The 71,168-nt window shown below is 33.4% G+C and overlaps 6 protein-coding genes, 2 long non-coding RNA genes and 1 other non-coding gene across 15 annotated transcripts; 3 read left to right on the top strand and 6 right to left on the bottom strand.

Annotated features, from left to right (window-relative positions):
• The first annotated feature begins 1,482 nt into the window (after nucleotides 1-1,482).
• LOC111997516 (patatin-like protein 2) lies at nucleotides 1,483-6,517 on the top strand. 3 transcript variants are annotated; one of them, XM_024029612.2, is made up of 7 exons: nucleotides 1,483-1,980; nucleotides 4,754-4,846; nucleotides 4,925-5,106; nucleotides 5,235-5,427; nucleotides 5,541-5,702; nucleotides 5,836-6,135; nucleotides 6,226-6,517. In XM_024029612.2, exons 1-7 carry the CDS (start codon nucleotides 1,825-1,827, stop codon nucleotides 6,448-6,450), a joined length of 1,311 nt encoding a protein of 436 aa, XP_023885380.1. In that variant the 5' UTR covers nucleotides 1,483-1,824; the 3' UTR covers nucleotides 6,451-6,517. The 3 variants fall into 3 exon arrangements, with proteins under 3 accessions (XP_023885380.1, XP_023885396.1, XP_065619898.1); XM_024029628.2 differs by having other exon boundaries at nucleotides 4,735-4,846; XM_065763826.1 differs by having other exon boundaries at nucleotides 4,718-4,846.
• A 1,305-nt stretch (nucleotides 6,518-7,822) lies between these two features.
• Nucleotides 7,823-11,052, top strand: LOC111997549 (patatin-like protein 2). The gene is made up of 6 exons (XM_024029647.2): nucleotides 7,823-8,584; nucleotides 9,101-9,282; nucleotides 9,421-9,613; nucleotides 9,718-9,879; nucleotides 10,018-10,323; nucleotides 10,581-11,052. Exons 1-6 carry the CDS (start codon nucleotides 8,471-8,473, stop codon nucleotides 10,803-10,805), a joined length of 1,182 nt encoding a protein of 393 aa, XP_023885415.1. The 5' UTR covers nucleotides 7,823-8,470; the 3' UTR covers nucleotides 10,806-11,052.
• Nucleotides 11,053-15,928: 4,876 nt separating this feature from the next.
• Nucleotides 15,929-21,592, bottom strand: LOC112028018 (peptidyl-prolyl cis-trans isomerase CYP40). 5 transcript variants are annotated; one of them, XR_002884578.2, is made up of 10 exons: nucleotides 21,184-21,591; nucleotides 19,882-20,382; nucleotides 19,578-19,665; nucleotides 19,418-19,470; nucleotides 18,379-18,483; nucleotides 17,080-17,155; nucleotides 16,793-16,830; nucleotides 16,604-16,675; nucleotides 16,405-16,519; nucleotides 15,929-16,107 (listed from the first exon to the last, which is right to left on the bottom strand). XR_002884578.2 is itself a non-coding variant. In XM_024060660.2 (10 exons), exons 1-8 carry the CDS (start codon nucleotides 21,352-21,354, stop codon nucleotides 16,622-16,624), a joined length of 1,086 nt encoding a protein of 361 aa, XP_023916428.1. In that variant the 5' UTR covers nucleotides 21,355-21,592; the 3' UTR covers nucleotides 15,929-16,107; nucleotides 16,405-16,431; nucleotides 16,604-16,621. The 5 variants fall into 5 exon arrangements, 2 of the variants coding, with proteins under 2 accessions (XP_023916428.1, XP_023916438.1); XR_002884579.2 differs by having other exon boundaries at nucleotides 16,405-16,500; XM_024060660.2 differs by having other exon boundaries at nucleotides 16,405-16,431; nucleotides 21,184-21,592.
• Nucleotides 21,593-24,734: 3,142 nt separating this feature from the next.
• LOC112028146 (peroxidase 10) lies at nucleotides 24,735-26,659 on the bottom strand. Its single transcript, XM_024060802.2, has 4 exons — nucleotides 26,399-26,659; nucleotides 25,780-25,971; nucleotides 25,466-25,637; nucleotides 24,735-25,279 (listed from the first exon to the last, which is right to left on the bottom strand). Exons 1-4 carry the CDS (start codon nucleotides 26,612-26,614, stop codon nucleotides 24,870-24,872), a joined length of 990 nt encoding a protein of 329 aa, XP_023916570.1. The 5' UTR covers nucleotides 26,615-26,659; the 3' UTR covers nucleotides 24,735-24,869.
• A 6,738-nt stretch (nucleotides 26,660-33,397) lies between these two features.
• LOC112027994 (uncharacterized) lies at nucleotides 33,398-34,169 on the bottom strand. Its single transcript, XR_002884574.2, has 2 exons — nucleotides 33,868-34,169; nucleotides 33,398-33,748 (listed from the first exon to the last, which is right to left on the bottom strand). It is a non-coding gene; the product is annotated as an uncharacterized LOC112027994 (long non-coding RNA).
• Nucleotides 34,170-36,850: 2,681 nt separating this feature from the next.
• Nucleotides 36,851-36,924, top strand: TRNAR-UCG (transfer RNA arginine (anticodon UCG)). Its single transcript has one exon. It is a non-coding gene; the product is annotated as a tRNA-Arg (tRNA).
• Nucleotides 36,925-39,792: 2,868 nt separating this feature from the next.
• Nucleotides 39,793-41,508, bottom strand: LOC112028059 (uncharacterized). The gene is made up of 3 exons (XR_010625087.1): nucleotides 41,443-41,508; nucleotides 41,184-41,346; nucleotides 39,793-41,001 (listed from the first exon to the last, which is right to left on the bottom strand). It is a non-coding gene; the product is annotated as an uncharacterized LOC112028059 (long non-coding RNA).
• Nucleotide 41,509: 1 nt separating this feature from the next.
• On the bottom strand, nucleotides 41,510-52,808 carry LOC111988295 (mitogen-activated protein kinase kinase kinase 5; the record flags this gene model as incomplete). The annotated part of the gene is made up of 5 exons (XM_065763453.1): nucleotides 51,822-52,808; nucleotides 46,111-46,192; nucleotides 44,832-45,281; nucleotides 44,668-44,755; nucleotides 41,510-41,530 (listed from the first exon to the last, which is right to left on the bottom strand). Coding segments are annotated over exons 1-5 (735 nt in total), but the record flags the coding sequence as incomplete, so codon positions are not given.
• Nucleotides 52,809-54,329: 1,521 nt separating this feature from the next.
• LOC112027152 (adenine phosphoribosyltransferase 1) lies at nucleotides 54,330-59,950 on the bottom strand. Its single transcript, XM_065763801.1, is given in 8 exon segments — nucleotides 54,330-54,720; nucleotides 56,739-56,797; nucleotides 57,195-57,345; nucleotides 58,260-58,320; nucleotides 58,322-58,349; nucleotides 58,864-58,974; nucleotides 59,157-59,264; nucleotides 59,671-59,950. Coding segments are annotated over 8 exon segments (771 nt in total). The 5' UTR covers nucleotides 59,870-59,950; the 3' UTR covers nucleotides 54,330-54,666.
• Between the last annotated feature and the right edge of the window lie 11,218 nt (nucleotides 59,951-71,168).

Below are 71,168 nucleotides of genomic sequence, written 5' to 3'. Positions count from 1 at the left end.
TTATTTTTACTAGTTTTTATGAATTTTACTGTATTTTTTGATATTATTTATGGATTCCACTTAGGTATGGCAATAGGGTGAGGCGAGTTCGAAGGATGGGGTCTTGGCCTCGCCCTGCAAGATTTTGTTTTGCCCCATCCCTACCCCACCCCGCATGACGAAAAAAAATTTCTTGCCCCATCCCCACCCCTTGGGGCCTCGCGAAACCCTACCCCACCCTATAAAACTCTATTTTTTTTGTTAATTTACCCTACAACTAGTACAAATTTTTTAATGAAACCTATTTCATTAATAAAAATATACTTGAAATTACAACTAAATTTATTCTATCAAATCAAATTAATTTTTAAAAAAAATTAAATAACATATCCAAGCGTTTAATAAGACAATCATAAAAAAAAAATTAAAAAAAAAAACTCATAGTATAACACATGAAAGAATAAAGGCAGAGAATCACATTGGGTAAAACAAAATAAGCTAATATTAATATGTTTGTTTAAATAGTAGGATTTTAGGGTATGAAAATTTTATAATTATAACCCTTAGTAACATGGAGTGAGGCAGGGACGGAAAGGGGCAAGGCGAGATGGGTCTAAAATGTTTAAACCTATCCTCGCTCCACCCCGTGGTGCGGGGCTAAAATCTTACCCCATCCCCACCCCATCACTTTTACAGAGCAGGAAAAACCCGTGCAGGGTGAAGCGAGAAGGGGCGGGTTAAGCAAGGTGGAGAAAAAGTTTTCAGTTAATTTTTACCTTTATATATAATATTTTAAACAAAAATTTCAGTAAAAAATTTTCAGTTTCAACAAAATAAGTAGTTTTCAAATAGAGTCTATCTCAAATTTTTAAGTAATGAGTGATGAAAATTGAGAATAAAAACTAAACAAACAAGCTACCTTGAAGTGAGGTCCACAAAATTTGAGAATTGAGTAATGAAAACAAGCTAACCAAAGTGGCCTGTGACTAGTTAAGGTGTTGGGCACTGGTGTTTAAATAATAATTTTCAAAATTTAAACAATACCATGTATATTTTTATACAATTTTTCACTCAAGACATATTTTTATAAAACAACGATATAGTTCCTAGAAATCTTTTTCTCGACGGGCTAAGCACAGTGCTTAATCTCTCAAAAAAAAAAAAAAAAAAGGGGGTATTTTACACATCCATTTTTACACTAAAAACCTACTTTTTCTATTTTACACATTTACTTTTACAAAATACCCACATCAGTTCATTTATTTTACAAGATATTTCAATAAAATATTCATTATACTCCATTTTTTTATTATTTCTCTAATGATCATACTTTTTTTAATTTAAACTTATATTTTAAGTAAACTACCAACACCGGTGGCTCGGCCAATGGAGCCGCTCGTGTTGGAGGTCCGATGGCCGAACCACCAAAATAGTGGCTAAAAAAAAAAAAAAAAAAGGTGGGTATCTTCCTTGTCACGGAGCAGACAACGCAAATAAAGTTAAAATCTTGGGGAAAGAAATGGCGAGGAAGTGCAAAATTTAAATGTAATTTGCTGTGTAGACTACTTTCCCCAGTCTACTACACCCAAGCAATAATGATGAAACAATCTCGACTCTGCTTACTTTCCCCAGTGTAGTAGACACAAGCTCTCCTCCACCACAACAAAATTCAAGCCCAAAATTGCCCAAATTCTTGTCTCAACAATTTATATTTTTGCCCAACTTTCTCCATCTGTAACAGATGCCTCAAAGTTGACCCCAAAATCCGTAACTTCTTTCATTATTTTCATTTTTATCAAAATTTTATCGGGAAACATTTTTCTGGGGATACAAACTAGGTGGTGAATGAGAATGATGCGGAGAGCGTTGGACATGTGGAGGCCGGTGAAGAGGCAAGTTTCAATTGTGTTGTGTTGGGCACTTTGTGTAATATCAGTTTTGCTTTTCCTTCTCTCGTTGAGCAAACAAAGTCAGATTGAGTTGAGGCCCGCGATACCCAAGGTAAACAAAAGTTCTTCATTTCGTTTGTATTTTATTCTTTTTGGAAATTTTATTCATTATTTTGGATCTTGGAGTCTTACCCCATCTGGTTTCTAAGAAAACGCCTCTATTGGGACTTATTTTCCCTTATATAATTGTATTTTCGTGTAATTTATTTATTTATTTTATGTAAAATAAGTCAATAAAAATAATTTATACCAAACCAGCATGTAGACGTGGCAAACAGCCGGTCGGGTTAATCGGAGTCAAAAACCCATTTCTAGCCGGTTAGAAACAAGCCGGTCAATCGGGTTTGGGTTGCGGGTCGAGTTGGGTTCACTTGTGTTTTTCACATGATTTTTTTTTTTTAAATAAAACATGTATTTGCCATTTGGATTTGGAAAGACACTTGTAATTTTGAATTCACCGTTCAGATTAAGAATAAACCCATCTAAACAAATTAATACTTGTTAAATAATTTTAAAATTATACAAATATTAACATTACTAACCAAAACAAAATAGCACAAGGAATAAGTAAAACAAATATACAAGTTTTATATGTACACAATATCAACATCCTAGAGCATAAAATATAAGTGCCTTATTGGATAACTAATTTAACAAAGAATAAAAATATATAAGAAATTTACAATTTTTAAAACTAATTTTATAATCTATTATCAATTACGGTAATTGTGGTTGACATTTTATTTCAATTTGAGAATATACATTAAAGTTTGATTGTTTACTTATTTATACATTGTCTTTTTTATGAATATCATATCATTGTTAAGCAACATATAGTTCAGGAAATATCATAATTTATTTTGAAAAACTGTTTATTTTGGACATGAATTGTTAAAAAATAAGCCTAGCATTCTTAACTTATGCTAATTTCTTTGATACTTTGGCTTCACTCTTCTCAAACTTATGAATATTTCTCATGTATGTCTATAATTTTAAATATATGTTTTTAATTCTACTCTAACCAGATTATTTTGTCATGTACTTTGTTATTTGATATCTAAAAATCTTTACTCATTATAAAATGCTTCAACCATTCATCTTTCAATTTATTTGCATGCAATTATGTAAAGGTCTCAGTTGTTTCCTTAAAGCTCACAACAAACAATTAAACTAATATTGTTTTAATTTTTTTTTTTTATACCCAAAAAAAAAAAGTTTAAAAAATTGTTCGGGTCACGGGTTGGGTTAACCTTCACAAAACGGGTCGGGTCATGAGTCAACTTGTTTTTGCTTTGGGTCAAAAAAATTCTGAGTCAAGTCGGGTCAAGTCAACAAATTACGACCCATTTTGCCATATATGCTAGCATGGGTACAATCAAACATATGAGTAAAGGGGAGGTTTGTTTGTTTGTTTGGTTTTTTTTTTTTTTTTTTTTTTTTTTTTTTATGTTTGTTTGGTTTTTTTTTTTTTTTTTTTTTTTTTTTCAGTGATATAAATTTTCCCTAATAATTGATCTGTTGTTGTTATTACTACGGAATAAAAATGTTAATAGTGGTGGACTGGCCGATATGAAAGGGTGTTGTATATGTTGATAAATATGTTATGAAAATTTTTAGGCTAAAATATTATTTCCGTTCCTAACTTTACTAGAAGTTCGTTTTTAATCTCTCAACTTTGCAAGACGTTCTATTTTATGTCCTTTCGTCTTTGTCAGTTAGTTTATCACTTAGAATATTCTGCCCATTAGAGAGGTGATCAGCACGAAGTTTGCAAGTGATAACATTAGATGCCATCTCTGTCATGAGTGAATAGACTGCTGTGCATCTATTCACTGAGTGCCCTGTTGCTCAAATAGTGTGTTTAAAGTTGCGTTGGCCTTTAGTTGTAAGATCTAATAAGGACAAGCTGGTGGGTTGGACTCCACCTGGGATAGTGAAGATTAATTTTTAATATTGCTATAAGAGAGTCCTCAGTCACCCTCATGGCAGTGTATAGAGATTAGAGAGTCTAGAGACCACAAAAAGAGGTGCTGCAGATTTGGGTTGATATTATTGATCCTGGAGATGTTTTACTGAAGCTTGTGTAGCTTTATTTGCAATCCAGAAAATGTGAGAGAAAGGCTACTCAATGTTTCTTTTAGAAAATGATGCACTTAATTCGATTGATCCTATTTGCTGCTCCGCCTTTGTGCCACACTGGTCTATTGCTTCAATCATAGCAGATATTAAGCTTTTGTCAAATTCTCTCTATTTCTGGCTGGCTTCCAATATTGTTAGGACAAGTAATTCCCTTGCTCACTCTGTTGCCCGCTGGGCCTGTTTTTGTAAAGCTTAGGGGAAGGACCCCCATCTCCTCAATTTCGGATCCAGAATTTAGGGAGATGGAGTCCCTTCCCCTGTTTCTTTTTCATGAATATGGTGTCATTATTCCTCCAAAAAAGAAAACTTGAAATGACATGGAACATTTGGAATGTCATAATTAATGACATGAAATAGTGACCGTGAGATATTGCTCGTTAGTCTATACACCTATTTTTCCCATTCCACTCAATACTGAGACTAGAGGGCTTGATGAGATCAATGAATATCCCTACAGTTCCATAGGACTACAATCTAGAAAGATATATACTTTATATTGTATTGACATGTGTGCGCCATGGAGTGCATTCAAGTGTTCTTTGAGTTCTCATAATATCTAAAGTTTGAAGTTGATGTGGGTATGCTTGATACACAACATTAAGAATGATCAACTGTTATTAATTTGCTAAATGACATATCAATATCAAAAGCTCTTTTGAATAAAAAGGGCAACTGGTTTTGCGAAGGGAAAGATGGTGACTGTGTTGAGCATTGATGGAGGTGGCATTAGAGGGATTATTCCAGGAATTCTACTGGGCTTTCTTGAATCCAAGCTTCAGGTACTTCACCAACCATAGCCACCTCTTCTTATTTTATTTTTTATTTTTTTAAATTTTGTGTATCTATGGTCTGTTTAGGAATTGGATGGGCCCAATGCAAGAATTGCAAATTATTTCGACATAGTTGCAGGGACAAGTACAGGTGGGCTAGTCACTGCCATGCTTACAGCTCCAGACAAGGAGAACCGGCCCATGTATGCTGCAAAGGACATCACCAACTTCTATTTAGAGCACTCTCCCAAGATTTTTCCCCAGAACAAGTAAATCTTAATGGAATCGCAAAAAATCAAGAACCTTTTCTTTCAGTTTTCACCATTTTTAAAAGGAATTCAACAAATAGTATATGCCATTATTTTTTATTAAAGTTGATTCTATGCTATGAAACCAGGCACAAAAATTTTGTGGGTTCAATGACAAATTTGTTCGGTGCCGTGATGGGGCCCAAGTACGATGGGAAGTACCTACGGTCACTGACAGATGGGTTACTTGGCAACCTCACCTTGAAACAGACCCTAACAGATGTGATCATTCCTACCTTTGATATCAAGCGTCTTCAGCCAGTGATTTTTTCAACCTATGATGTATGAGTTTGACAATAATAAACAGGCTGGAAAATTCATCAAATCGTTGAAATTGTGGTCACAAATGTGAAGTAACATGGTCACAACTCTCAATCAGTATATTTTTTGTACAGGCAAAACTGAATGACTTGAAGAACGCCAGGCTGGCAGATGTTTGCATCAGCACCTATGCTGCACCCACTTTTCTTCCAGCACACTACTTTGAGACAAAGGATGCTAGCGGAAACACTCTCAGTTTCAATCTCATTGATGGAGGGGTTGCTGCAAATAATCCTGTAAGTGGCTAATTTGATAATTTTGAGGCATATTTGGTTTTCAAAATTAGCAAATTGGGTCATCCTATATAGCATTTCTTAATTTACTTTAAAGAAGTTGCCTTTCCTTATATATTGTAAACTAAATCCACAGACAATGATGGCCATAAGCCAAATTTTTAAAGAGAGATTTAAAAATGAGTTTATGAGCATAAGAACAATGGACTACAGCAAGAGAATGCTAGTTTTGTCGTTGGGCACAGGTGCGGCAAAGCATGAAGAGAAGTACAGTACAACAGTAGCCTCAAAATGGGGTTTGGTTAATTGGTTGTATGACAATGGTGCAACACCATTGCTCGATGTATATGGTGATGCAAGCTCTGATATGGTTGACTTTCATGTATCCACCCTCTTCCAAGCCCTTGGTTGCAAGAATAACTACCTTCGTATTCAGGTACCAAAGGACCACAACTACTTCATCTATTCACGACATAGTTGATAACCATATGCTATTGACATTTTCTTCGTAAAAAATGAACCATAGGATGACACATTAACTGGAGATGCCTCGACAGTTGATATTGCTACAAAAGAAAATCTGCAGAGGCTTGTGGAGATTGGGAAGGAGTTGTTGAAGAAGCCCGTGTCAAGAGTGAATTTGGACACTGGTAGGTATGAGGAAACTGAGAGAGAGTGTACTAATGAAGAAGTTCTTTCCTACTTTGCCAAACTGCTCGTGGAGGAAAGGAAGCTCCGGCAAGACAATTGAAAGTCCCCAAGGAATATAATTTTGGTGTGATGAATTATTAAACAACCTAAACCAACACCCACCGCCCCTCCCCCCCATTTTTTTTTTAAATCTCGCTCTTTTAAATTACAAGTATACTTTAGCACATTTTTAGTGAAAAACAATTAATCAAAAGCTAAATAAGTTAATATCAAATCCAGAGTTTTGGACAAGCCAACTTATACATGACCAGTGACTTAAATAAGCTAACTTAAAAAGCTATAACCCAAGCATGAGTAATAATAGCAACTTAATTTTCAAACCATAAGCATTTAATATAATGGTTATGTTAGTAGATGCTTTTAAGATATTTGTTATTAAATTATATTATGAAAATTTTGATACTATTTTGATCAAAAATATTAAAAAATTTAATTACCTTCTTTCTTTTTCCATAAATTTTTTTTTTTTTTTAAAATGGTTCCTAAACTATTAACTTTTCCCTTAGGGTTCGTTTGGTTGGAGGAGTGGAAAAGTGAGAGGATGAAAAATTATGGAAGGATAGAAAAGTAGGGGGATGGAAAATATTTAATTTTTCCTCGTGTGTGTTTGGTTGGAGGGATGGAAAAGTGGGAGGATGGAAAACTCTTTTGTTTGGTTGAAAAGAAAAGTGAGAGGATAGAAAAAATAGTTTATATAAATTAACTATTATACCATTGTTACATAATAGGTAAGAAATAAATTTATTTGTACTCATTAAATAATATAAAATTTACCAACAATTATATTTTTCAATAAGAAATGTTACGTTTACAAGATTTTTCGCAATAATTTCACAACACTTTCACAACAAAATTTATCTGAAAAGTTGTTACTAGTTTTAATTTGAAGCCACCATTGAAATTATTTTTTTATTCACCAATATTAACTAATAACAATCTATTACTTAAAATTTATTGTGAAAATACAGTAATAACATTTCTCAATTAAGATTTTTTATTCTTTATATTATTTCTCTTTTCTCTCTTTTCATTTCATCCGTACGTTTTTGTTTTTGTTTTGTTTTTTTTCTACGCTATCTCCTCCACACACGTTGTTGTCTCTATCCCCACCCCCTTCATTTTCTTTTTCTTTTTCTTTTTCTCCATACACACGTTCCAGCAAATCATCCAGCACTCTCATTCTCTCCTTCTTTTCTCTAGCTTGCTCTCTCTGTGTTTTTTTTTTTCCCCTCCATACCTGTTTGTCCTTATCTCTTTATCTTCCCCTTCTTTTCTTTCTTTTTCTCCCTCATTCAAGAAGTTCTTTCTCTCTTTTTTTTCTGTAGCTCTCAGTCTCTTTTTTTTTTTTTTTACTTGATTCCATAACAGCTTGTGTTTGTGGGGAGGGTAGGTGGGAGAGGGCATTTGTGTAATTTCACATTAAGAGCAGTTTTCTTTCCACAGTTTTCCTCCCATCCCAAATTGGGAGGAAAAAAATTGGTAGGCTCGGGAGGAAAATTTTCTCCCAAGTTTTTCATCCTCTCTGTTTTCCTTTACTTCCCAAACAGTGAAAAACACTGTTTTCCACACCATTTTCCACCTATTATTTTTCATCCTTCCTATAATCCCTCCAACCAAACATAGTGTTAATATAAAAGAAAGACTTGACCAAATGTATTTTAACAAGACCCATTAGCAAGATTTAGGAATTGAAAAAAAAGGATGACGATATGTAAAAGTAGGAGGATGACGACATGTAAAATTCTGAACCCCTGCTACTCTCACAGAGAATAAAAAGATATAGTAATTGAAAAAGTTCTATACATGCGTGGGCCACGCAAAAGTGTCAATGTCTTCTTTAATTGTGCCATAAATTTGCAAAGTTGAAGTTGATCAGAGTATGCTTTAAGTTATACATACATATTTAAAGTATCAATTCTGCTGTTTTATGCAAAAATTAATTCCACTGTCAAGCTAATAGTAATTTTGCAAGAGCCTAGAGGAAACTTCAACATCAAGAAGCTAGCTAGCTTTTTCTCCCAAAAAAAAAAAAAAAGGCTAGCTAGCTCTTTCCAATCAAAATGGCTTCCTCTTCTGCAAAGGCAAAGATGGTTACTGTGTTGAGCATTGACGGAGGTGGCATTAGAGGGATAATTCCCAGCACGCTCCTCGGTTTTCTTGAATCAAAGCTTCAGGTACTTCACCTATATTAGAGCCTGATAGATTAATAAATATGTCAAAAGTTTAAGGTAGTAGAAAATGATAAATTTAATTAATTAATCATAATTTCAACACAGTAACTATTACATATATTAATTAATTTGAGTTTGTAGGGAATTATCATGTTTATAGACATCAGTTGAGTTATTTGGGTTGTATTTGGATTGCATTTTTTAGGAGTAACGTTAATTAGCATGGCCATAAGATTTTACGTTGCAATATTATGTGTATATAAATTCCAGAGGATTATCAATAAAATATCATTAGATAATCTTTTACACGTAGAAGTCTGGACTCTCTTGAATAGTGTATTTTATTGAATTTGTATCCATTAGTTCCCTGTCGAAGCAATAGCAACCGATTTTTTTTTTTTTTTTTAAATAAAATGTTCTAAAGGTTACTTTTTCTCTGAAAATATTTTGTACATATCAGCCACCCCTTCTTCCTTCTTATTTTGTTTCAAAAGCTTTGGGTGTCTATGGCCTGTGTAGGAATTGGACGGACCCAAAGCAAGAATTGCAGATTATTTTGACATAATTGCAGGAACAAGTACAGGTGGTCTAGTCACCACCATGCTTACAGCTCCCAATAGGGAACGCCGTCCCATGTATGCTGCAAAGGACCTCATCAATTTCTATTTAGAGCACTCTCCCAAGATTTTTCCCCAGAACAGGTAAATTTTCAATGAAACCACAACCAAAAAAAGCCTTTATGGTTTCTTTTTTTGTTCAACCAGAACAGATATATAAAGTTTTAGTAGGTACCATTTTTTTTTTCTTTCTTTCTACTAAAGATGATTCTGTGGAACCAGAAACACAAATCTTTTGAGTTCAATGACAAGCATGTTGTGTACTATGAGGGGACCAAAATATGACGGGAAGTACCTGCGGTCATTGACAAACGAGCTACTTGGCAACCTAACTCTGAAAGAGACCCTAACAGATGTGATTATACCAAGCTTTGATATCAAGCTCCTTCAGCCAGTGATCTTTTCAACCAATGATGTATGAGCTAGTATGAGTATTACATTAAAAAGTAGGAAAGTTTATCAAATTTTTGGTATTGTGGCCATTACGTATGGTTCCAACTGGTCTATGTTTTTGTACAGGCCAAGAAGAATGAATGGAAGAACGCTAGGCTAGCAGATATTTGCATTGGTACCTCTGCAGCACCCACTTTTCTTCCAGCACATTACTTTGAGGTAGAAGATGCAGAGGGATACACTCGCAGTTTCAATCTCATTGATGGTGGAGTTGCTGCAAATAATCCAGTGAGCTGATTTGAGAATTTAAGGCATCATTTTGTATTGAAACTTTGGAAATTTGGTTATTTTGTGTAACTTTAATTTCTTGATTTATTTTGGACCACCCTGGCAAGTTCTCTAATTTATTTTATACTAAATCTACAGACGATGATGGCCATAAGCCAGATTTGGAAAGAAATTTTGAGGCATAACATTGAGTCACATGACATAAAACCAATGGAGTACAGCAAGAGAATGCTAGTTCTGTCACTGGGAACAGGTGCAGCGAAGCATGAAGAAAAGTATGCAGCTGCCACAGCCTCACAATGGGGTTTGTTTAGTTGGATGTATGACAACGGTGCAACTCCATTGCTCGATGTATATAGCGATGCAAGTTCTGATATGGTCGACTTTCATGTGTCCACCTTCTTCCAAGCCCTTGGTTCCAAGAAGAACTACCTTCGTATTCAGGTATAAAATGATCACAATTATTCATTTTTGATAGATAGCAAAGGATTTGAAACCTTAGTAACTGTTGTTTATTATAAGGCCAAAACAGTTTATTTTTAGTATAGGCGAGATTTGAACATGAGTTTTTTATTCCATAGTGTCAGACTTGTACAATTGACTTAATTGAAACTCACTAGTGACCACATTTATTAAATCCATTTGTGAACATGATCGGTATGTAAATTATTAACAATTTCTTGGTTAAATATGAACCATAGGATGACACATTAACAGGAGATGCCTCATCAGTTGATATTGCCACCCCAGAGAATCTGCAAAAGCTTGTGGAGATTGGGGAGGCGCTATTGAAGAAATCAGTGTCAAGAGTGAATTTGGATACTGGCAGGTTTGAGGAAATTGGGGGCGAGGGTACTAATGAAGAAGGTCTTACCTATTTCGCCAAATTGCTTGTTGAAGAACACAAGACCCGACAAAAAAAATGAAAGCACTCGAAGTCTCTCCTTTTGATCTAAAATATTTGGATTGGATGCTTTGATAAGAGTATTAGAACTTTATTTGTGTTAGAACTTGAACAAGCTAGAGAGGGGATGTTCAAGAGTCTCACATTGATTAGGCGTTGGCATTGGTTTGATTATATGGTACTAGTCTACCTCCTAAGTATTTCAGTTATGGCTTGGATGCTTTGGTAAGATTATTATTACAAATATTATTGATATGGGGCTTTCATAATGTCTTGTCCTATTCATTTTCTGAAATAAGAGAGGGAAATTTTGCAATCTTGGTTTTTATTTATCCTTAAAAAAAAAAAATCAATTATCATTTTATAATTTTTGAGACATTTTTTGGTACAATTTTGGAGGCCTTTTATTCATGTAAATTTAAATTTTTGGGGTAGGGGGCCTTAGTCCAGGCTTAAGTGGCCTAGACCTAGAGCTAACTCTATTTAAGCTTTGCTCTTTTAATAGCCAGTTTAAAAAGCTCACAAGTCATGAAGTCTAAAAACAAAAAGCTCGTAAGAGGAAATAACACTAAAAAGCTCATAAGCCCTAAAAACAAAGTCTTGAATTTGTTTTTTTTTAAAAAGAAGTCATGAAGCTTATAGAAACTTTGAAGTTTAAAAGACCGGTACATTACCCTATAAATTGATAAACCTTAGAACATCAATTCAAAAAAAAATAAAATAAAAGATCAGAAATATCAATTCCAAAAGTTAGATAAATAGTCCCGAGTCTTATCATTTGACTAGTTGACACTTCTTGGTGTTTCCAACATATTCATAGTTCATATCCTCCCTCTCTAATTATAACTACTGAATATATAAAAAGTTAGATGAATAACTTTTTGTGCAAATACAACTCAAATTTGATACTTCTTCTTTTTCTTTTTCTTTTTTTTTTTTTCTTTTTTTGTGTGTAAAGGACAGAATAAAGTTCCAAGCTATATCAATGGCCAAACTTATCACTTTTAACAGTTGCCGTCCCTTTTTCAGGAGCCAACAGTAGTAAAAATAATGGACAAAGAAAAAAGAATAAAATTTTTTAAGGATATAAAAAGAGAACAGGTTGATATATGAATCTTATGATTTCCAAGCCATTTAAGTCCGTGGGAGTTGCTTTAGTCGAATAACTCGAATCTAAAGGTAAAATCTATATCTAGCGTTCAGGTTGCTTTTGTACCACTACCGATTAAGCAATTAGAGCATGTTTCACGTTCTACTACTCTGCGTGGGTTCGACCATGACAGGGAAGATTCGAAGCTCTATGTTGTCAACTTCACACGTGAAGTAGCAACCATGGAAGTCTATTAAGCTGTTAACATCTTTCTTCCCATTGGTACTGATCAACCGTCATAAGCCATAGAATTCTGTTGGATATATAAGTATATACATGGATAGGTTGTAATAATAATAATATTTAAGTTTAAAGAATATTGATTTATAAAGTTGTTAAAGTAAAATTTCAAGTTTTGGAATTTTTTAAGTGAAAATTCAAAATTCAGCAATTTCGATCAGTCAAAATTTTAGCTCAATCGATCAAAATAGTAAGAAAATAATCTTGGAGTTTCTAGATGGTTCAATCGCTATTGGATTCCTATTCGATCGATCGAAAAGAGCATTCGATCGGTTGAGAGGGAAAGGACCTCTCGGCAGATCGAAACTCAGAAAAACTGAGTTTTCTGCAAAATTTTCTGATGACTCTTCAGAAAGGTTGTAGAGGTTTTAAGTTTTGTGAACGGTTTTATGAAATATTCTAACTCTCCATACATGTCTTTTGATGAAATATAACCCTATGGGTATAAATAGAGTCTTATGTTCACTTGAAAATATGACTATCTCTTCAAAATAATAAGTTACAAAGAACCACAAAAAAATCTAATAAGTATTCTCCAAAATTGCTATTTGTAGAACCCAATAAACTTGGTTATATTCTGAGGATAAGTTTGTAGAAACTCTTTAGCAACTTGCGGATGGGGACAAATATTGTCTAAGGATAACATTCAATTGTGCCTCTAAGTCAATCTCTAATATCTATTTACTTGATGTGTTCTTTTGTCCTCTCATTGTCATTCCTTGATTTGGTAAAATCCCCAACAAATTCTACAGCTGTCATCAAGTCTTCGTGAAGTATGTCTCTTGTGATAAATATTCGAAGTCAAGTTAAAGTAGTTCCATGCATGAATGATTGGTGATATTCTTAACTAGTAGGCAACATTATTAAAAGTGATATTCTTGATCAATTTGTTAAAAGACACTTTAATAGCAAACTCCCTTTTGAATGAAAATAGTTTCCCACAATGATGGACCCATGATTTGATTTGAGAGACACATAAGTATGCATGTTCATGTGAATATATATATCATTTGAGACCAATTTGAAAAATTAAAAACTATTTATTTGAAAACTAAGTCATGTGTGTTTGTTCCTATTAAAAAAAAAACATATTTTAATGTAAGAAAATCCACAGAAAGATAATATATTCATTATATTGTGATTATCTACTAAGGTTTCTATCACATAAATAATTTATTTTTTATTCTTTTAAAGTCAAAATTCAAGTTACGAATGGAATTTTTTTACTAATTAAGAAATATACTACAATCTATGTAAATTTATACTCTTATATATATATATATAAATTTGTTATGTAACTATTTCCGTACTCAGTTGTTTATACACATTTTTATGGAGGATAAATGATTACAAAAATAAAAATTTTAAAATTGAGACTCTAATATCTTTTTTTTAAAGGTAACAATAGTATTATAATTAAGTTCTAAACCATAATTTACATTGATAAAATATGTTTCTTTTTATTTCTTTTTAATAAAATTTAACACAGCAGAAAGAATAGCTTATTAACTATATCGACAAGAAAATTTCACAAAAGAAAAAACAAAAGTCCAATTATATTATAAGTCAAGTAAGGAGGGGGTTGTAAACTTGAAACAACTACTAAGTTACAACTAATAAGCTACGGCTCCCAAAAAATAAAAATGAAAGTATACGTTAAGGGAGTTTTAGGTTAGGCCAAGGGGTTCCACCCCCCCAACCCCCCCTCCCCAAAACAACACGCGCGCACACACAAAAGTGGCTCATTAATGTAAGAACATCTCCATGAACATGTACATTACCATATTTTTCTTAGTATGATTAGGGAATTCACAAATACAACAAATTTATTGTATTATCCATTCTCCCTTGGTTATCAAATGATGTGACACGTCAACTTTCCAACCAATAAATATGCTAGATATGCTTATCAAAATATATATATATATATATATATATGCTAGATATGTTCTATTATACAAAAATTCAACGCTGTAGTTGTCAGAATTATTTAAAAAATCATTTTGATTTCTTTTTGCTCTTAAGTGTCAAAAATTTGCAAAGGCTTGTAAAAATTGGGAAGAGCATTGAAGAAGCCAATGTCAAAAGTGCATTTAGGTACTGGTAGATTTGAGGAAAGTGAGGGCGAAGGTATTAATGAAGAAGCTCTTGCCTGCTTCGCCAAACAAATTGTGGAATAAAAGGAAGCTCCGTAAAGAACAATGAAACTAACTCCAAGAATATAAATTAATCTGATTAATTATAAACTTTTAGAGCTTTCTGATCATATTTCGTCGTATTCTAAAGACCAAGGAGTCACAATATGGTTAGCTCTTAGCATCAAATTAAGTTTCCTGAATCCAACCATTTGCCAACCAAACAAAGTAAGGAATTTTCTAGTTGAACTTACAAACCAAATTACGCAGGTGTTCCGTCACAGCCCCCAAGGAAGCGACCGTATGATAGGGATGCAAGAAATAACAGCCGGCAAACTTTACTAGCTGCCAAGTGCCAACACAAGCTGCACAGCTTGCAATTGCATGCAAAACCAACAGACATGTATGTGGACATCTCATGTAGAGACTCGGTAAAAACAAAGCCATTCTAGGAAACTCAATGAACTCATCCAAGCACGCAAAAAAAATTTTAGAACGAAAGCTGGATTGGAAATCTCATCTAAACAAAATGTTATTAAAATACAAGAAAGTTAAACATATAAATATATGGTAAAGAAAAGCCTCCCAAAAGTTTCCCATTTATGCAGTAGAGCAAATGGAGTCATATGGTGAAGAAAGAATAGAGAATCAATCACACAAACCAAGAGACCCACGAGAAAGCTCTGGCAGCACATTAGAGGCTAAGATGGCTGAACTGACTAAGACGAAGGAAGAACTGAAAAGAGCCAAGGACAACGCCATGCAGTCATGGCTAGACTCCAAGCCTCTCATTGATGAGCTTGAAAGACTGAAATCCAACCTTGAAAGTGCCAAAAATCAATCTACAACGTCAAATATTGTTATCTCAGAGCTAGTCACAACTAGGGAGCACCAACACATCCATTAGAACCAAAAAGGAAGAAGAGCAGAAGGCAATAAAGATGATCAATGAAATAAGCCAGGCTTTGGATCGAACACGTGAAAAGATTAAAAGGCTCAAGTTGGATATGGAAGAAGAGCCACAAGCAAGGTTAAAGCTGAAACAAGTCCTGAACGTAAAGAAGCAAACTCTTCAGACATTGCAACTCCTGCTTCAAGCTACACAACTAGAGTCAGAAGCATTGGGAGCATCTGCAGCTGAAGCACTTCACTATATTGAATGTTCAGAAAAGGATGATACCATTGTCCATCTCAGTCATGAAGAATACTACGCCTTAAAAAGAAGAGCTGAAGAGAAACAACACTTGCAGATTGGCATGTTTCCGTGTCCATGGAACAGAAGCTTGCTGCTGAGGCAAGCCAGAACTTAGCTTTAACAAGAATGAAAGATTTCAACTCCCACAGCAAATTGCAGAGAAGGGGACTCAACAAGGAAAAGAAAATAAGGGATGGATTCACAAAGAGGAAGGCAGAAGAACAAGTTCCAAGTATCAAAGTGGGAGCTTCAGTCAACAACAGACGGAATACTGCCCCTAAAGCTCGAGCCAAACTAACCAAATCTGATCAGGGGAAACCACCACAACAGTTCGGAAGATCAAGAAGTAAAAATAGATTTAACAATAGAAAGTCAATTAAGAAGAAGAAATTATCAATTTTGCATAAAATAAAAGGCTTTGCACGAAAAATAACAAGATTTTTTGGATGATTCAGATGAATATTGTATGTAGCATTATGGTTCAAGCAAGCAATAATGTGCTATAAGTCTAGTTTGACAAAATCACAAAAATTGGTTCAAGCTAGAGTTTTCTAAGTTGTCTCCTCAGAAGATCGGGCAACCCATTCTTGTCCTCCAACAAAGCCTGAAATAGACCAAAGCATCAAGGGTAAGCAAAAAGATTGAATGCAAACAATTTCTAGAAGGCAAATTTCCTATTCTGACAAATTGGCTGAATCTGATTATTCAAACCATCAAAAGATTCAAAACCAGTGCACTGTCACAGAAGTTTTCTAGTCCAACGAAAACGGAAAAGAAAGGAAATTCTTGACAGATACAAAGACCTGTCATTTCATGAATAATCAATAATTTGTTTTTGTATTTCACAATATGGCCATATAATCATATGATAATAATCACATAAGGAGCAGAAAATTTGTACCTGATGTTTCCTAAAGCCAATCAATATCTGCAAACAAAAAAGCCTGAACTAGCTGACTATATAACCTAACAAATGCCCATCAATTCAAAGCCAAACCTTCCAGACAAAAGGAAGACTGTACATCAGAAAAAACAAATGGGAAGTTACTCTCAAAATTAAAAAATGAAAAGCAATTTTCACCAAAATGTGTTTAGCATACCAGATAGTGGCCAGAACTCTATTGGAACATTCTAGAGTACGCTTTCTTTTCCTGATCACGTCTATCAGCAATCTGTAACCATTATGAGCTTTCAAAACTATGTCCAGTTGGAAATTTGTAAAGAAAGAAAACACAATGAACCATTACTAAAGTCACATCTAAACAATATAAAATGTGAAGTTCATTTACCTTCTTCCGTGCGGCAGCAAGCTCTTTCTTTATTCCTCCTGAAAAATGGAAAATAAGATGTACAGTCAAGAATCTACCCCTTTTAACAATATCCAATACTGGAAAACTTTTCTTGCTCCAAGTCAAACTTAAAACCTTAAAGCATAACAATTTGTTCATTTGCATGAGACAATTTGTTCAACAGGAAGAGAAGAAATTAGTCGTCATGTCACGTTCCAGCATCAAAATTCTACATTAGAAGACTGCTCATATTAAAGAAAGGAATGTCAACCATTAAAGTCACTAACCATCATTTGGCTCCAATTCTGATGCCTTCTTGAAGCTTTCAACTGCAGAGTCTATGTCATTTAACGCCATATATGCCTGAAATTGGGAAGACCATAATACAAATATTAGAAATTACCAGTAAACGCACAAAAAGGACCACAATGGTGCAGGCAATATGTTATGACAAGTATGAGCAAGCTTTTGCAGGTAATTGGTAACACAACCTATTTATGATTTGTCAACCACTTATTCTAAGTCATTTTAAGTGGAAGGAGTTGTCTTTGAAATTGGCTATGATATAACTGTATAAAAAAATCCAAAGTTCAAAAATTTCCATCAAGAAAAGGAAGAAAAAACAATCATGAAACCAGTATCATCCCATCATGTACAAAACCAGCAAGCAATATAAGGTCTATAGTCTATAGTTCAATTATACTTTTTTTTGTGATAATTTGATAATTACAATGGGAGAGGGATTTGAACCCTGAAACTCCATTGGAAACACTAGGAAATGCCAATTGAGCTATAAGGCTCTTGGCTATAGTTCAATTATGCATATCAGACTCTTGTATTTAAAACTCAAGCTTATATTCTTGGTGAAAATAAAATAGTTGACAATGAAATTGACATTTGACAAAAATCCAGTTCCTTAATATCTTGAAACCAACATAATGATACAAGGCCTTCATGGAATAAGCAATAAGATTTCAAGAGACTTGTAACTCAATTGGCACTTCCTGGTATTCTAATGAAGAGGTCTAGGGTTCAAATCCCCACCCTCAACTATTGTCATCTAGTGATTCTGTCCGGTTGGGATACCTGGCTTATATCCTAGCAACAAAAGTTAAATCCCAGCAATGGATTTAATACTTTCCTTTTTATCTATCTATCAAAAAAACAGAAAAAAAAAACCAGCGGTTAACATGAAACCGAGGTTGCTATATTCATAACCAAAGCATTTATGTATACCTTAAATGTTCTAAACATATATAAAAAAAATTCAAAGGTCATTTGAATAAATGCCCTTTTAACTTCACATTTTAGTTGCCATCATCATGCCTTGACCCAAATTGTATAAAGATGTACTATTACAATTAAATGTCAGCTAAATTTCTAAATTTAAGAATTCCCACTGTACTTAAACTTCTTCCAATTCGGATTGCGCATGCAATATGAGTCATTAAATTAATAAATATTATTCTCACTAAAAGTTACTATACTCTTACATCAAAAGGGGGACAGGGGATAATTATCAATATCAGATGAAATATAAGAAGAGAGAGAGAGAGACAGAGGATAAACTAGAAGCAGACACTGACCTGGCCTTGGCGAAACAAAGCTTTCACATTATCTTCCCCATCACGCATTGCAAAGTCTGTGTCCAACAATGCTCCTTTTAGATCTCCTAATTTCAGTTTACAGGCCTAAAAGAAAAATGGCAAACATCAATCAATAATGTAAAGGAAAGAGGAACCTTAGTAATGTAACGAAATTGTAATCCCATAACAAAAATATGAAATCTATGAGGAAAACCAATATAATGAGATATCACCCCATATGTGTGTGTATGTGCGGTGTATGTGAATATGCAAGGCAATTGATCTGAAGACTACAGCATCTAGTAGAACTGTATATGGTTAAGATATTAGCCCCTTCACAAAATAGAAAGAGCAAGCAACTAACCATCACTCCAAAGGTGAGAAGATAGCAAAATTTGGTTGGAACAATTGTGACAACATGTTACATGCATTTGGACAATAATCAATTGTCTTGTTGTCAATAAAAACAAAAAAGCTTTGGCCAAAGCACCATGTAAAAGTAAAATAACAATCTTGATCTTTAATAACAACCGTGTCTATTAAGCAGTAGCACTAACACGAAAAATAAGATCAACACTTGAGAGTTGATCAAAGAAATTGCAAAAGATGATAATCAACGGATATTTGAGCTTTCATTAGAGCCTCAAACTCAATAAAAGGATGCAAAATCAAAAACTTTCATTGACAGATGTTCTTCTAAACAGAAAATTCAATCATCAAGCAGGTTATTTATGAAATGTCACTATTATATCTTCCATACTAGTGCTCAAGTTCACCAAAAAAATTATCAAGTAAATAAGTCCATCTTGTCTTAATACAATTTCTGAATTTTTTTAACAAATAATAAATGATGCTTGATCTTGCCAAGAGCCTTGTAGCTCAATGGCATTGCTTGGTCTCCTTCATGAGAAGAACCAGGCTTTGAATCCCCCCTCCCCTACTTGTTGTAACGATTGAATTTTCAAAAAAATAAATGCCTATATTTCTAGATTATGACTAAAGGATGCACTATAATCAAGTGGAAAATAAGTAAACTTACAGAACTATTTGTAAATATCTGAGACTTTGTCTTCCGCAAGGAGGAACTCTTTTCTGTGAAGTCACAAAGGTAAACTCATCAGCTGGACAAAGCAAGCAATGCAGCAACTTCAGTAACACATTGTTAAAAGATGCGATCACAAGGAAAAATAGAAGTTCACCTTCATCAATGTCATCCTTTTCCCAACATACATCCAAGTAGCGCAAAGCTTTACGGTACTTTCTAAGAGCCGTTTTATGGTCTTGCTTCTGCATGTGAAGCACTCAGGGAACATCATGTTAACAGAAGAAAAATAACCACTTTTCGAGCAAAAGGAAGCCAGAGATGTATTTTCTGTGATATTTAAATGTATGCACAGATCATTTAAATGGCAAGCATATGTACCACACATTTTACAATTTTCCTTTTCGACCAAACAAAGTGAATATAAATGTCAAGCAGAAACACAATTCGACATCATCTACCTTGTAATACTCATTTCCAAAACTCTTGATGTCCTCTACAGCCTTCATCCACCAAGAAATTTCATCTGGTTTGGTGTCAAGGTCAGCTGGCCAATCAGCATAAGAATCACCGTCTTTAAAGAAGTTAGATATTCCATCATCTGCCCCCTCAGGAATCTCTCCACAATCAACAATTACAACATCTTGAGAAGGAATATCACCCTCTTCAGTAGTAACATGCTCAGCCGAACGAACCACTCCCATTCCTTTGATTACCCTCCCAAATACAACATGTTTTCCATCTAGATGAGATGTGCGAGTTGTAGTAATAAAGAACTGGGATCCATTGGTGTTAGGTCCCGAGTTAGCCATAGATAGCATGCCTTTTCTCTCATGTTTCAACTCAAAGTTTTCATCTTCAAATTTCAAGCCATAAATCGATTCTCCTCCAGTACCATCCCCAGCAGATATGTCTCCACCTTGGATCATAAACCCTTTGATGATGCGATGAAAACTACCCCCCTGCATTGAAGATTTTGCTATATAATTAACAAAAATGACTAAGAATTGCAAAAGACTCAATAGATAACCATTTAAACTACAAAAGTAGAGTACTTTACAACATATCAAAATGAGTTGATCGGCTTCTTAACTGTTACAAGAAGAGTTTATGCCAGTTTTAAATAAACTTTTAAGTGTTACAACTGACATATGCATAAAGATTTACATAAAAAAACCCACACTCATACTCAAATCACCACCCCCTGTACTCCAAAAAATAAAATCATGCACAAATAGTTAATCCTTCAACTCCATCTAATGTCTATAATTAGTGTCATACACTTCGTTCACAGAGGTTGAAGGCTTAAAATTTAGTCACTCTATTATGAATGGTCAATCCATGGAGGATTCATATCCGACCCCCAAAAATATTGTCAATAGTTAATCCTTCAAAGAAATTTTTTCAAAATAATAACAATAAATATTGATTACAAATACCAAAGATAATGATGTTTAAAAAAAATAATAAATAGTAAATAAATTGGTATTGAAATTGAAAATTTTGGTAACACAAAATCGCATGGTATTCATCTACGACGCACCGACACGGACATGGGTATTCGGTGACGCGAGCAATTTTTGAAAAATTATAACATGATGAGGCAGATAGAACACCGTTACGACCCCATATGAAAGTGTCCATGCATCCATTCATATCACAAACAGAAACAACGCGCTGTTGTTTAAACTGCGGAGTAACAGAGTAAAGAAACAAAGCCAAAGGTTTAAAAAAGAAAGAAAAAGAGGGAGGTGAGGTTTGACCTTGTAGTGGAGAGGAACACCGGTGTGAGGACCAATGCCTTTTTCGCCGGTACAGAGAGCCCTGAAATTCTCGGCGGTTTTGGGAACCACATCCTTGTACAGCTCTATCACTATCCTTCCTTCTACCTCTCCTCCTATGCTTATGTCTAGGTAGCACCGAGGGTTCGCCATTTCTCTCTGTCTCTCTCTCTCTAAACCCTAAGTCCCGCTTTCTTTTTTAATTTTTGAACTCTTCGTGTCGACGATCGCGCGTGCCGCCACACAAAGTCACAATAACACTAGTCTCTAGTCTCTGCCACCACCGCTCACTCTATAATAAATAATACTAATAAATAAGGACCGTACCGTAGTAGAGTCTCGAGTCTCACCTACTTTCAGGGGCAATTATTGCTAAGATACGCGGCGGTGAGCATCGTGACCCTTTTCTGCTTTCTTTATATTTACTTCTTTCTATTTTGTTTGTACTGTTTGAAAAGTTAAATTTTTAAAAAAAATATTATTTATTATTTTATTTAATTTTTTAAAAGTGTATAAATTTTTAAAACTACTTTTAAATAAATTTATCAAAAAAAATTTATTATTTTATTTAATTTTTTAAAAGTGTATAAATTTTTAAAACTACTTTTAAATAAATTTATCAAAAAATTGAATTATTAATAAAATAAGAGTATAATAAGAACATTAGTAAATTAATGATTTTTAATTTTAGAAATATGACAATATTTTGGGATATCCTAGAATGGAATAGAGGAAAAACAAAGTGGGATGGAGATAGTAATTATTTAGCTACCCTAATCTGACATGCCTAAGTTGTTCGTGTTGTTTGTGTGATCAACCACTAGTAGCCGTGTGACTGTCATGTGTCATCCTAATTAGAAATCGGCTCCATTCGATAGTGTCTCACTATGATCATGTCTAGGTGGAATATGCCAACTCAAATCGCATTTTCTACTCATTTTTTTTTCATTAAAAAAAAGTACAACGAAATCTTACAAGTCAAAATAAAATAAAAATAGATTATAGGACCTCCTATAAATCAAAAAACCTATAAATCAAAAAAGTAGTGTTTTATGGTCTTAAAAATGATGCGTCACTAATTAGAAATGGGTAATTTTTCTCTAAAAAAAATAAAAATGGGTAATTCAAAATTTAGTTATTGGTTGAAACTCATTAATCATATTCATTACAATATCAGTTTATAAGTTTTATGTAATAAAATTTGTAGCACCTTTAGTATTTTTCAACTCGAAATAAGAGTGTTGTAAATGTATTGTGATATTTTGTTAGGTATCTATGATTTCTATATTCTCTAATTGAACCCTAATTTGGATTTAAAATATCTTCCAATTTTAAATTTACATCAATTTTGTACCAAGCACATTTCTAATTGAACCATAATTTTGTGTTTAACAAATTGTCTTTACATATAAATTCATAAATCTAAACTCAGAAAAATATAAAGGGGTTCAATTAGAATTTATTATATTTTTATGCAATATTGACAAAACTTATGTACAATTCGTGTTGTACCTTATGTTATCAAATTGAATTGAATCACTTGATTATATTATCCAATAAAGCAAAAATAGTATTATCTTTTTAGAGGATAATTAAATTCAACCATGTTATTCATTGATCAATATAAGTATATAACCATGTGGTTGAATTTAATTAGAAAACTTAAGTTGCAATATCTAAGGAGTTGTATTTGAGTTTTATAGTATTATAATAGTGTACAACTTGTTAGTTATAAACTTAAAATTAAAACAACAATTACTTCACATTATTTAGTGAGCGAATGTACATAATGACCACTCTAGATTACAGATTCTCCCAAATACTTAAGTTGTTAGAAAATTATGAATTTAATCATTAAATCATAATTTTAACACTCTCTCTCTCACATGTGGGTCTAAAGATGGATGGTGGAGTACAATAAATTTGGATGTGTAGGCTAGTATTCCATCACAAGGTTTCCCAGAGGTGTAGATTATAGACTTGAAGAACTCTTTCTAAATTTAGTTTTCTCTTCAAGGGACTTGTTCAATTATGGCCGGATATGAGTCTTTAAGTTTCTTCCTCTGTTTTTTAATTTCTAACAATTAATAATAATATAAATAAAATAAATATGTTGACAATAACTAATTGTTGAAATATTATCAATAAACCCAATTAATTAAACCAAATTGTAATTATAGGAGCTTTCGTCTCGGCCCCCAATCATGTATTGTTCGCTTTGAAAAACTCTAGTACTCCCTCACGAATTTTCTTAATCACACATTAGGGAGAGACGCCTCCCACTCATGCCTTATAAGCCTTTGATCTAAAGATAAATGTACCACTACTACACATGAGGCATGAGTGGGAGGTGTCTCTCCCCAATGTGGGATTGAGCAAATTCGTGAGGGAGTACTAGAGTTTTCCAAAGCGAACAATAACTAATTAGGAGCCGAGACAAAAGTCCTCCCACAGTAATGTTTCTAATATTTTATCACAAAATAAAATATTGTAATGACCACCTTAAAAAATAAAAACAGTGTGATGTTTTTATGATATTTTTCACATTATGATTAATATAATATCATTTTCATATATTTGCATCACTAGAAAAAAAAAATTTATATATATAGCAACTTATCATCTCAATAATATAAAAATTACATCAGTTTTAATTTGTCAACTAACTTGTCATCTCATTAATTATTAAAAAAAAAAAACTTGTCATCTCAATAGTCTCATTATCTTTAAGCACTTTGGAAAAAAATGCATGAAAGTTTGTTTTGATATAGACGTTGTCCTTGGAGGGAAGGGAGGCCAAAGACACAAGATATTTTTTTCAAAAGCGAACAATTGACTTGTTGGTGCTTTGAGCCAATGTGACTAGCTTATAACACCACTAGCTTGCAACCAATTATGGAGTTGTCAATCATGACCGACTTAGGGTCCGTTCGGTAATATTGTTCTAGTAATGTTATTTGTATTTTTTAAAAACATGTGTAAGTGAAAAAGTTTATAAAAATACGTGTAATGTTATTTAAAAACTGAAAATATGTGCTTAAACACATGTACCAAATGAGCTCTTAACTTTTCAACCTTACATGATTATTCCTTAAAATAATGCTTGTTTAGCACTTTTATTTTTGTCGCAGAAGAAGATCCACTCTTATTTAAATCCTTCAATTCTCTCTAATTTTTAATTAAATTTATGACAGGTTGCATTTACTTGATCATGTATTGTTTACATGAGGTTTTTTTTTTTTTTAAATGCCACTCATATGCGTCGCATCCAGTTACCCCCCCCCCCCCTCCCTCCCTTTTTTTTCTTTGAATTTGCTTGTCTTTCTCCTAATTAAAATCTAACATGAATTACCACCACATACCCTTGATGCGATGATCACTTAATAAGTATAATTGTGTGTGGGATGTGGCAGGCAAGGGTCGAGGTTCAAGTTTCTAGGAGGGAGCTTTACATACATATACACTTAGATTAGGTTAGAGTAGAATTCTATCTAAAAAAAAAAATCTAATATGAATTAAGTGTAACCATCTGATGCTATTAATACAACCAGAGTTATTCCTTTCAACATTTATCAAAGGTAGCTTACAGACCAGCATTTTCTACGTACTAGTTACAGCCTTTCAACGCTTTTGAAGACCATCAATATCACATACAATTACAAAGGTTTTTAGTTCACCACCCTACAGTTCTTCCTAATCTCTCCACTTTGTCCAGTAAGTACACCTATGTTGGCCATCTTCACCATTGATGCTCCAAAATCCCGGGAGAAATAATAAGGGAACTTGCTGTAGTAAGTGACCAGTGAAGCAGTTTTACTGTTCCCCATAAGAGCTTGATCTGACTGAAGTAGCCCTGAGTTGTTCACAAGGTTTGTGTAATAGCTATTATCAAATTTGTCCGAAGTGACTGGATCCAAGGGAGCTAATTTTGTGTCAGAATCAGCTTGGTTTGGGCATACGCTCTGCAACTTTTGTAAAAGGGATACATCAAGTGTTGGATCAGGTTTACCAGACTTAGCAAAGTCGAAAAGCCTTGGCTTGAATGTAAAGCATTGAGCAAAACCAATAGTGTGCGCACCTGTAATATTAATGAGCATATGAATTAATGAAAAATATTTTGACTAGAATTGTGGTTACTACATCTTACATAGTTACATTCCAAAAGCAGGAAATTTTCTTAATGTAAAAGCATGCAAGCATATTTTTTAGTGAAGCAGAAAAATGGCAAGGTGACTGTTATATATATGAAGTCTATGTTGCACACCTGATAGCAGCACTAAATCCTTTATATCAAGACCCTTTGAAGTAAATTTTGCGGTGATATTTTCTAATGGCTCAAAAGGGCTTGGCAACTGATCATTAGCTGCACTCCGACTCGCTGTTGTGCCATCTCGGCGACCCAAGGGTACAGCCCAAAAAAAATATTGACCTCCAGCCTGAGAAAAAAACATAATGAAGGACTAAAATAAATACACACAAAAAGAAGAAGAGGAGATACATATAGGATCATAAATGGATATTAGAGGTTTTGAATGGTGATTCTTAATAATTTAAACGAAGTATATAGGACTTTCTTACAAGATAAACAGCTTCTCTTGCTACAAGAGTCAATATATCAGCACAAGAAACTGTGGATGGGCAAGCTTTCTCCAAAGTAGCCTTGATTGTGTCGATAACCTCAAAGCCTCTAGCTGAATCTTTGTTAGGCGATGCATTTTTCTCCCCCGTAAATGTGGTGGTATCATCAAGTAACAATGATCCATCACATCCCTTTGACCAAAAATGAGAAAACAATTTGCAGTTAGTTTCTAAGAAATCGAGTCAAAACAATTCATATTGCTAACCGGTATAGTATAACAAGCAACATTAGGACTAATTTAGTAATTTCAGTTTGTACCTTTTTTTTTTTTTGTACTTCTAAATAAGCTTGTCATAGTACATCTAAAATGAACACATGACATTATATATATGATAAGGGTCCAGCAATGAAGGGAGTATGAGTTGAAATTCCAAGTGTGAGATGATGATTATAAAGTTCCAATAATCTCTAGAAGTCAACAAAATTCTTATATCTTTCACTCCAAGTACAAACCATTTCAGTTTGTGACTTCTAGTGACTACTTTAATGGGGATAGCATAGCAATGAGGGTGTTATACAAAAATTAAACAACTAAACATAGCAGGATAACAGGTTTACATTAACAAAACAGTCGTGGAAGTGAAGCCGCAAGAGTGAGGCTGCAATCCTAGTATCATTTGCAATGGCTGACCAGACAGTTTTTCGAACAATATATGTCAGATTGGGACAAGTGGAATCATAGAATTTATAATCAAGTTGGCAGGATACGGGAGGACTTAGGATCAGGAGGCAAAACAAGGCCACAAAGAAAAGTTTGTAGGGATTTTGATCCATATCTTAAAAAGTGAACAAAGTATGTAAATGCTCACTAATGCTGTGTGACAATAAGTTGGAAGTACAAGCAATTTATAAACAGGCAATCGAAGGACAACGCCTGCTAATTATCAATTAACTTTCGTGACGAGTGGCAGATCCACTAGGGTTGTCCCTATCATTTAATTAAAGTTTGGTACAATTCCACATTTCTGTTAATGGGGGAAGAACTCAGCTAACCCCACTTCCTTGAAATTAGAACTACTAAAGTGGTAGGATGATGTATTTCACTGGTACTAAAAGACCACTATTAGATGATTATCAACGCTCGAAAGTTGACTTAAGTGTGTCCGTGGGAAGAAATTTGCACTCCCGGCATGTTCTCTCTCCTTCTCTCTTATTTTTTATTTTGACGTAGATAATTAGATGGTTCTTATAAGGTTTCATGATATCAATAAAATCATAAGTTCAAAACCTCTAGTCAACATCTTGGAGTCACCCTTATAAAATTTCTCACTATAATACATTTCAAATCAATCATCAATCAAATCAAAATGAAATCAATGTTTGTTAAATGTTGAAAATAATCTATGATTAATTTTGTATTAAATTTATCAATAATTCCTTTTCAATGTAAAAGAAAATAAAGTATTTATTAAAAAAATTATCTTCCATTTTGTAGTAGTGGCGGCTCCAGGATTTTTATTTAGGGTGTCAATAATGGCAAAGCCATGAATTTATTGGCAGGGGAGGGGTGAGTAAAAAATAAAATGATTATTTTTTGTTTTTTGGTTTTTTCTGTATATATAACTTTCACATTATATACAACACAACTATATTATACAATAATCTTAAAAAATATTAACATTCGAAAGATCGTTAAGACAACAATCATTGGATGCGTAAACTAATAGAATTAAAAAAAACTAATTATACAGTTTTATCAAATTAATAATAACTTATTATATAATTTATATTTATAAGTTATATCAATTGAATAAAAAATATTAAATAAATAAAAATAGTAACACACTTAGGAGTAGGGTTGGGGCCTGGGAGTAAGTGTGAAACTAAGAAAAATAATACTCCAGTAATAAAATTTTGCTTATGAAGTGTATGGTTTTTTAAATATGCACGCTGTCACTCTCTTGAAATTGGAGTAAACAGTAAAATATTCTTGGACTTGAAAATGTGTAGAACACTTATCAAAATACTTGATCGGACATAGAGAAAAACTAAGAAAACATAAATACAAATCAAATATAGAGAAAAACTAAGGATCATGTTCAAACTTATTTCAATTGGGTTTAACAAAAAATGTAAAGTTAGGGTGTTCAAATTTTTATTGTAGGGGTAAAAAAAATTATATATATATATATATATATTTTTTTTTAGGACCAGGTCAGGGGGTCCATTTGAACCCCTGCGTTGGTCTTGGAGCCACCCCTGTTTTGTAGTTGGTTTTCCTATAATCTACAAGTCAAATAATACTGCATTTAGTATCTCATGATATGCCTAATATTCTTATTAACTTGAAAATTAATAGGTGCTTTCAAATAATAAATAAATTAAAAAATTAATCCAACCACACAAATGAAGTTTGAAACTATTATGCCTCTGTCTCAGCCACGCAACATTATGTTTTGTAATATGTCCAATATATTTTTTACATATTGCCAAGCACAATAAAACAAAAACAAAATTAACAAACAAATCATTGAGGTGAAACTAAATAGCAGCATGGTAGTACCTACATCCTAAAGTCACAAACATTGTATTTCCAATGTTTGGTGGGAAGAAAGGAAAAGTTGAAGGATAAAAAATATTGTATTTCCAAGCGGTGGAGAAGATGAAAAAGAGAAAAAATAAAAATAAAATTACTATTATACCATTTTTATTAAAAGTAAAATAATGAAAAAGTTATAATAATTTTGCACTTTTTCTCTTAGTATGTGTTTGGGACTAGCTTATAAGCTAACATTTTGCTTTTTAGCTTTTATAGACAGCTTTTTAAAATCTTTTTTTTCTTTATTTTTTCAAAGTACAAATATACTTTAACAAACTTTCCCCAAAAAAAAAAAAAAAGTGTTATTTTCTTTCCTCTTTTCTTCCCAAGGTGAAAAGGGGAAAAATGGTGGTCCAGATAGAAAACTCCATCCATCCTCATTTTCTTTCCTCTCTTTTCACTCTAACCAAACAAATGGAAATCACATTTTCCTCTCACTTTTCCTTCCCTCATTTTCTATAATATTTCTTTTACACACCAACCAAACATAACATTAACTTTGGTCCCAAACAGCCAACAACCAAAGTGCAAAATACACCGTAGTCATATAATTTTTTGGGTAAAATATCATTTTCATCTCTAAACTATCACAAAAGTTCGTTTTTCGTCCCTAAACTTTCAAAAGTTCGTTTTTCGTCCCTGAACTATCACAAAAGTTCGTTTTTTGTCCCTAAACTTTTAAAAGTTCTATTTTCGTCCCTAAACTTTTCCAAACGTATTGATTTTCGTCCCTCTCACATCAGCACACTGTCAAAGCCACGTCAGCACTCCGTCAGACGGAGGGACGAAAATCAATACGTTTGGAAAAGTTTAGGGACGAAAATAAAACTTTTGAAAGTTTAGGGACGAAAAACGAACTTTTGTGATAGTTCAGGGACGAAAAACAAACTTTTGAAAGTTTAGGGACGAAAAACAAACTTTTGTGATAGTTTAGGGACGAAAATGATATTTTACCCTAATTTTTTTTTTTTTTGAAAAAGAGTTAAACATATCACATTTGAATTTTATATTTTTTTTAAAAAAAATTATCTAATAAGGGATTCATTTACATACAGGGGGAGAAACCACTAGCCACAAGAATGGGTTAAGTAACCATTTAATTTTTTAAGTTACTTTGGCCAACTTTCAATTTTGGAGGCCAATTACCCAAAAAAAAAGAACTTTTCCTTTTTTAATCCATAATTTTAAAACTATATATATATAATTTAAAGTGTTTTAAAATTTGGTATCTTCCTGGTTCCGTCCCAGCAGAGAGAGATAAGTGGGCCAAAGTTAGGGCACAATTTTGGTCAAAATTTATGTTCATAGACAGAAAGTGCTACTTATATATATTTTGTGCTAAGTGGAGTATACATATGCAATGTAATGGGGACAGGTGCTGAAATGGATCTATCAAAGACTAAAGGTAAGCATGAATGGTCAAAATGAGTTGAAGGTGGGGTTAGGTGGCTAAGTTGGGCGACCAAGACTTATTTCACTCCAAGGATATGAAACAAATTGGATCTTTGATATTTCTAACACAACAATGTTATTATTATGCACCAATCCAGATTGAAGCTGATAAGAAAGATGATTGTTTTATCTAATTAATGCAGGACCGCCTGTGATGGCTATTGATAGCATTTTGTCTTAAGCTTGGATCATAATTTAAATTTTAACTTTCCACTATTGTTTAATTTGCACGTTTTAGTGATGTCCAATCAATCAACTTTTGGTATGGATTTTTGTAACTATATAAAAAGAATGAAGTTTTTAATTTTGTTTGTGAATAGATTATGACATTTCCTTTTCACCTTTGTAGAAATGTAGGAGATTTTTTTTATCATCGTTTTGCCCTCATAATGAAATGAGAATTAAATTATAGCCTGTGTTTTTGTAATTCAATTGGTTTACAACTGAAAGATGGTTGAGATTTTATGACGACAACAATGTCACATACTCAGAGAAATATCGCCATAATAAGTGGTTTAAAAAGTTTAGATTTTTTTTGGGCCACAACTAAAATTTATTTTTATTCATTCTTTTGTCCATCAAAAATATCATAAATGTTCTGATTTTCAATTCTGGTTGGTACAAAGCGATTTAACAGGCAGTGATTTTCTCAAGCAGTTTCTTCATTTGAATTTTTTGATATTGGTCCAATACCAAATCCAATCATTGCACGCCATATCAATGTCTGAGCTTTCCATGCAATTTCTTGGATTTTACTTAATTGATGCAGCGCATTAATTTTTTTGAGTTTTCAGGTCGTCTGCTCTGCATGTGTGCATTTATTCATTGATTTTTATTTTTTATTTTTTATTTTTTATTTTTTATTTTATATTTTATGAAAGATTGACCAAGTTAGTTCAAGTGCAACTAAAAGTGTCATGTAGCCCAGTGTTATTGTGTCATCTTGTACATTCAGTATATACATCATCTTTTTCACACCATGTGCATCTATTCATTGATTTTTTTTTTTTTTTAAATGAAAGATTGAACAAGTTAGTTAAAGTGCAACCAAAGGTCTCGTGTAACCCAATGTGATCGTGTTATCTAGTGCATTTGGTATATGTATCATTTTTCTCATATCATGTGTATGTATAATTGTGAGATTCATATGTTGTAAAAAACATTAGAGTATGCGACTTGTGCATCCGGCAAATGTGTTATCTTTCTCCATCATATATATACATAATTGTGGGATTTATATGTTGTGAGAGAAATTATAGAGAATGTAATTCGTGCATCCAGCGTATGTATTGTCTTCTTGCATAATATATATACATAAACATAGGATTTATATGTTGTGAGAGAAATTATGCATATATCGAATGAATGCATGAGGTAATTATTGTTATTCCAACAACATTAAGGAAGAATTATTTTTAGAAAGAATATATAAAAGCTTTGTAATAAGCGGTTTGGCAACAAGGGAGTCAATACCGTACCGGAGGCTATACTGGTTTGCCCAGCAGTACGGTATATTTCAGGTACCGGTCAATGCCAGTGTACCGTTTCGGGTTTACCGCTATTTTTTATGTTTTTAAATAAATAAATAAATAAATATATATATATATATATATGTATGTATGTATGTGTGTGTATATAAATGCCAGTGTACCGTTTCGGGTTTACCGCTATTTTTTATGTTTTTAAATAAATAAATAAATAAATATATATATATATATATATGTATGTATGTATGTGTGTGTATATATATTATAATAAATATAAAAGTTTACCATAAAACATTTCCTCAATTCAAAACTAATTATTCATAATTTTAGACTTTAGTATCAACTAAAAGAAAAAAAAAAAACACACACACACACACACACACAATATAAAAAATAGAAAGCTTAAAAGTTACCATTGCATACTAAGAAAACAAATAATACTAATAAGTTAATGCAAAAAAGTTATCATTCTACCCTAACAAAAATTCAAGAATTACAAAACTTAAAAAAAAATTAAAAAAAAAAACATTTTTCTGTACCGGCCGATACGCTCGGTATCGGCCAGTATTGCCCGAAATTGGCCGGTACGGCCGGTATTTAAACCGGTACAAAACGTTAGTGTTTTGATGCCGGTATGCAACCGGTACGGTATGTACCGGCCGGTACGGTATCGACTTCCTTGTTTGGCAGTCCCTGCCTTTCTTTTCAAAAAATAAAATAAAATTGTGAAGAATGCTAATGAAGACTAGAGATATCCTATTTGGGCATGCAATTTTCATGGTATACTACGGTTCCTTCCAAGTCTTAATAACATGAGAATTCCTGCATTTAGTGTGTTTGCTTTCTTTGACTCGTTTTTTTAAGCCTAAACAGTAATTTCCCTATGAAATCATTGAAATGTGTGACTACAAGTTTATCTAGCCTCTCCTTGTAAATGTGTTTACAAGTGCATAGGACACCGGAATCCAACCCAGATGGTGTTTCTTTCTATCTTCTACTTCCTCCCCCTCTCCCTCTTCCTATACTTTTCTAGGTTTCTATTTTTTATTTAGCAGGAATAAGCTTCAACAATGCCCCGGTAATTCTACTTTCTTTTCTATTGCCTTCATATTTTGGGGCCGATGACTAGAATTGATGTTTCAGACCATCAGATTTGACAAAATCCCATGAAGTTTTAAGTGGAATTGGGCATTGGAGTTCCTTACATGTTTCAAGGGGAAAGTTACAGGTTCATTTTTGGTTCCCGGTTTCCCTCATATGGTATCTAGTGTGCCTATTGCCGCAAATTTTATTTTATGTCACCAGGATGTATCTCTCTCATTGGAGAGACCCATTCTCATGTGAGAGAAATGCGATATAAGCTAACGCTCTATTTGTTTAAGCAAAAATAATTTTTTTAAAAATGAGTCATCTTCTAAAAGATATTTTCCGTAAAACTATTTTATTTTCTCATGTTTGATAATTACCTTAAATGAATTGAAAAGTAATTTTCTAACTTCCCTTATTTAGCTTATTATGAGATAAAATTATTTTTCATAAAAAAATTAATGAAAAATAATCTCTAAAAATAGTTTTCCTTTTTTTTGTTTTTTATTATTAAACACTGAAAAACACCGAAAACTAACTTTATAAAAAGTTTTCCACCAAAACAACAGACTTTAATACCAATTATACCTAATACCATCTCCAATTGCCGATGCATAAGATAATTAATGGTTCTCCTCACGGTTGCAAAATTTAACCTGCCATCTGAATCTTCTAACTCAGCCATTTCATTGCAATATTGCACATATGAGAAAGCCTTGGGAGTTTGGACCCAGATATGGTGTGTCCTATTTAACAAACACACTCATGATGATTGCCGGAGTTTCTAAACATTTCCACCCCCCAACAACAACCTCTATGAGTCTATAGGATTAAACAGATTGTGTGTATGCCCAAAATTAATGTGTGACAATTGTGAAGGCATAAAGTGCATAACATTGCCTTTTCTTCTTCTTCTTCTTCTTCTTCTTCTTATTTTTTCCAGGTAGGTGCATGACACAACACTTATAAAATAATATAAAACAAACAAGTGTGTAACAATATACTGGAGAGGAGGTAAGGTTCATTTCTTATCCACCAATTATCAAATCAGGCCAGAGATCTTGATGCATACTGAGAATGCACTAAAAGAAATCGAATTTAATAGGTACAACTCTTCCTTAACAAATTACTATGATTCTCCAATAGGACACAAGAAGCTGTTTTTTTACTATGATTCTACACCCTTGATGTAATAATCGCTAAATAAGGCCAATTTTTTTTTTCCCTCTTTTGGCCAGGACAAAATACTACTGAGTCAGTCAACTCAATTGTGATACTCTCTAACAGAGGTTACAGAACAAGAAATCGAAGAAGCTCTCTGTGCAGTCATAACAGCAAGAACAACTGCAACCCAAACAAAATTAAAAGACTTAAGAAAATAATATTACAAGGTACATAAATCAATTTTTTTTTTCTTCTTCTAAGAATTTAAGTTTCAAGCCCAAAAAAATAAATAATATTACCACTCATCCACGACCTTGTCTTGCTCATCTTGTCCTGCCTGGAAGTCCTTGTTTGAAGTCTCAATGGCTTGTGGTGGAGGAGGTTCCATCTCTCTCTCTCTCTCTCTCTCTCTCACACTGTGTCTCTTTGAGATTGTGACTTTCTCTAGGTTTGTCTGGACAGGCTCTCAAAAATGAATGGAGAAAGATATAATGTGGGTAATCAAATCACGTGGGAGCACTTGGGTCGGCTATTAAAGATAGGTTGAAGCCAAAAAGATTTTACCTTTCCAATTTTCCAAAGAAATTATTCTTTCTTCATTTTTGATTAATTTAATTATAGACAAAGAATCGTGTATCAGGAATTTGATTTGACTATAAAAGATGATGCCACTCACAATTCACGATGACTACATAAGACAAACGTAAAAGGAAAGAGGCAGAAATTACGTACTAAGGTGGTCCCATTTATATTGTAGCCGTTGGATAGCCATTTAACACTAACTCAGAAGGTCATCTAACGGTTACAGATGAACAACAAATAAGGAACAAAAGGTCTCCATAACCCCATACTTGTTAATTCCTATCCCATATTCCCATTCAATCTTTTTCATTTTTTTGGGGCTAAATCCTATCTCATTCAATCCGGATGAACGAAATACACGCAAGCAAATCAACTACCTAATTTATTGTTTTATTTCATAAATATTTTTTGATGAGTTTGAATTTATTGCAGTTATCTGGGGATGCCTTGCCTGGTGTGAAATTTTTTTAAATAGTAATTTACTAAATTGCAAATTACCATCTATTATACATGGTCATTTTGATTTTGTCCGTAATGTATAAAAATTTGGATTTCTTCTCTTAATGTTGTGTAGTTTTTTATATAAGTTCTTCCGCTAATTTCAATTTATGAGGTGACACCTTTCAAGAATAAAAATAAAAATTTATGAGGTGACATTTATGTGTGTTAATTTGTCTAATAAATTCATAAAATGTTATTTTAATTATGTCATATCAATTAAATAAATTGTTTTTTCTTAATTTTTTTTTCATACATTTCAAATTTGTGGCCTATTTTCTGTTTAAGACTTTCAAATAGTAGGTTTCAATTAACTCAACTGGTAAAGTTTCTGATGGTTAAGTAAAAGATTTGGAGTTCAATTCTCTCATACACCAAAAACCGATTGGTGTCTTGGTCTGATTATAAAGAGCATCATCAGGAGCGAACGCTATAAGTTGAAATTCTCTAAAAAAAAAAAAAACTCCAAAACAATCCATTTTTTCTTCTAATATATGGCATATTTTTGTGAATAATTTTTTTTGTTCATATAATTAGTTAAAATTACAAGAAATATTAAAGATTTTCTATATAAGCTTAAGTATACGTTTGAATATGAATTATTTTCCTGCGTATGGCGTTTTGCGTTTTCCTTTTTTTTTTTTAAATTTTTTCTTATGCATGCGTTTCAACTTTTTGGAGACAAAGCGCACTGTTCATGAATCATGAGACTCACAGCCACTTTATTTAGAAAAAAAAAAAATTTTAAATGGGTTCCACAGCACTATTCAATATTCTCACATTTAAAAATTATTTTGTCACAGTATTTTCAGTTTTCAGTTTTTAGCAAAAGAAGCTGTATTTAAACGGACCCTAACAACATAGATGTTTTCTATCTCATTTTCAACGTTATAAACCAGTATAGGAAAATAAGACAATTTTCTAAAAAAACAATTTTTTTTTTCCAAAAAAAAAAACATAAAGTGGAAAGATGAGTAGTGTAAATCTAGTCTAGCATAGAGATAACAAAATGGGGATGCTTTGCATGGTGTGTTTTTTAATTTTTAAATAGTAATTTACTGAATTGCAGATTACACAATCTATAATATGTGGTCATTTTGATTTTGTCGGTAATGAATAAAAATTTGAATTTCTACCCTAAATGTTGTGTAGTTTTTGATATAAGTTCTTCTGCTAGTTTCGATTGACGAGGTGATATTTATGTGTTAGTTGGTCTAATAAATTCATAAAATGTTGTTTTAATTATGTCACATCAATTAAATAGCCTAAAATATTGATAAAATAAATATTTTTAAAGTAAAAAAGTTACATAAATTAAAAGATATAAAATAAGATAAAATAATTTAGATTTTTCAACATTTTCTCGACATCCAAATACCCTACAATCCCAATCTCCAAACATATCAACCTCAAAACAAATCCTATCACACACCTTGTAACAAAAACTCAACGCATTGTGTTCAACCACGACAACAATCAAAATAAACATAAGAGAGAAATGCAAATCACTACTTATTGAAGGCCATTGAGTTTGAATCCAACTTAAAGGCTTTCAATTAGAGTGATGAATAGAGGTTTTAGGCCAATGGTTCGATGTTGCATGGAGGTTCTTAGGGATTTTGAAATTTGGTGATTCAATCAGTTGGGTGGCATTGTAATTGAGGTCCCCTGGTGGGCAACATTACTTCAACTCGATCAACCCAAATTGTGTGAGCCCACTTGAGAACCATTGCTCAACCACCCATGACCCTTCCACGGCAAAATGTGTCACACACTTGGTACAATCATTAAAAATATAATAATTTTAAAATATACATACTCAAAGGCTCTTCTATTATTTGGATAAATTTTAATAATTTGCATAGTATGAAGAATATAAAATGAAATTTAATTCAACGGTGGATTTGTCAAAATTCAAATTAAAAAAAAAAAAAAAGTAAAACTGTAATTTTAGTTTACAATCAGATTTGTTGTCAAATTTTGTCTAAAGTTTAATTATGTTGAGCTTAAAATAATTTAGATTGGTCACAAATTTTTTTTTAAGGGTAAGAAAATCATAAAAATTTTTATTTTTATATATAATAAATTTTTGTTTCCAGGTCAGTGGTTCTGTTAGCCGTCTTTAGCATCGTCATTAATGTTAGTCATCTTTTTCAAAATACAATATATATAAATAAAAAGGCGCATCTAAAAAGTTCATACGACCGCATAGCGCAGTGGATTAGCGCGTCTGACTTCGGATCAGAAGGTCGTGGGTTCGACTCCCACTGTGGTCGATGTTCATTTTTTATACCTTCTATGATTTTGATAAAAAGAATTAGAATTTAAAAGCAGTTTATTGCATTGTTTAACTATTCCATGAAACACTAAATACCGTGTAGTGCAAGTATTACATGTGAAGGGTCCAAATCAAAAGTTTGAAACATAAAGTATACTTTAATCTAAAACCAATTACTGCCAATTTCTTGAGGCAGTTTAATAAAAAATTTTAGAATTTAAATGCAGTTTATTGCGGCATTGTTTAACTATTCCATGAAACACTAAATACCATGTAGTGCAAGTATTACACGTAAAGGGTCCAAATCAAAATTTTGAAACATAATGTATACTTTAATCTAAAACCAATTACTACCAATATCTTATGTAATCTTCTTAGTTATATCAACGTTTACTCTTTCTCACAAAAAAAAACAACGTTTACTTATAATTCCTAGTAAAAAAAACGTTTACTTATAACGTTCATATAAAGGCGTCAAGGTTGTTTCAAGCACTAGATTTTTTTTTTTTTTTTGAGTAAAATAATTAAAATGCTAGACAGCTCCATTGTATTGCTCAGCTAAAAGGAAAGCAAAGGTCTGTGCCATTAAAATGACAAGGGACTAGATGCTAACGGCCTTTTAGCCTATCACCGCCTCCACGAGTATACCATAGGGTCTAATCCCTGACGTCTTCACTAAAGCCCTAAGGACAAAGTGCTAAACAATATAATTGATCTTGTTAATAAGTATCTACAAAATAATTTTTAATAAACTATTTTAAAAAAGATTTAACGTTACCTTTATGAAAAATAAAAAATTGTCAAAATAATTAATTGTTTTTTTTTTAACCTTTTCCAACAATTTTTTTTTTTTTTTTAAATAGCTTTTAAACCGATACTTTTAGGACATCTGATCTAGACATCTGATCTATTAACATTTCCTTCTCCAAAATAATTAAGGACAACTGGACAAAGCATTAAAGAAGCCAAAAACAGACTTCCTAGCTATTTCTTTTTTATTAAGCCTCATTCAAATGCTCAACTAAAAAAAAATAGAAAAGGCTAAAGGGCTAGATGCCTATGACCTTTCTGCTTATTGAAAGTTGACACCTCCACTGGTATACAATGAATTTTGGTCCAACAAACGTTGAACTAACTTCCCGTCATGTTCTTCAGGAAACGATGCTCTAGTAATATTGCAGCAGATGGTCTCTCTGCAGGATTTCTCTTCAAGCAGCACTGCAAAAATTCCCTGCCCTCAGATGACAATGTTTCAGATATGGGAGGGGCATCCTTCGTTGCCCTGTACGCAGCTACAGGCTGCATCAAATATGATAAATGCAACTTAAACAAGAGAGGGAAAATCTAACTGCAAATAACCCGATTAATGCAACTCCAACTACAATATAGCATCCACTATGATATATCCAAAGACAGCAGACAAAAGCTACGGCTGAATGCAGAAGGCAAAAAGTTGCCAAAATTTGCCAAACTTTACAGAACTAGGTAACAACATGAAATAATAAGAAATGTCATCCGATTACCACACTTCAGTATCTCCTATGAGTAGACAATGACATTGCAATGCCACCAGATACATCGTAAACATATGCCACAAATGCTCGTCAGTCGTCCCTCCTCCATCATGGGTGATGGAACCCACATGAGAAAGGTGGGAAAATCAACACTGAAATTGATTGATATTCTGCTACTAGCAGGCAAAAATAATTTGGTCTATTTTTTCTTATTACCATTAAACATTTCTAAGATGAACTCCCAATTCGGTGGACATGCCAGCCATAATCATCTCATAACTCCAAAAACATTTAAATAAGCACACACTCTTCTTCATCCACATCTGATAGCCTGGACATGTTATGTGAATTATAAGTTTTATTGATTTACTTGAATTACAATGTCCCTTAACTTGATTTATACAGAAATGACAAATCTAAATATTGAAAAGAGATCATAAATCAAATCTAAATAGGACTGGAATTATATATATAATTTCCTAAGTCACTGTTGTAACAGAAAGATTGTGGTAAGATTCACACATATAAATTCAGTCCACCTCACTTAAATTTATCACGACACTTGAATTGTACTTAATAACAAACGGACTACAAGTTTCATCACATACATGCTACTATAAACTTCACTTTACCACTACAAAATTAGCCACTAGTTAGTGACCAACAAGTACACTGCCAATAAAACGTATTTGGCAGGGGGCAGTGCCAAAGTGGGAACCGCTTCAAGGGGAGCCCAGAAAGGAAGGTATGAATTACGAACATCAGGGAAATGAGAGGAAGGAAGAACTTGCACATTATATATTTTTATCATAACTATTGTGTGCTTTTTTTTTTTTTTTTTTATTTAAAGCAAATATGTGTGTTACAATGAGAGAATACTATGCATATCGATTGTGTTCGTAACTAGATTTCAACATGCATACTTTAGAATGTATAGTAATAATAATTTTTTTGTAAATGGAATTATGGAATTTTTTGGATTAATTACTGCATTTTAAAATAATAAACAAATAGATTGATAACTAATGTATCTTACACATTTTGCAACCAATTTTTTTCTTTACAAATTGATTTTATTAACCAAATTTCTCTTCTACTTATTTCATACTTCAATAACTATATTCTCTCGAATCCACAGCATTATCAATTAACATTTTCTCTAGATCATGTGTTGATGCTAAGTTATGTCTGTCTTTTAGAAGAAGGCCTACACATTAACATCATTATTTGAACAACTAACCATCCACCCCCTTCCCTATTTTACCATCACATTAAATATAATATATTAAGTTGATTGTTTTCTAATTCACAAAATGATCCCGCGCATTGCGCGGGTTAAACACTAGTTTCAATAATAGTACAACCCAAACTCCAAATATCTACAGCAAGAGCAAGATCAGAACTACGACAATGATCTGCATAAAGATCAGGTTTGAAGATCTGCAGAAAGACAATGATCTCAGTAGGCAAAGATAAGGTCTATGACAAATTGATGTAGCAGCAAGAAAATACCTCAGGAGCCATCCAGTGATAAGTTCCCCAAATAGAAAGATTAGCAGCTGGTCAAGTAAGCAGTGCAACAACTAGTCCCAAGTTACTTAAGCCCAATATTAGAAACATCAACTAGAATCCCAGAAAGTGAATTATTTATAATGGCAAGTTGGCAACATCAATTCTTTTTATTTTATTTTATTGGTAAGTTGGCAACAACGATAAAAGAGACCAAGAATGTTAATAATGATGAACATGACGAGACACCAACTTATAGAATTAGGTATGACCACTAACCCAGTTAATCACCCATATTTCTTTTAAGTATCCTCAGCTCATTACTGTGGCCACGGGGTAATTAGCTACTGGAAATAACAACAATGTCTTACCAAAGGATTCACTAATTTAAAAGCAGGCACCTCAGCATCCACCTAAATGCTTGAAGTAGGGAATTGAATAAAAAACACGGAAAGAAAGGCAATATTACTAATTGTAATATTTTACAAGAGCATTCGTCATACTAAGGATTACACTACACAGATTCTGCTTTCTTGTAACAGGGGTCATGCTGATGTCATAACCATAGAGTCAATCACAATTGAACTTTTGAGCATGACCCCTGTTACGAGAAAGCAGAATCTGTGTAGTGTAATGATGTCACAACCATAGAGTCAATCACAATTGAACATTTGAGCATACAAATGTCAAATTATCTACTTTTTAAAAGAAAGTTATCCAGAAGTTTTTAAAATCTTTAATGAAAAAATAGGAACACCTAGGTGAAGTCCAGAAATTTTCTCACCAAAAGTTCAAGAAGATTATGGACTGCTAAGGTGAATCCATACACAGGAAGAAAAATATGATGCAGAAATACAATCTACTAGATGTAAAAGGAAGAACGACTACATTAAAAGAGAAACCATTAGGCAAGATAAAAATCAAAATAAAACATGATACAATAATAAAGAAGAAGATGAAAAGAAGACAAATTCACATGTTTAGCCAGCCCAAAATCAGCAAGCTTGACAACTCCAGATGAATTAACAAGCAAATTAGCCCCTTTGATGTCCCTATCAACACAAGAAAAGAAATAAATTCCAAATGTCAAATAAAGTGTCATATGAAGCAAATTAACCACAAGACCAATGCCACACTGAAGAGATAAATAGAAATTTCACAAACATAAGTGTTAAATTCTAATTTGCAACACCATGTAGATGTTTCAACAAACCAAATTAAATGTGAATTGTACCTGCGAATTGTATTTTTGCCATGCAAGTAAGCCAACCCAGAGAGGATATGGCGAGTAAAATTGCGAACAACAGGCTCTGTTATGGCTTCACAATGTTCACGAACATAATTATTGATTAACCAGGATGAACATACTCCAGATATATATAAAACCGGTCATTGACCTGGATATGCATAACAGTAATTTCATACATTGCTTCAAGGATACTAATGTAAACAATGTTGAGAATGTCTAAACATGAAACTGGGAGAATACTCACTATTTCACTACCATAATACTGTACGATATTTGGATGCTTCAGCTGGCTGAGAAATTTGATTTCATGTAGGAGTAATAGATGCATGAGGCTAGAAAACCAAATAAATAATTTTAAAAACAGAAAGAACCCTGTTAATTATAAAGATAATTTACCAAAAGAGTAATAATAATAACAATCATACTAATAATAAATAAATAAATAGAAAATTTATATATATATATATATATATATATAGAGGATTTAAAGCTCAACATCAAAGAACACATGTCATACATACTCCCGACTCACAGAGAACAAAGACAGCAGGAAACAGATAAGCATTTTTTAGACCAAACTTCATAAACAAAATTCACTGGCCAAACATCAATCAACTAAGATACTTTTTTCTTCTAATGAATCACATCACATGGATTAGGATTGTTCTGAATAATTACAGAATCCAAGAAAAAAAAAGGTGCCTCCTACAGAATCCTACATATTAACAAGAACTCGTTATCTACATAAAATATAATATAAGATCCTTATCCGCATAATGAAAGCAACAACTATGATAAAAGGAACAGTTAATAAAAATTAATAGATTATTTTTGCTAAAAACTTTCTTTTTTGAGGAACTACCTAAGTTAGTTTTCTTTTTCTTTTTCAATAGGAACATTGCCAATGTTATGCTCTCTCTCTCTTTTTCTTTTTCTTTTTTCTTTTTAATTAGAGTTGTTAGATTAACTCAGAAATATTTTTTCTTGGGAGTGGGGGGGAACCTTCAACATGACTCTGCCACCGACTCCAAAGGTTTAACCAGTACCTATTTATACAAAACATTTTGATAGTCAAATCACAATGCAAAATTAGTTACTTATCTTACACAGATCTAAATTACACGTCATACCTACCCTTCCCCCCCCCCCCCCCCCCCCTTCTCTGGGGAAGAGAGAAAGAATGTGCAGCCCTTAGAGCAAGGATTGCATGACTAAATACATCATTGTATGCAAAGCACATAGGACAGATCCTCTATTCAAATAAATCCTCAGGTGAGCAAGGAGAAAGGGGGGGCTTGTTCATGTATCATAGAGAACTCATGCAGAATCTTCAATGCCAAAATATCAATTCATTGACATTTCTCAATGAGGAAAATTTTTAATGTGAGAGTCCTGGGATTTGATGGCAGAATTAAAAGGCCACAAGAAAAAGAACACTAGTAGGGTGACAACCTCAAATGCAAAGTGTGTGTGTATTTATAAAAAATAAGAAGGATAACTGATAATGCACGGGATTGAGGTACTCTTGAAGGCTAAATAAATGAAAAATATTTTTTTCAATTAACTGGGGAAGTTCCGAAGTCATAGAAGTACAAAAGTTCACCAAGAACACACAGACTTACACATATAGAGGAAGGCATTATCCTAATATGATTTAAAAAAAAAAAAAAAAGAAAAAAAAAAAAAAGAAGATAATGCTCAGGATTAAGGTATCCACACCATATACTGCAAAACCTTCCTAGTGAAAATTGAAAAGATAAATAAATAGATAAAGAGGTCAAATTGCCTCAAATTATTTGAATTTGGTTTCTTTAATGGGTTTACATGGAGTGAAAGGAAAAGCTTTTTACTTGGTGCAAAAGAAAAGGAGTTTTCCTTGGCATGGAAGGAAAAAGTATTCCTTATTGAAGAAGTAATTGGATATTCCTTGTCCATCAAGGAAAAATTAGAGTCTTATAAATAAGTATTGTTGCAAAGGGTTATCCCATAGAGGGAGAGGAGAAGACTCTTAGAAGAATATGGTGTAGCTTTCTTCGAAGAGTAGTTTGACTGTTTATATATTTTTGTGTGAAAAAGTTTTTGGGTATATTAGGGTTTTGGGATTGAGTTTACGTGTGTTAGATTTGTAAATTAGTTTGTGATTGTGAGAGGATTTGTTTATATTTGTGAGTTTTGTGAGTATTATTTGTGTATGTCAATTTGGTTTGTAAGGTTTGGTTGAGTGTGGTTGTAATTCATATTGTTGATGATGGATTTTGGTTGGCATTGCCCGTGGACATAGGCTTGAAGTCAGCCAAATCATGTTCAAATATTGTTGTCTTATGTGGTTGTTTTAATTTCCATTATAGCCTTATAGGGAAAGTTACCAAGGATGGAAAATTAACCAGCACACATACACCAATCCCAGTAAAATCATATATAAAGAAATATAATGTATGGTCCATTAATATGCCCATGCAATAATTAGCCTAAGCATAACTGCACCTGCATGGTCAACCATCACCAATGTTCACATGTTCGAGTTCCAACTATTCATTGCATGCATATCTACCATAGTTTATCCACAAAAGCTTTGAGCTATTTGAGGAAATGGATGAGCTAATGGTTGCCCTATTATGAGGAACAAGATATGGGATGCAAGCTAAACCTTCTTTTTTCACACATATATAATGAGCAAAGGAGACCAGCCTTGGTGCAATGGCAAGTGCCTTCTACCAAAAGCAAAAGCAACAGGTCGTAGGTTTGAGTCGAGGAATCAGCCTCTCCAAAAAATTGAGGGTGAAGCTACTCACCACGACCTCTTTCAGATCTCGCAAAAGTAGAAGTTTTATGAGTTTAAAATATATTGCCAAGATATGGTAGCAAAGAACTCCCTAAGATATGAACAAAAGTAAAAACTTTGCAGCAGCTATTAACCCATGTTGGTAGCATAAAATTAACCATAAATCAAAATCAAGACAATTCATACCAAGATCTTTAGTCCTTACTAAAAGATTTCCTTCAACAAATTAGGACAAAGGCTTGATATGTTTGATAACAATATATTATGATCCTAATGTCCCATATGGATTAAGTATTTATAAGATCTTAGGCACCCTCCCCTTGCAAGCCGGTTTTGTGGTCGAGTCTTGGAGGGGTAACCTAAAGACTAGATTAAAAATGGTTTTTGCTAAGTCATTGAATAACTGTTAGGTGAGTGGAGCCGCTAAAAAAAGAAAAGAGAAAGGGCAACCATCGTATCATTGTTGATAGAGTGGGCTGTCGTGGATGTCGGCTATAGAGCGTGGTGATATGTTATGATCCTAGTGTCCCACATGAATTAAGTCTATGCTTAACAATGTGTTTATAAGCTCTTGGGTACCCTCTCCTTGCAAGCCTGTTTTCAAGGGTGAGTTCTACCCATGGATTCCTAACACAATATATGCAGTTATAGAGTGAACTAGTAGTGCAACAAATTCTGGAGAATGACCTGCTGTAACTGCATTATACACTCTGCAGATCCTGGGTCATCGGGAATTAATACAACTTCCTTCATCGCACATAAAGCTCCAGTTTCCCTGTAAGAAAAGAGTAACTGTACTAAAGACTTTGCTGCAGGTAAAGAAACTAGCATAAGAAGTAAATCAAGCATACCTGTTGGTGGCAACATAAACATGTCCAAATGCACCGCTCTTGATATGTTTTCCTTTATTCCATTGATTATTCATCGGTACTGACTCCGATTTAGCTATAGGTTGGGGAGTAGGAGCAGATGGTGAAGGCATGGCTGCTCCCAGAGGACTGTGAAGGGAAGAATTATCAGAACTGAAAGCAGGTACTGACTCTGATTTAGCTATAGGTTGGGAAGTAGGAGCAGATGGTAAAGGCATGGCTGCCCCCAGAGGACTGTGAAGGGAAGAAGTATCAGAACTGAAAGCACTGTAACCAAAGAACGCAGGGGGATGGAATCCTGGAATCATTTCTGTTGATGGTATCTCTCTTGAGCTTTCAGAGCCATTTTTCTCTGTATGCTCCTGCCTACATGACTTATCACCATAATCCATACTCTTTTTCACGTCTCTTGTTTCACAGCTAGCAAACTCACTGAAATAGAACATGTCGACAGAAGCAAAAGGTTAGCTCAATTATGGTGAACTACAACTAATAAGCCAACACACAAAGAATCAATCAAAATTCAGAACATTAAAGGGTGACGAAAATTAGCATGTTTTCCCAACAGGTCAACAAATAACATGCAACTGACATTCATTTAACGCAAAGGAATCCCGTGGATGTGCTTTTATGCACGTAAGTTATGCAGTTCACCAATCAAAATCCACGCTTCTCATTATCAAACTCACACACGCAATTTGCACACAACCAATTCGTGCTTGATTTAGCTATTATAAACAAAATACCAATTGATCACCAATTCGCCTTTGCAAACTCAGACAAAACAGTGACACAAATTGACAGGAAAGAATAAAAAACCAAAGATGATTATTCTACCAGGAAAAAAAATGCCTAAACTTGTAATTTACTGGACTTCCTAAACTCTACATTTAATAGGTACAAAACTTGAGAACACCCGATAAAAATATATTATATATTTATCACCATCTCCAAGTAAAATGATAATACATTCTTCTACTAATTCATTCATGTCTTCAAAATAACTTATCTAAAAATAAAAAACTACTCAATCCACTTTGATATTTTCCTTAAGCCACATTTCAACTTTTTATTTTTTTACTTTATCAAGACTCATTGGTTTCTTTTATTTCACTTTTTTTTTTTTTTTTTTCTAATCCATATACTAGAATAAAAAAATAAATAAAAATATAGCCTCATCGCACGCGCAAAGCGCGTGTGAGGCTAGTGTGTATATATATATATTTGAAACTGTGAGTTTGACCGCAAAGACGAAAGGTACCTTCTAATTGGAGAGTTTGAGCAAGCACTGTCTCGGTCTCTACCTCTATCTCTATCCTCAAGTCCTCTCCTAGGACACATCTGTAAAATTGTAAAGTACAAACAGAAAAACAAGAACTGATTTGAGAGAAAACAGTTACTCTGAATTTTCTTTTTCAAAATGTTTATAAGCTCATAATTATACTTTAACCATTTGTTCTGTATTTATACACAAAAGCAGGGGCTAAACTTGGTGCCCAAAATGCTAACTAACTATTTAAGGAATCAACGAATCAACTAATGACATGTGGCAAGACTGTAACAAACTTTGCTAACTAATTCTTAAATGAAACGGTGCGTTTCTCATTTTCTTTCTTCCTTGCCGTTTTGTATTTACATCCTTTGTTCTTACTGTCGTTTTGCTCTTCCTTATTGTCTCTGTTGCTGCTGTCGTTTAAGTCATCTTCAACACTCCCCCTCAAGTCCAATGTCTCAGACTTTGTGGCTTGAACTGAACTGTTTTCCTTTAGAGACTTAGGCCGGAATATATCTTTCAAACCAAGTTTACTTGAAAGTCTTGTAAATGCTGTCATTCCCAGAGCCTTAGTGAAAATGTCAGCTACTTGGGAATTGGTTGTCACATGAAATGTTTTAATCTTACCTTCCAAGATCTTGTCCCTAACCAGGTGGCAATCAACCTCTATGTGTTTGGTTCTTTCATGAAAAACCGGATTAGCAGCTATGTATAGAGCTGCCTGGTTATCACAGAATAACATAGCAGGTTTGTGGTGATCAACTTTCAAGTCTTTGAGTAGCTGCATTACCCAAGTAATCTCACAGGCTACACTAGCCATTGCTCTGTACTCGGCTTCTGCAGAAGATCTGGATACAACTCCTTGCTTCTTGGACCTCCAGGATATTAGAGAATCCCCCAAATACACTGCATATCCAGTGAGAGACCTACGAGTATCAGGGCATCCAGCCCAATCAGCATCACAAAAGGCCTTGATATGTAACTCTGTGTTGCTAGGAAAGAAGATTCCTTTTCCTGGTGCAGCCTTGATAAACTGAAGTACTCTGTGTGCTGCTAACAGATGTGGTTCTCTAGGCTGTGATACAAACTGACTCAGTCTGTGTACAGCATATGTTATATCAGGTCTTGTTAAGGTTAAGTACAATAACCTTCCTATAAGTCTCCTATACATCCCTGGTTCATCAAGTAAAGCTCCTTCATACTTAGACAACTTAAGGTTTTGTTCCATGGGAAACTGAACTGGCTTACTCCCTATGAAACCTGTATCTTGCAATATTTCTAAGGCATATTTTCTCTGTGTTAAACTGATACCTGCATCAGTTCTAGCTACTTCCAAGCCCAAGAAATACCTTAGTGAACCAAGATCCTTTAATCCAAATTGATCATCAATAAATTTCTTTAAGGCAGTAACACAGGTAGGATCATTTCCAGTCAATAAAATGTCATCAACATAAACCAAAAGAACAGTAAAAGAAGTTCCTTGTGAATGTATGAACATGGAGTAATCTGATTTTGACTGCACAAATCCCATCTGTAACATGGTGTTTGAAAACTTTGCAAACCATTGTCTCGAGGCTTGTTTGAGATCATAGAGGCTTTTGTTCAACTTGCATACTAAACCCTCCCCCTTGCTGTGAAAACCAGGTGGGAGAGACATGTAAACATCTTCCACTAAGTCTCCATGCAAGAATGCATTATTTACATCCATTTGATGCAAAGGCCACCCTTTCACAGCAGCCAATGAAAGCACAATCCTAACTGAAACAGATTTGGCAACTGGGGAAAAAGTTTCAGAGTAGTCTAAGCCAAGTTTCTGAGTGAAGCCCTTAGCAACCAGCCTAGCTTTGTACCTCTCAATAGAACCATCAGGTAAGTGTTTGATCCTATACACCCATTTGCAGCCTATGGCAGTCTTGCCAGGAGGCATAGGAACTAAGGACCAAGTGTTGTTTACTTCCAAAGCCTCAATCTCTTTGTCCATAGCAGCCCTCCACTCAGAAAATTGAACAGCCTGATGAAAGGAGACAGGCTCTGAGGGAGTAGCACTTACTGCTAGGACAAAGGATTTAAAAGTGGAACCCAAGTGAGAATAGCTCAATGAATCAGAAAGAGCATAAGGCAGACCAGACTGAGGTTTGGCACTAACAACAGCTTTACATGAATAGTCTAATAGGTAAGAGGGTTGTACATGAGGTCTAGTAGACCTTTTTAAAGGAATTGGAACAGGTTGAGAAATGGATGTGGTATCTAAATCAGGATTAGAATCAAGGACAGGATTAGGAATGCAGGTATGGATGGTAGGGTCTGAAGAATTGAAATCAGAAGGAGGATTTAAAGTGACAGAATCAGATTGGGAAGCAACTAGGTCAGGTTCTAAGATGGAATGGGCAGAAGTAGTGGAACAATCATAAGCATAAGAGGAATTTGAATTGATATGAGGAAAAACAAAGTCATTCAAGTAAGAAGTGGAAGGAGATGAATTAGAGATGTAAGGAAAAATAGACTCATAAAAAACAATATCTCTAGAAATGTGGATAGAATTAGTAGCAAGATCTAACACTTTGTAGCCTTTTATGCCATGAGGATAGCCCAAGAACACACATTTTCTGGACCTAGGTGCAAATTTATGTCTATGAGAAGATAAGGTAGAGATGAAGCACAAGCAGCCAAAACATCTAAGGTGTGTATATGAAGGTGGAGAATGGAAAAGCATTTCATAGGGTGTTTTATTACCTAGAGTCTTGGAAGGCACCCTATTAATCAAATGGACAGCAGTGAGGATGCAATCACCCCAAAAACATAAGGGTACTTGAGATTGAAATTTCAAAGCTCTAGCAACATTAAGAATGTGTTGATGCTTCCTTTCAACAATGGCATTTTGTTAAGGAGTATCAACACAAGACAATTGATGTAAAATTCCATTAGAGTTGAAAAAATCTTTAAGATAAAATTCAGTCCCATTATCACTTCTAATAGTCTTAATGGATTTGTTGAATTGAGTTTTGACCATAGAAGCAAAATTAGGGATAACAAACTGAGTATCAAACTTAAGCTTGAGCAAATATACCCAAGTACACCTAGAAAAGTCATCAACAATTGTTAAAAAATACTTGTAACCTTCAATAGTACAAGTGGCAAAAGGACCCCAAAGATCACAATGAATCAAATCAAAAGGAGCTGAAGAGATATGAGTACTGACAGGAAATGGGAGTCTCTTTTGTTTGGAAAAATGACAAACATCACAACATGTAGTTTTATTGAAAACATCAATGTTTACAACATCCTTTAACAGTTGAAGTTTAGAGAATGAAGGATGTCCTAATCTATTGTGCCATAATTCTGTGCTTGAAGAATTAAAAGGACTATTACAGGTAGTAGCAGTGAGAGCAGTAGACTTTTGTTGAAGTGAAGAATCCAACAGGTACAAGCCATTGCTCTCTCTACCCTGACCAATCATGCTCCATTGAGCAAGGTCCTGAATGAAGTAACAATTACCAAGGAAAATTATACAACAGGATACGGTTTTGGTAAGTTTACTAACTGAAATCAGATTAAAATCAAAAGATGGAACACATAACACATCTTTTAAAACAAGAATGGATGAAATTTGCACAGTGCCCACATGTGTGACTAAGGCTTGATCCCCATTTGGCAAATAGACATAAGTGTTTACAGTGGAAGTGATGGAAGTGAATTGAGACACTGAATGTACCATATGGTCAGTTGCACCAGTGTCTATGATCCAAGAATCAGTTTTGAAAACAGTCTTATCAACAACTTGGGCAGAAAACACAGAATGAGAAAAATTAGGAGTGATCCAAAAAGGATTACCTAAGAAATTAGAAGAGCTGGAAGTTGAGTTGAAGGAAGAAGGTGATGATGTTTGTGGTAAAGTTGAAAGTGCATTGGGTGTCATGACAGAAGCAACATGACTGGAGTGAGTGCCAAAACCTGAACCTGAAGCTGAACCTGCATACCCTTTGAGAAAAGAGAGCAATTGCTCACATTGAGCTGGAGAAATGGAACATTGAGGCTGATAAGAGGAAGGACCACCACCAGAGTTTTGCTGCAGAAATGGACTGCCAACATGATTGCCAGATGCACCTTGTGCAATGCCAAAGGATGAATTCCCAACACCATTCTGGAAACCAGTTTGAGCACCAAAAGGAGTATTGACCAAATTCTGAATCATGCCATCAGATTGGACTCCTTGAGTGGGTAAAACATTGGATTGAGCATTGGGAAAACCAATGTGACTAGCATCAAACCCAAAAGAACCTAAAACTTGGTTAACCATTGGCCTATTGCCCCCTTTAGGCTTGTAACCAGGAGGATATCCGTGGAGTTTATAGCATTTATCTGCTATATGTCCAGTAAAACCACAATAGGTGCAAACTGGCCTATCTTTCTTTCCTTTCCCACCAAATCTATTCTGACCTTGAGCACCTTGAAAAGACTTATTATTATTCACATACATTGCCACAGCATCCAGTTGCTGAACCATATTAGCAGTATTTCCTAAATTCTTCCTTTTCTCTTCTTGTAAAACTAAGGAACATACTTTGCTAAGAGGAGGAAATGGTTCAATAAGCAAAATTTGTCCAATCAAATTGCCATAGTTATCATTCAACCCCATTAGAAAACGAAAAACGTGTTCTTTGTGTTGTGCATCTAATTGAGATGATTTGGAACCACAAACACAAGCACAGGTACAAACAGTAAAAGGTTGGTTATTCACAAACTCATCCCATAAGGTTTTGAATCTAGTAAAATAAGAACTCACCGAGAGTGATCCTTGGACCAGATGAGAAATTTCCTTTTGCAACTCAAACAATCTCGGCGTATTATCTTGAGAAAACCTATTCCTGAGATCAATCCACAGATCTCTTGCAGAATTGATGTACATAACACTAGCCTTGAGGTCAGGACTGAGAGAGTTGGTCAGCCATGAAAGGATCGTAGTGTTGCACCTATTCCAAGAATTGAATAGATGTGAAGTTGGATTTGGTTCTGAGATCGAACCATTAACAAATCCAAACTTATTTCTGGAACTCAAAGCCAGAAACACAGATCTCGCCCAGGTCATATAATTCTCAAGACCAGTAAGAGGCTGAGATGTGAGAATCAAACCAGGATTTTCATTCGCTGGTAAGAAATATGGATTATTAGCTGATTCATCTCCCATGGCAGTACTACTGTTTGGCATAGATGAAGAAGAAGGTGCGCTTGAAGAATCTGAAGCCATTAGAGACTAAAAGATCAAATTTAGAAAGAAAAGTTTTGTTTGGTTGGTGAGAAAGTGAAAGAAAATCGCTCTGATACCATGTAAAATTGTAAAGTACAAACAGAAAAACAAGAACTGATTTGAGAGAAAACAGTTACTCTGAATTTTCTTTTTCAAAATGTTTATAAGCTCATAATTATACTTTAACCATTTGTTCTGTATTTATACACAAAAGCAGGGGCTAAACTTGGCGCCCAAAATGCTAACTAACTATTTAAGGAATCAACGAATCAACTAATGACATGTGGCAAGACTGTAACAAACTTTGCTAACTAATTCTTAAATGAAACGGTGCGTTTCTCCTTTTCTTTCTTCCTTGCCGTTTTGTATTTACATCCTTTGTTCTTACTGTCGTTTTGCTCTTTCTTATTGTCTCTGTTGCTGCTGTCGTTTAAGTCATCTTCAACACACATCTTGGGTGAAGGGAAAAGGAAGTTAACAGAACACGACCTTTCCTTGGGCAATGGCCGCGACGACGATGACGATGACAATGATGACCGCACAGACATCTAATCGCTACGGTTGAGCGAATCAACCAGCAAAAGTGGCTCCATCAATGACGACCGCACAGACATGTGATCGTTGTGGCTGAGCGAATTAACCACAATCTTTGTTTCCACTTCTGGGAGATCAAGCTGTTCGTTTGATTGTGTTATTTCGTTGAACGTTGGAGCCAAACAATCTAACGTGGATTTGAGGTGTTTAAGAATGAGTTTGAACATACGGGCTTTGCTTACCACATCCTTAACTGTGTCATGTAACACTGCAAAGCCCTGTCCAAATGCAGCCCCAAGAACAGCCCCACCCACAAATGTTGCTACCATGACTGTCCTGGTTTGCTTCGCTCGCGACGCAACAGTCAAACGTCCAAATTCACCCAAAAAAAAATTAGAAAACCAATTAAGGGAAAAAAAAAAATTCACAAATTCAAGATTTCACACGCCTAGATCGGAGCTGAAACTTGACGGAATTCACACCCATAGCGACCCAGATTTATTTTTAATATCTTGTGGCTGAAACTTTACGGCATCGGAGTTCTTAGAGCATTTTTTGACCACTCGGATAATGTGACCCAGACCAAACTTGACGGAATCGAAGTTCTTGGAGACCTCAACCGTGTTGATCTGCGCCAGAAAGAGAACAGAGAGCTGCTCGGGAGGGAATTGAAAGACAATTACATACAATAGCCGTAGCTATTGCACCATATCTCAATCCGCCAGAGAGAGAGAGAGTCATAGACGGAGGAAGAGAGCGAGCTTTTTTTGGAAATAAACTGTTTACTGAAAGATACACTGTTTACGCGTTTGGTACGTATTTGAATACGAGTTTCAGATGTAATGAAGATAGACTGTTTACTCTTTTTTTTGGACGAGAAGATAGACTGTTTACTGAAAGACTTGAACAAGAGAATTTAGTCCTTTTAGAACTGGATAGAAGCTTCTCTTAAATAAAAATATTTTGGCAAAAGTCACTTTTAGTCCTTACATTTTTAAGAGATTTTCATTTTAGTCCCTATATTTTATTTTTACCACTTTTAGTTCATATTCTTAAAAACGCTTCTCTTTTAGTCTCTGCCGTTACATTAGAAACGGAAATTACATAGCTGGCAAACGGCATGCACTGTTGGCTTGACGTGACCATTAAAATAATAATAAAAAATGCGACGTCAGTATTTAAATTAAAATTTTAAATTTATTAATTTTAACTAAACAAAAAGAATTAAAAACATAATTAAAAAAAATCACAAATCGATAATGAAATTTAAAAAAAAAAAAAAAAAAAAAAAAAACCCAAAAAAAAAAAATAGAGAATATATATATATATATATATTGACATGTACATTTAGGTGGGAGAAATAATGGAATCTCATCAAAAACTTCAACTACAAGAATGATGAACTTCTTGACAAAGCTGGTCACCTGCTAAAGTAGAAGACCTCAAATCAACCAAGGCCGCCCCGAGGAGTGACTAAGGAGGTTCCAATGGTTAAGTCAGAAAGCCAATAAAGAAGATGAGAATGAAATAACTATAGTGTATGAAGCTTGTTAGCCTCCTCCTTTTTTGTTAATTGAGGGGGTATTTATAGAGGTTAAGCAGAAATTTTTGGCAGGAAACCCGGTAGTAGACCTACTAGCTAGTCTAAGGCTTGGCAATAGACCTACCAACTAGTTGTCCCTTTAGGTCGACTGAAGAGATGTATGTCACAACAGCAACCCCAAGATATGCAGACGAATGGAACAAGTAATCAAGATTGATAATTGAGATTGGTCATCGAGAATAGTAGTCAAAATCGGTAATTGAGATCATGCATACTCTTTGGACAAATTTCGTATTTGCTTTTGGATTGTGGGGTTGACCCCCACTTTACCTTTAAGAATATTGTGAATAAAGTCATACTATATAGCTGGTTATCAATGAAAATAAATAAAAGAAAATAATACATGTGATCAACCTCAACAAATTTGTTGAGCCTTCATTGTTTTGGTATCAATGGAAGGGAATGGATTATCTGAATTTGCATTAATGGCAATAGATGATGATATGATAACCGACCCAAAAAATCTGGGACAAAATCTTTATTGTTATTATTGTTGTATGACTTCTATCAATGGGAAGGAGTGGATTTTAGTAATTATGCAATATTTGAATTTGAGCAATAACAATTATGATGATGATGATGATGATGATAAAAGGCCCACATGAGGTAGCTTAATTGGCTGGCCTCATGGGAATCCCAATGAGGTAGGCTTTTCTTTGGTAAAATTTTCATTGATAATTGGTGCCAGATCATTACAATCTTTCATAGTTATGTAAATGAAACATCACTGGAAAGTTTTACGTAGATCCGCTCCCTTCACCTAGCCCTTTTACTCTACAGCATGGGGTTTAAGTTTAAAGCATAGAAAATAAAAAGAGATTTGGCTTGGCGTCAAGTGCCTGCAGCATTAAACTGAGTTCTTCCATAACTAACCGGTGAAAAACATAACGGCAAGAAAAATACAGTAGAAGTTGCACTGAAAAACATTGATCCTATTCATCCAATAAAAAGACTCGAGTTCCTCTATCAAATTCAGTTAACGGTCACAATGGGAGAAGGGGAAGCAAGTGCATATATAATTTATTACTGTTATATCATTCAATATCTACTGCTTGCCAACCATCAAAATGGTCTTCTAAAATCTCTAGCTTGATGAAGAGCTCTAGAATTTATGAAATCATATGGCCAAGAAACAAGCAGTACTACCACAGACATCCTGAGATCAAGCTCCGTTAACAAGAACAAACAATGGTTTTTCTCCCAACCGTTCCCGACCCTGAAATAAACCAATAATTCATACCATCAGTGCATTAATTGAAAGGGGAAAAAAGAAAGAGAAAAGTTTACATGCGAATAAGTTAACATAAGATTGAAGCAGAGAGAAAGGCCTGTCTATGTAGTTCAGTAGCTGTACCCGTCATTAAGTACTATTTTCCCCTTTTGTTTTAAATGAGACTTGGTCTTAGAAATAATATTTTGGCTCTAAATCTAGAAGCAGTAGATGGGGACATTTCTAATCCAACTTCTGGATCCTGTATTTATTAATTCTATAAAAATACAAAAAATATCCAGGAAAACACAAACATAAATTCTAAATGCTACCTACAACATTGAGCAAATGCTTACCCACTCAGGGCTTAATTCAATAGCAAGTACCTTCTGCCAAAAGGGACAAGTCGAAAGTTTAAGTTCAGGAATCAGCCTCTCGAAAAGAATTGGAGGTAAGGTTGCCTACTAATCACCTCTTCTAGACCCTACAAAAGTGGAAGTCTTGTGCATTGACTACGACCTTTATAAAAGCACATGTTTCAATTTAGACTTAATCTTCAAAGTCATGATTTTATGCATTACTTGACTATTTAAACTAATTATGTATTGTCTACAAAGAAATGGCTCCAAAGCATCAAATTACGATGAACCCAAACTGAGATGGGAATTTGATCATCCACTTAGGCCTCGGTGTAATGGCAAGTAGCTTTCACCGAATGATAAGTTTCAAGTTCGAGTCTAAGAATCAGCCTCTCCAAAACAATTAAAGGAAAGACTACCAATCACCTCTCCAGACCCAGTATATAATTTCAATTTAGACTTAATATTCAAAGTCGTTGATTTATGCATTAGTTAAGTATATAAATTAATTATATATTTTCTACAAAGAAACGGCTCAAAAGCATCAAACTACAATGAACCAAACCACAAACTAAAATGGATGTTTGATCAACCTAACTCGGCTAAATAAGTCTGTGAGTGCTCTCAGATATAGTCACATCAAAAGGCCAGGAACTTATGTTTCTAACAGCTTAAAATCAATTTCCCAAATGCATGTTGATGCTAGACATAAGAGAATAAATAAGGTCTATTCCCCCCAATTTTAGCATAGCGTTCATTTTTCTTCTACAGATGCAACTTAAACTGTGCTTTTACAGCAACTTGACCTGCTTCATTACTTCTAGATTGCCTCTCTTTATTCATTGATATTAGAATTGTAAGCATAATTTTTTTTTGATAGGTAGAATTGTAAGCATAAATTACTTATATATATAAAAAAAAAAAAAAGGCTTAAGCATAAGTTAATTCATATTTGGTTTGTAATAGGATTTCGTTGATTTTTGATAAATCTGATGTTAGTTCATCAGTTCTTATCCTTTTTCTAAACCCTGAAAATTTCTTAATTATTTTATAATTACATAGTTAACCAACTCTACTCTACTCCCCTCCACTCTCTCCCCCTCAATCCGAATGAACCATAAGTCTTGTATATGCAACTTAATCTCCAAACCCCCCACCCCCACCCCCCTGCGAAGACCAGCACAAAAAAAAATAATAAAAAGTTTTATACATGATATTAAATAGGGAATATAGTATATGTCTAGCATATTAATCAATTTAATCAAACATTGGAAACAAAATATAATTCTTGTCTTACTTTGGATGCATAGATTTTCTAATATGCATGACTTCTATTTACAAACTGTAACTCTTGTTTGCTTGTTAGTGCCTCCTTGACTATTTCCTAAACTTCAAAAAAAAAAATTACTGTAGAGAAGTTTATAATTTACTATTTGGCCTTGAAACCTTGTCTCTTACGGAAACACTTGAGGCACATCCAGTTTTCCAGATCATGACAGGAGCAGATTCAAAATTCATCTATATAGGTGTTAGTCGACATAAAGCTCAGCACAATAATTGATAAGGCTTCCAATCTCAACCAATCTTGACAGTAAGTTTAACGAATTAAGCTCAATAGTAAATCATTTTTACATAAAAGATTATCAAATATAATTAGGGAAATACCTTTAACTCTGGCAATTCAATGACGCATGCGCACTCAACCACATGCACTCCAACCCGCTCTGCAACCAAAATGGAAAGGCAGACTTAAAGTCACTAGGAATTAGAGAAGATCGACATTCCTTAAGCCAGGTGTGAATAACACATATGACCAAGCATGCTTCTTTAGAGGAAACACTTGAACTAAATAGAGGGGACTAAGTGATTTCTCATAGACAAATGCAAGTGAAAAGGACACTAAGCCTGTCCAAAGGTAGCTACAATCTCTTTCACCAGTCCCATTAGAGACCAATTGCCATTTTTAGAGCCCCTGATAATGTCCATGGACCTTCCTGATCCATCATACACCTTATAAAGAAAAGTACTTTTATTGACTCCCAAATCAATATATGCCTCTATCTAAAAGACATCTCCTCCTCTACAGCTGTGTGTGAAATGAAGTAAAATTTTAATGATTACCTAGTAGCCTGATTGCGGCACACAAGGTTCCCCCAGTTGCAATGAGATCGTCAATTATCAGTGCACGTTCTCCTGCTTCTACAGCCCCTACATGCATCTCCATTTTGTCTGTTCCATACTCCAATGAATACTCTTCCGAAATTACTTCCCCTGCCAAAGCATCAAACTGTTAATCATTCCTGAATCCTTTATGGCAGCCCAAAAGTTATGACATCAACACAGGAGGGTACCAAAAAGTTCAAAATTCAAAATTCCTCCACACCTTGCAGGCATGCACACGCAAAACCAAGGAACTTAACACACCCACTAAGCTTAGAAACAACAATTAATGCTTATGAAAATAAAAGAAATTTTCCTAGGAAAATCCAGATATTGAACCTTAGGTTACAGCTGCACCCTCCTGTATACTATACAGTATTAAATGATAACTAAAATTAGTTTACTTTGAATAATATTCTAAAGGAAGAAGAAATATTTCTTCTGATTTTTTTTTTTTTTGGGGGGTGGGGGTGTCAATGTTAAGCATCTATCCCAAGTCCCTTATTTTTGTGTGTATTTGTTCAACTACAAGCAACAATGAGGCAATTTTAATTAGTTGGGAGGACTATTTTCCTCTTATCTCTTTCACGTTCTTTCATAAACCAATCATCCTTCAAGCTATAACCATATTTTCCCCTTCTTTTCTGATGAATGATCACTCTCTTATTCACACAGAGTACGCATAAACCAGGATCAACCTCGTGATACTAATAACTATAATCATGTAATGAGAATTGCATAATTGTGGAGGTTGAAACAGTTGCTATATATGGATCTGCAACCCAACTGATAAAATCTAAAGATTAATGTTATTAAAGTAAAGGCAACAACATTTACAAAAGCACAACAAGAAGCAATTAGAAGCCTTTACAACCAACTAGGCAGCAACTGAGCTGGAATAAAAGATCAATTGAGATAAATTGTGTCGTTCCGATTACTAATCAAGGATAATATGAACTTCTCAAAAACACAGAAAATGATGAAATTGCGTGCGGAGGAACCAAAAAAGTAGGCAAAGAAACATACAGGCAACTTATTAGGCTTTCTCATAGGAACAAACTTTGCCCCTATGGCCAATGCAATGGAGGGCAAAGATAAAACCTCTAGCTTCAATACCTGCATTGTTTCTCCAATATTAGGATACATAAATACTTAACAACCCTTTTACCAATACATGCCAGAAACCAGTCAATCAATGAAAACTAATAAAAAAACTAAGCAATAATTTTAGTCAACCGCCCTAACATAACATTCACCGATGGCGATGGCTTAGTTCCTAAAACAATACCAAAGAAACCACCATAGCACGTCAGTTTGCTTAGTTGTTGTTGTTGTTGTTTTTTTTTTTTTTTTTTTTCTAAGCTTATTTGACTGATTTACAACTATATTAAAAAAAATAAAAATAAAAACTTTTTTTCCTTCTAGTTACAGTTCTAGTTTTCCCCAACTTTTTTTTTTTAAGTCCAATAAACCAAAACTCTAACTTTAAGCTTGAAATTAAGACGTGATTTTTATTTTTAGTTTGGATAAAATTATATATAAGATGTGAATCATGTGATTGAAATTAAAGAACAAGATCCCAAATTTTTTAATTTATTTATTTAAAAAAACACAAAATATGAGACAATACCTGCAACCACGGAGATGTTTTTGTCTTTGTACCTCTCAACAAACAAATCAATAGTGTCCCTGAAAGCCTTGGTATCAAGAAGCAAGGTTGTTATATCTTGGAACATAATACCTGCCAAATCCGATTCAAATGCTACAATTAAATTACACCAAACAAAAAAATAAATAAAAAATACTCACTACCCAGATAACAATTCTGGATCTCCAATTCAAATAGCAGTGTAAATAAGCAAAAAATAAATCATATATATATATATATATTTAGCCAGAATAGAGACGAGCGAGCAAGAGAACCTGGCTTAGGAAAGTCAGGGATGACTCGGATTGCAGAGGAAATTTTCTGTATGCGAGGGTCTTGGCCATCTTTACCAGCCATTTCTTGACGTTTCACTGAGTCACTCGCTACTCAATACAATGACAACAACAATTACAGCGTCACAGAGAGAGAGAGAGAGAGAGAGAGAGAGAGATAGACACAGACAGAGAAAGAAAGATTGAAAGAGAGAGGCCTGTACCACTACCACCAACTCTCGCTACAATTGGCCTTTTAAAGTGTCGACGCGTTGATTAAGGAAAAGTCAAAAATGACCAATGGTTATTAACTTATTCTCTTTACCATAAAAAGTAATATTCCATGATCTCTTGCCTTTTTTTTTTTGGACATTAATAAGAATACTTTTATTATTAAAATCCGACAATGAATATGGTAACAATAGAAACAGATCTCGCATGTAGATACAACAACGAGTGAAGTGAGTGATCCAAGCTAAAATTAAGGATCAGATCAAACATGACTTAGAAAAATTACCAGTACAGCGAAGTGGGGAGAGAGCTGGTCGGTGATTTTTCGAGCGATTCAATTGTAGTTGTAGTTGTTGAGAGTTCGAGGAAGCTGAGGAATGTCGAAACGGAGTGGCGAGAGTTCGAGGAGAGTCGATGTTGTCGGGTGATGGAAAGAATGAAATTTTGCAAGAAAGACTTGACGAGGCTTTGTGCATAATTTCCATTTCGCTGAGTTAAAAAGGTGTCCCACTGGCGCTGCCTATATAACTTTAGAAGTGGCAGCCACTTCTATATTAATTTGCATCATTGTAAATACCCATTGATTTTTTGAGATTATATACCTTGATTATTTGGTGATAATGAAGGGCATTTTGATCCAACCAGTGGGCGACCCATTAGGACACTAAAAAGGCCCACCTCTCGTTATTTTCGGGGACCAATTGCCTCCAGTGCTGATACGGAGAGCTGTTTGATAGGCGTCGCGTGTCTAATTCGTGTCAATTTCAAAGCATTAAAACCAGAGGCGGCTTTAGACATAATTAAGCGGGTCAGAATTTTCTGACCCGACTCGATTGACCCATTTAAAAATGACATATTTTGACCTGTAACTCGATTAATACAGTCCGAACTCGACCCGACCCGACCTGACTATTTTATCACGTTTTGACAACATTGAGTAGATTGAGATTGAGATTGAAGTGTAATTTTTATAAAATATTTACTTATTCTTCTTTACTTAATATGTTATGTATTCTATTATAATTTGTTATTCTCTACTTGACACCTTCATTTTCTCTTCCTACTTTAAACAAATCGAAAATTATATCAAGATTAGCTTCTAGAAAGTTGGAACAAGAGTTGCACCAAATTTGGGTATCAAGTGTTTAGTATTAATTGGTAAGTGATAACAGTATCACCAGTGAGAATCTAATCACAGTTAAGAAACTTATAAACAATTGACAAATTGCATCTATTTCCAAAAAAAAAAAAAAAAAACTTGTTTGAAAAATACGAGTCAACTCAACCTGTCCTGCGACCCGATTGACTCGACTTGAACCCGATCTGACCCACCTGTTTTGCCACGTCTAGGCTACTTGATGCATTTGAGGGCTTAAGACAAAAATTGATTATTTTGTTTCATATGTAAAATTACTATTAATTAACATGATCCATATAATTTTTTTTTAAAAGTGTATAAACATAAAAAAAAATTTGATAAAACTTTTTACATTTGTTGATATGGCAGATTGATAGTAGTGAGTAAAAAATGATGTTAGTGGTGATCTATTTGAAAACTAATAAAAACTTGTTAACTCAACTATTGTGAAAAATGTTGTGAATTTTTGTGTGGATTGCATTCTTTCTTTTCTTTTTTCTTTAAGAAGTGCTATATTTACAATATTTTTCATAACAAATCTTAGGTGTTGAGTTACTTCTTGTTTTCTATTTGAACCTACTATTAAAATTATTTTGCTGTCAATAATGGCCCATAACAATCTACTATTTAGAATTTTTTTTTTGGGTAAAATTGTTGTGAAAAATATTGTGAACATGACATTTCTTTCTCTTTTTTATTTGTTTTTCATTTGATAAGAAAATATTATTTTATTTATTTGTTAATATTTCAACTTAATTAATACTATTGGTTAAAATTTAAGGACCTTTTTTTCACTTGGGGTCTTAGGCGGCATCAAATAAGCCATTAAGCAGGCATTGACTAGAACTGAGCCATACCCCGTGAATGACCTAAACACTAAACAGTGGAAGCAATAGTGGAGTAACAAAATTGAAAAATGAATAAGTTAAGCGAATTTAGTAAAATATGTAGCAGAAAAAAGATTTGATACTCAATTACATTACAATGAACCATTGATGGAGCTCTGCTTCCTTTGTTTCTTTCTCTCTTTCTCTTTTCTTTTCTTTCTTTTTAATTATACCTTTTTTGTCTTTTTTCTTTTCGTTTTTTGAGTGGTTGTCGATGCTGTGGAATCAAAAGCCATCACATTGACATGGAGAATACCTACATATCTCATGCTATCCAACTCTACTCAATGCTCATCATATGGTTTTTGACACCAATGGAAAAGCACTAGAAATAAAGACGAGAGTAACACGGGAAGAGAAGCATGACCTCGAATTTGGTCTTTTGCTTCTTGATTAGCCTCTATTCTCAAAGCATTCACTTTTTCTCTAGGATAGAGTACTATAGTTAAAATTTACCAAAAAACTCCCTATAATTGTTCTAACATTTACAAAATTATACAGTATTGTCTAAATACACATATTCAGTGAAACAATTGTTTCAATTATCTCTATCTTCCCCTCTCTAGATTAAAAAAAAATGGAATCTCTCTCTCTCTCTCTCATTGATCAGTTATTGGTTGAGTGGTTGACTGCGATGTCTATGTTCAAGACATCGTTTTGATTTGGTGGTCCAAAGTCTGATTATTGATGTTTTTCTTTTTTTTGACAAATTATGGATTTTAATATTTTGTTAACGAATGTTCTAGGACTATTTATTAATAAACTATTTTAAGAATCTTTTTATAGAAAAAGAAAAAAAAAGTAATTAATTTCTTTAATACATTTTTTTTTAATTTTCATAAAAAATAGTATCAAAATTTTCTTAAAATGCTTTATTAACAAACGATTTTTAAGTTCGACTAAAAATATAAAAATTATAGAAAACTAGATATAAATGCCCTTTTATTTGACCTAGGTCTCTGGTGAAGCATGTCAACTTGTTGCCCTCATTCTTTAAGTTTGGCTTGCCCGTCTGAATTGGCCACGAGAATTTGACTGTTTCAATTCTTTTATGGTTACTTTTTTGGGACATGTGATGGGTGCAATAAACGTGGCCTCGGATTCCAGTTGAACACAATGCGAAAGGGAGTCTTTTTCAGGTCCCAATTTGAGTGGATGCCAAGACTCACCTAATATAAATTGGGTTTGGCAAGGCTTTTCTTCTTCTTTTGTTTCATCTTTTGAAATTCCCAATCTTTCAAGTCCTTTTTGCGCAGCCTCTCCTCCCTTTCCTTTATATTACTGTTTAATGCATCTAGTAAATCCTCCAATCTCTTTTACCTTTGATCCTTACTTGAAATTTATGCTTGTTTCTTGATTGTTTATGACATTGACCTCAGCTCATAAAATGAGAACAACATTCAAAGGCCATAAGAGACTGACCCGTGAGATGAGTCTTTAAGCCTTAGACTAGGATAACTAAGCACAAACAGGATTCTAGCCCAAGGAGGTCAAGGTTTCCCAATAGATAGTTCAAAAGTTGCATACCACTCAACACCCTTGTGATCAATTATTTATGCAAATCCAGGAAGACCCAGAGTTAAATGTCATGAGAAGTTATAATACCAGCAGAATTATGGGGCAAATATTGCTCCCCTCTTTAACATTTGCTTGAGATATATATATATATATATTAAATCCCAATACTATAAAATTTTCTCTCTTTTTTTTTTTTTTTTTTTTTTTTGACGTTAAACTATTGAAAATGTTAACTTTAATCGAGCATGTCTAACTAGGTGGTAATACCATTTTCAGTATGGACAAAGTTTAGCTACAAAATTAGTTATAGATTTAAGCTATAATTTTACTCAATATCTTTTTATTAGAAGTGAATTTTGACAAATCTATCATTAGATTATATCATCTTCTTATACATTGAATGCTAGCAAAATTTCTAGAAAATTGAAAATCATTAGCTATATTATTAATAAATTGTTTAAATTGCAAGTTTTTATAGTTTAAAATTATGCATAAAATATAAGCGCTTATAGACTTATAGATCATATAATAAATAATATTTAATTGACATAAAATTTTATATATGTATTAAGAGTGTAAAGAACATGCAATTCAACAATTAGATTTTTAAAATATGTAATAATTTTTATTTTATTGAGTAACGTTTTGTAACTAAATTTTGTCTTTTCAATATTAGAGAATTTGACACATTTGACTTGGACCACTACATATAAAAATAGAAAAACAAAAATAGAACACATATGAATTGAACAAGTGATATGAAACTATTTGACACATGCACAACATGAAATATAAATATATTTTTAAAGTAAGTATGAAAAAAAATAAAAATTTTCTTCAATAGTTTAGGGGAGAAAAACCCTTTATCAAAATTTATGGCAAAAATAAAGTTTATGCAAATTTCAAAGACAAAAATAATATTTCTACCTAAATTTTAAATACATGCATCTACATACATGACTTTCTAGCCCTTTGACATAAATAATCACATTGCATCGAAACCTAAGTATTAAATTGCAATAATGAAACTACGTTTAGCCCACATAGGCCTAGGAGGTCTTGGGTCCTAGACTTAGATAATCACAGGGTAGTGTGTTGGGTTTTTTGGAGCCTAGTTGTGTTTGATCCGGATTATAACCCGATCTGAAATAATATTATTATGGTTTTTAATAGGAGATTTCTAAGGTTTAGTTTATGAAGCAAAGGCTTGGCTTATTGTAGCTCATTGTGAACTTTGTGCACAAGATAGAAAAACTGTTGTTTTGAAGATTATGATTTTATGTTATTTTTGAGAGAGAAAATTATACTGCCACATCTTGTATTTTTTTCTGAAAATAGTAAAATTCCTGCAACTCCATAGATATAGGCAAATTGCCGAACCACGTAAATAATTGTTTTTTTTGGTGGATTTTTTTTCTCTTTTTTTGCATCTCACAGATCTAAAAATTTCCTGAATATTCCCTTTTATAGTGTTAATGAGCATGGTGCCTGCTAAAAATTGTTTTATGTCAAAATTTTGACTAACTTTATAGGGTGTAGAGGTAGATAAGTTAACTTTTTGAATTCTATTTATCACTTTAGTACTATTTTTAGTCCCATAATTAATTCATACTAATTTTTTATTAATTAAACCCTTAAGTAACTCATCCTTAACGAGCAGCCCATTAACCTTTCCCAAACGAAACCTAAGTATCTAATTGCAATAATTAAACTACGTTTAGCCCACATAGGCCTAGGAAGCTAGGGCCTGTTGTCAATTGGTCGTCAAAAGCCCACAATAAATGGATTTTGGACTTCTAAATCCCATTTTGTCATATATCAGGTCCAGGGACAAAGTGGCCCTACACTGAATTAATTAGCTTTAATTAATGGGACAACACCACAGCAAGTTGATGTCAACCGCAATGGACCAAGTCCACCGGCCCAACCCCACACGTACCCAGCACTTGCGTAGACAATGAAAGGACAGCATATGCCGCCCCTCTATTAAAAGTTGAGACCGAGTGACCGGCCTTTCCCTAGTTTCTTCCATTGTATAATCCGCGCATCTGATACCTAAGGCAAATTCTTAGTATTTTCAGAATAGAGTAAAACGATGCTTGTTCCTTTTATCATAATGAACTCATCATGAATTTAATGACTGGTCTCATAACAAAGATGAGAGGATGAAATACTATTTATCGTGCTCCGAAAATATTTTATTACTTTTTACTAAGTATGAGAAAAATAATTTTTTTTTTTTTTGACTAGTCAATTTTGTTTGAACTTGCTTGCTATATCTCTATGAAAAACAAAGAATTTTCGGAATTTTAACTTTATTGCTCCCCGTTAAAGTTTAAAAAAGCTCACGTGTTTTGCATTTTGATAAGGGGGAAGTATATTCTTTTGGGCAATTTGAAAGGCGGATCAAAGTTTACCACTGTATGATAAAAACCCTGTTTTTTAATATTAGCACTTGGTTTTGGCTGTGCAGGATAAACTCGAAGAAAGAATCATCATGCAATTGCAAGCAATGACTTCACGTACATGTTCACTCCCTGCCTTTTTCTTTTTGGATACTTTTGGAGTGATCTTCTAGGCTTTTAGAGGAAACTTTCTTATTTGCTTCAGGGCATCTACTTTACTGTTACGTGCCGTGTTATCAATAGTGTGACAATTTAAAATTGTAAAATAAAACTTCAACCCATCTAAAAAAAAATTAGGGTAAATTTCATTAATATACACTAAGGGTTATACTAATGTCAACTAAGCTCAAGACTTTTCAAAACTAATTAATTTAATCCCTAAACCCAACTTAGTTCTTAAAACAGTGAGAGACTAAGTTGACTTTATAAATCAAACTGGTCAGTTTTCAAAAATTTTGAACCTTGTTAACATTAGCTCAAACTTCAAAAGTGGAATTTACCTCCTTTTGAGGTTCTACTTTGAGAACCATTTTGTCTTATCAACTTCAACCCAGGTAAATTTTAGTAATACTTTGAGATTTAGGTTAATGTCAACCAAGTACAAAATTTTTCAAAAACTAACCAACGTAGTCCATAAACTAAGCTAACTTAGTTCCTAAAATAATTGAGAAAAAATAATTAACTGTTTAAAGACTAAGTTAACTTTAGAAACCAAATTGATCAGTTTTAAAAGTTTTGAACTTAAATGACAATATCATTACCTCAATCCTCAAGACCTGTTGGTGGAATTTACCTTTCATTATTATTATTATTATTATTATTATTTTACGTTAATCATTATTTGAGGCTCTACATTGAGAACCGTTTTGTCTAATCAACATGAAATGGACACAGTGAAATGAAAAGAACTTGACAAATGATCCAGACGTGCCAACCCCGACCTAAAAATTGATGGCACATGTACTAGTACACTAGTCCGTACTAGAGATTAGGGTGACTTTCCTTTCTGTTTTCTTCAAAAATGATAAACCTTGTAAATTGTTAGGCAAATTATTGAAAATGAAGGAGACAGACTCCAAAATATTAAAAATAATTCAGTAGTCAAATTTGCTACATGTTCACATTGCATCACTAATCACTCCTACAAATCCTTTTATTCCATTGCCGTCAGCAATGACCATATAACTACTATTCTGGAATCAATACTAATCTTGCCACGTAGCAATATGACGTTACTCCAAAATCTCAAAGACCAACTTGAATCTTATCTCATTAATAAAATAGTTTCTTGTTATAATATTGGGGAGGGTTTTAGGTGCTCGGCCGGTGTCGGTCGACCCAATTTTTATGTCCTTGAATTTTTATGTTTCTAGTTTATCAACTTTAAACGACACTTACCAAAACAAGCAACTTTAGATGACCTGTACTTTACCTCCAAGTCGAGAATCTCAATCTAACCTTTTACTTCCATGGAAATCGAATGCGTGCTTTGTCATAGCTTCTCACTAAAATGCCGTTTGTTTTGACAAAATATATATATATATATATATATTTTTTTTTTTTTCTCATCTTTTAATGTTTGACAAGGAGGAAAATGCAAATCAACGGAAAACTTTTTATTTGTGGTCAACGGAAGACAATCCAAAAAGAGCTAAACACATTTTCCGAAACTTTACACACTCAACATACTATTACAAATATACTTCACTATAAAAACCACTCCCAAATGGTAACTTCTCTCTCCACAAACCAACCATTAACCAATTTGATCATTGAATTTTCACAAGTGACGATTGTTTTCTCACTTTTTTTTTTAACTTGGGTTCCAAATTTGGAGTATGTCTTCCATTCCCAAAATATATATAATTTTTCCCATTTGAGGTATGCTCTTGTTGTCATGAATAATTTTTTTTTATATACATATACTTATTTTGAATTACAATAAATATTAATGAATTTTTGTTTGAGCCTAACAATAAAATATGTTATATAGCTCAGTTTCAACTTTCAAGGTTAATCAAATGCAAAAAAAAAAAAAAGGGAGTCAGTGATATATTACTTCTTCCAGAAAGTGATTTATATTTTAGAATTCCTTTCAGTAAAAAGAAAAATGGAAAGTAGATGATTGATACACACACATATAAAGTGAAACAAGAGAATTTGTAGAAAAAATGTATCATAATTAAATTAGGATTTATTTAAGGAATATCAAATATAATTAGTTAGATTTTTTATAAACGTTGGGGGCTGCTATATTCTAATAAAACATTGAGTCATAATTGGTTTTAACTTACTAAGTATCGATCCCTAAAAAAAACTTACTTGTAGAAAAAACCAAATAAAAATAAAAACAATAATAATGATATGATATGAAAATTTTGGGTTTTCAACCCAAACCTGAAAATTTTGGACATTATTCCCCTCACTCTGTTGGATGTTCATTAGTTTTCCTTTGTTTTATTAAAAGCCCCGGTCTGAATTCCAGACTGGTCACTGGTTTCTCCCAAAAAAAAAAAAAAAAAAATTTGGGTTTTAAAAATGTTTAGGTGACCAAATAGAAAGAGTCAACTAGAGAAACTTTTGCAAAAAATATTTATATACGATAAATGTTTAATTAATAAGTATTAGTAAATAAAAAGTCAACTTTTAGCATTATTAGATAACAACTTACCTAAATTAATTAGAATTCATTTTGAAAAGCTTAAACTTAGTTAATTAAATCCAAAAAAAAATTTAATTTTGAAATGTTTGGGTTTAGGGTTTAATAAAATTTAGATTGCCAAAAATTAAATTTAAAAAAATTATATTATAACGATATTGTGGAAAAAAATGAACTCTCAAAAACTTAAATGACAATAGTAAAAGAAGTCAACCAAAAAAAAAAAAAAAGTTTTTATTTACCACTCTAAACCCAAAATACAAAATATGTATAATGATGAAGGCAAAAAAAAAAAAAATGTGAGCTTACAAGTTACAAATTAAGGTGTATGTGACAACATTATTAGATTTCAACAAAGAGATAGAGTTTTTCATTTATATATATATATATATATTTCTAGTTGTTAACTTGTGCAACACACAAGAAAGTTAGTAAAAAATTATATATGTGATACATGCATATTTAATTAAAAAATGTTAATAAATAAAAAGTCAAATTAATTATAAAATTAATGAAAAAGAACATATATAATTTAATTAGAATTTCTTTAGAGAAGAAGGTCAATGTAATGTATTTAGGTTTTGCTTGGTATTGGGTTGTTTTATAAAAATAATAGTAAGTTTTAATTAGGTTTTTTTTTATAAAAAAATTAACATTATTAGTAACTCTAAAAACCAAATAAAAAATAGGGAAAATTTTTGCTGCATATATGGGTATGTGGCAAAAAAAGAAAAAGAAAGAGAGACAAGTGTCTAAGGTCTACTTGGTCATGTACAATACACTCAAGCACATATTTCTTTCTTTTTACTGCCCTATACCCCTGTATGCAGCCATTGCTGCATACTTCCCATATATATATTACAGTGACTCTTAGCAAAAAATGTGCTCATTCAACCTTAGGGCCTAGAGGAAGTTAATAAAAAAAAAATCAAAGATGCGCAAATACACTATAGATTTATTTTGAAATATTTTATAACAAATTATCTTTATGTACCATGTATAGTATAATACTTTTTTTTTTTTTTGGAGAAAGATGTATAGTATAATACTCAATTACTCATTATGTGTTATAAACTTGGGAAAATAGCTGGAACTATATTACAAGTCATTAGTAAGAGGGGAAATATTAATTGTTAAGATTAATATAAATAAGAATATTAACTTGTTGTTTGGGTAAATTATTTATTAATTGCATGTTATGAAATTTGTTTTAGCCTTTTTTTAGGATTTTGTTTCAATTGTTGTCAAAATAACTAAATTTGAATAAGAATGTCATATTCTAAATCAATTGGTTTTAATCTATATATATATATATATTAATTTAAAATAAATAACTATAATACAATTTATAGATTATTAATATATGACATAAATGCATTTTACCATAATAGTGTTATTTTTAATGACATAGCACAAATTTAAGTTACTACATCTTTGATTATATATATGGCATGTCATTAAAAGGAGTTAATAAATGTGAAATGTTAAACATTAATATAATTAAAGACATAAACATATTACTGTAGTGCATTAACAAACATTAACTTTTTTAGACTAACTAATTAAATTCTCAATTAAATTTTTATATCCTTAATTTTATGTGTTATTAATTTTGCTTGAGTGTTTTAATGGTTTTTGTTTCAATTGTTGTTGGAGCAACTAAATATGAACAAGCTAATGTCATATTTCAAAAAATTATTATTATTGCCAAATGTCTTGTAGCTCAATTATGATTTCTTGACATTTATAACAAAAGATGTCTAGGTTCAAATCTCTCTTCCCTAATTATTGAATTATAATTAAATAAAAAAATCAGTAATTATTATTATTATTTTTACAATAAGTAGTCCAAGTAAACTGTTTCAAATATAATTTTTAGAAAAATAAGCATATAAATTCATTCACATAAATAATTAATGAATGAAACTAAATACATCTATACATAGTAACAAAATAATACTTTAAGATAAATGTAAAATGTTTAAAAGGTGTTGTGGGGGGAAAGGCCCAACCTAACGTAGTGGGCCTAGGGCCCCATTTGGGGACTACTGTGCGTCCGAAGAGAAGGAAGTGGTATGGGCAAGGTCCATCTGGAAGAAGGATACCCGAAAAAGAAAGATGGGTACAATCCAAAGAGGTCGCCATCGGTCCGAAGAGATTCTATTCCTCGGACGCGAATAGTATTGATTAATCGAACGTGTAGAAGGTCCAAATGATCTTCCGAGCATTCCTACTAATCAAGATAAGCTCTGAGTATATCTTGAGACGATAAGAGTGAAAAAATATCTAAAGAAAAAGCTGCTACCACCGTATTAAATGCAATGCAGCAACTTTTTTGACCGCATTTATGTAGAGAAGACTCCTGAACAGGATAACCTCATCTACCACCACTCACAAAAAGCTGAAGAAAATACATGACATGACATGCACTCAAGTAGGAGCCTAAATAAAGAACAAGTGGACGATGGAGATGGGAAGGGTAGGATATTATATAAAGAAGAAGGGCTCCTAAAAGAAGAGAAAAGGTGAAATTGGAATCCTAAGAACTGTAACCTGTATTCAATTTATCAGAAGTCTCTTCGGACTTGAACTCACTTAATCTTTACGTATACTTTTATGCTGGTTTATACTGGTATGTTGTGATCAACCGTTGTAAGTTCCATAGTTAACCTAGCTCTATCATCTACGCTCTACAAATTTATTATTTTTGGGCTTGGGTCACAAATCCTGACCCTACAGGTGTAAAGGCTGTATGAAGATAATTTTTTTAAAAAAAAAAATTATTTTGATTCCTTATCAGGGTTGCACCACAACCTTAAACTGAATTAGATATTTAATTTAGGTAATTCCCTGCATAGGTATATAAGTATGCTACAGAACAGATACAGCCCACAATTAAGCTATGTCAACTGAGCACATTCGGATTAATGCATACTTTGCATTTGATACATTTTTATAAGTTAAAACAATACATTTGAATGTTTTGTCTTCTTCCTTTTATCAATGCTTAATTTTCAATGATTAACTAATTTTTATTGAACATTGGGGATTGGGCGGCTAAATAATTAGATTAATTAAGAGTGACCTGTGGGGACGCAAAGAAAACGAAAATTAGTTGGGTTGTGCAAGGTTGTAATTACCTCGATGCTTCGCGTACTTTCCTGTATTTAACTCTGG

The sequence above is a fragment of the Quercus suber genome, unplaced genomic scaffold (genome assembly GCF_002906115.3).
Source record: "Quercus suber isolate HL8 unplaced genomic scaffold, Cork oak 2.0 scaffold_21, whole genome shotgun sequence".
Classification (NCBI taxonomy): Eukaryota; Viridiplantae; Streptophyta; class Magnoliopsida; order Fagales; family Fagaceae; genus Quercus; species Quercus suber.
Note: the sequence above shows the minus strand (reverse complement) of the source record. Positions and strands in the feature narration are given on the sequence as shown.

Excerpts from the sequence above, each read along its gene's own strand:
- LOC111997516 (XM_024029612.2), top strand. The coding sequence starts at position 1,825 with ATGAGAATGATGCGGAGAGCGTTGGACATGTGGAGGCCGGTGAAGAGG. Across the intron at positions 4,847-4,924 it reads TTCTTGAATCCAAGCTTCAG|GAATTGGATGGGCCCAATGC; the intron begins GTACTTCACCAA and ends TGGTCTGTTTAG. Across the intron at positions 5,107-5,234 it reads AAGATTTTTCCCCAGAACAA|GCACAAAAATTTTGTGGGTT; the intron begins GTAAATCTTAAT and ends CTATGAAACCAG.
- LOC111997549 (XM_024029647.2), top strand. The coding sequence starts at position 8,471 with ATGGCTTCCTCTTCTGCAAAGGCAAAGATGGTTACTGTGTTGAGCATT. Across the intron at positions 8,585-9,100 it reads TTCTTGAATCAAAGCTTCAG|GAATTGGACGGACCCAAAGC; the intron begins GTACTTCACCTA and ends TGGCCTGTGTAG. Across the intron at positions 9,283-9,420 it reads AAGATTTTTCCCCAGAACAG|AAACACAAATCTTTTGAGTT; the intron begins GTAAATTTTCAA and ends CTGTGGAACCAG.
- LOC112028018 (XM_024060660.2), bottom strand. The coding sequence starts at position 21,354 with ATGGCGAACCCTCGGTGCTACCTAGACATAAGCATAGGAGGAGAGGTA. Across the intron at positions 20,383-21,183 it reads GTGTTCCTCTCCACTACAAG|GGGGGTAGTTTTCATCGCAT; the intron begins GTCAAACCTCAC and ends TCTTCAATGCAG. Across the intron at positions 16,831-17,079 it reads AGAATTGGAGCCAAATGATG|GAGGAATAAAGAAAGAGCTT; the intron begins GTTAGTGACTTT and ends TCCATTTTTCAG.
- LOC112028146 (XM_024060802.2), bottom strand. The coding sequence starts at position 26,614 with ATGGATCAAAATCCCTACAAACTTTTCTTTGTGGCCTTGTTTTGCCTC. Across the intron at positions 25,638-25,779 it reads CAAGAGAAGCTGTTTATCTT|GCTGGAGGTCAATATTTTTT; the intron begins GTAAGAAAGTCC and ends TTTTTTTCTCAG. Across the intron at positions 25,280-25,465 it reads GGATTTAGTGCTGCTATCAG|GTGCGCACACTATTGGTTTT; the intron begins GTGTGCAACATA and ends TTAATATTACAG.